The sequence below is a fragment of the Pavona decussata genome, unplaced genomic scaffold (genome assembly GCF_977016875.1).
Source record: "Pavona decussata unplaced genomic scaffold, jaPavDecu1.1 SCAFFOLD_175, whole genome shotgun sequence".
Lineage (NCBI taxonomy): Eukaryota > Metazoa > Cnidaria > Anthozoa > Scleractinia > Agariciidae > Pavona > Pavona decussata.
The window spans coordinates 4,124,338-4,196,426 of record NW_028145586.1 but is presented as its reverse complement, the minus strand read 5'-3'; the positions used below and the strand labels follow the sequence as shown (position 1 = coordinate 4,196,426).

General features: G+C 36.9%; 2 protein-coding genes and 1 pseudogene across 3 annotated transcripts; 1 reads left to right on the top strand and 2 right to left on the bottom strand.

The window, feature by feature from the left end:
- Window positions 1-39,918: 39,918 nt before the first annotated feature.
- On the bottom strand, window positions 39,919-66,831 carry LOC146463760 (uncharacterized). Of its 2 annotated transcripts, none has more exons than XM_085084099.1 (6): window positions 66,693-66,831; window positions 56,888-57,006; window positions 51,580-51,736; window positions 46,881-47,053; window positions 45,655-45,891; window positions 39,919-40,366 (listed from the first exon to the last, which is right to left on the bottom strand). In XM_085084099.1, the coding sequence occupies exons 2-6, from the start codon at window positions 56,949-56,951 to the stop codon at window positions 40,242-40,244; spliced, it is 756 nt and encodes a 251-aa protein (XP_084940225.1). In that variant the 5' UTR covers window positions 56,952-57,006; window positions 66,693-66,831; the 3' UTR covers window positions 39,919-40,241. The 2 variants fall into 2 exon arrangements, with proteins under 2 accessions (XP_084940225.1, XP_084940226.1); XM_085084100.1 differs by lacking the exon at window positions 66,693-66,831 and adding an exon at window positions 62,224-62,359.
- On the top strand, window positions 52,039-53,582 carry LOC146463762 (uncharacterized; annotated as a pseudogene).
- Window positions 53,810-55,753, bottom strand: LOC146463761 (uncharacterized). The gene is made up of 3 exons (XM_085084082.1): window positions 55,588-55,753; window positions 55,382-55,436; window positions 53,810-54,949 (listed from the first exon to the last, which is right to left on the bottom strand). Exons 1-3 carry the CDS (start codon window positions 55,679-55,681, stop codon window positions 54,175-54,177), a joined length of 924 nt encoding a protein of 307 aa, XP_084940208.1. The 5' UTR covers window positions 55,682-55,753; the 3' UTR covers window positions 53,810-54,174.
- Window positions 66,832-72,089: the final 5,258 nt, after the last annotated feature.

Sequence of the window (72,089 nt, the reverse complement as noted above, 5' to 3'; positions counted from 1 at the left end):
CCCAAAGAAATCGAGAAAGACAAAAAAATCTCAAAAATAAAAGAAATAAATAGGAAAAGAACAAGAGTCACAGAAACAGCAACAGCATTGAGTGGTTTTGCAAGACAATTTCGAATTCAAAGAGAAGGAAATTATGATGAAATAGAATTCATGCAAATTGTCAAACCAGATGTTTTGAGAATAATGAGACAAAATCGACAAACAAGGGTGAGACTCATTCTCAATTGCTATATGACAAGAACTGATTTGACCAACGGAAATATTATAGATGCGTACCCATATTTTCATTCTCAAACAATTGAAAATATTGAAGGGATAAATGAATCAGAAATCATTGACTCTATGATTGAAACAATCGAAGAAAGATTTCAAAATTTCACTAACAGGGGATCAAACTGGGTTCTTGAAAGAGTTCTGTCACTTGACGTTCAAATGACACAATACATTCCACTCAGAGGGAGATCATACATCCCACTACCGAATGTTCTCAAAAACAAAAAAGCAATCATCAACATGAAAAATGATGATAATGAATGTTTCAAATGGTGCATCACCAGAGCTCTTTTTCCTGTCAATAAACATCGTGAAAGAATTGACAAAAATCTCAGGGAAAATTCAAAAAGACTCAATTGGAATGGCTTGAAATTTCCAATTGATGTGAAACAAATAACACATTTTGAAAAATCAAATCAAAAAATTTCAATCAATGTCTTTGGATTTCAAGAAGTTGTTTATCCTCTTAAAATATTCAAAGCTCCAGAAAGGCAACACCAAATCAATCTTCTTTTGATTGCTGATGAAGAAAAAAAGCATTATTGTCTTATCAAAGACATGAGCCGTCTTTTGTCAAGTCAAATCACAAAACACAATGGATCAATTCATATTTGTTTCCGATGCTTGAATGCTTTTCAAACAAATGAAAAACTTGAAATTCACAAAGAGATTTGTCAAAGCAATGAATTCATCGAAATGCCAGAAGAGGAAACTTTCATAGAATTCGAAAATCACATTCGTTCACAAAAAATGCCATTTGCCATTTATGCTGATTTTGAGTCTCTTGTTGAACCAATCAGCGGATGTCAACCGAATCCAGAAAAGTGCTTCACCAACCAGTTTCAAAAGCACAAACCTTGTGGATTTTGTTATCACATCAAATGCTCTTTTGATGAAAACCTGTCAAGAACTGTGACATATCGAATGAAAAATGAAGCCCCTGAAGACATATCTCAAATATTTGTTGAAATGATTGAAGATGACGTGACAAGGATTCAAAATATTCCAAAAAAGCCTCTGATTATGCAACAAAATGATTGGGAAGATTTCAAAAATTCAACAAAATGTTGGATCTGCCAGAAAGAATTCGAAGAACACGAAAAAAAAGTCAGAGACCATTGTCACTTCACTGGGAAATTCCGTGGAGCAGCTCACAACTCATGCAATCTCCGATACAGAAAGCCATGGTTCACTCCAGTGATTTTTCACAATCTTCAAAATTATGACGCTCATCTTTTCGTCAAAAATCTTGGAAAAACTGAAGGTGACATCAGATGCATTCCAAACAATGAGGAAAAATACATTTCATTCACAAAAAAGATAGTTGTTGGTTGTTACATCGACAAAGAAGGAAAAGAACATGAAATAAAACACGACATCAGATTCGTTGACAGCTTCGAATTCATGGCATCTTCTCTTGATGCATTAGTCAAGAATCTGGAAAGAGACAAAAAGATTGAAACAAAAAAAAGTCTTCTAAAAGAAAAAATCAGGGAAAGAGGAAAAACCCCTAAGGAAGAAAAACTGACTCCAAAAGAAAAAGAAGAACTTGGAGAAAAACTTGATCTTCTTTCAAAAAAGGGAGTTTATCCTTATGACTTCATGGACAACATCAAAAAATTTCAAGAAACAAAACTTCCCCCAAAAGAAAAATTTTATTCAAAACTCAACGATGAACACATCACACAACAAGACTTTGAGCATGCACAAAACGTTTGGAAAACTTTCAACTGCAAAAACATGGGAGATTATCACGATCTTTATCTCAAAACAGATGTTTTGTTGCTTTGTGATGTTTTCGAGGAATTCAGGAATGTTTGCCTTGAAAACTATGAACTAGATCCAGCATGGTATTTCACATCCCCTGGCCTTGCATGGGATGCAGCTTTGAAGAAAACACAAGTCAAACTCGAACTTCTCACAGACATTGACATGCTTCAAATGATTAAAAAAGGCACCAGAGGCGGCGTTTCAGTGATTTCAAACAGACTTGGAAAAGCAGACAACAAATACATGGGAAAAGATTTCAACCCAGAAAAACGTTCAACATTTATCCCTTATCTTGACGGAAACAACCTTTATGGCTGGGCAATGTGTGAGCCTTTGCCTGTTAGAGGATTTGAATGGGTTGATGAAAAAGAATTTGAAAATTGGCAAAATTTCCCCTGCATTCTTGAAGTTGACTTAGATTATCCAAAAGAACTTCATGACCTCCACAATGATCTTCCACTTGCTCCTGAGATAATAATTGTTAATGGAGTTGAAAAACTAATTCCAACTCTAAACAACAAAGAAACGTATGTGATTCATCACAGAAATCTCAAACAATATCTCAAAATGGGACTCAAACTCAAAAAGATTCACAGAATCATCAAATTCAAAGAAGAACCTTGGTTGAAATCTTATATTGAACTCAACACAAAACTCAGAGCAAATGGAAAAAATGATTTCGAAAAAGATTTTTTCAAACTCATGAACAATTCTGTTTTTGGAAAAACCATGGAAAACATCAGGAAGAGGGTGGATATCAAATTGGTCAACAACAGAAAGTCAGCATTGCGATTTGCAGCAAAACCAAACTTTGAAAGTTGCACAATCTTTGATGAAAATCTGATTGCAATTCACATGAAAAGAGTGAAACTTCTTTTCAACAAACCAGTTTATTGTGGAATGTCGATTCTTGACGTCTCAAAAACTCTTGTTTTTGACTTTCATTATGATTACATCAAACCAAAGTTCAAAGAAAAAGCAAAACTCCTTTTCACCGACACTGATTCTCTTTGTTATGAGATTGAAACAGTGGACTTTTTCAAGGATATTTCTCAGGATGTTTTTGAAAAGTTTGACACATCAAATTTTCCAAAGATTCACCCATCAGGAATCAAAACTGGAGTCAACAAAAAAGTCATTGGAATGATGAAAGACGAAGCTGGAGGAAAAATCATCGAAGAGTTTGTTGGACTCAGGGCAAAACTTTATTCTGTGAAAATGCATGAAGGAAAGGAAGAAAAAAAGTGCAAAGGAATCAAAAAATCAGTCATCAAAAAAACAATCACACATCAAGATTACAAAGATTGTCTCATTTCAGGAAAAAAAACAAATGAGATCAATGAATATCATCAGATCACATAAACACGAAATTTTCACAGAAACAGTCAACAAGATTGCTCTTTCTGCAAATGATGATAAGAGAATCATCAGAGAGGATGGAATTCACACGTTTGCACATGGACATTATAAAATAACAAAATGAATCCAGAAAACATTCCATTCAATGCTTTGATTGTTGGTCCAACAAATTCAGGAAAAACAACTTTTATTGTGAATCTTCTTAAAACAAAATTTAATCAAAAATTTGATTTCATTTTTCTCATTTGTCCAACCTTCGTCAACAACAAAACCTGGGATAATTTTGCTGAGAATGACAAAGATTTTTTCATTATCATCCCAGAACACCATCAAATCAATGACTGGCTCAAAATAATCTCTTTTGCCTTTGAAGGAACAAACACATTGATCATTCTCGATGATTGCGCTTCATCAAAAGACGTGAAAAAAAGGACAAATGAACTTGTGAAACTTGCTTTTTCTGCAAGACATTCAGGAATCAGCGTTTGGGTTCTCACTCAACAAATGTCAAGCATAGCAAAACCTTTCAGAGAAAACATTGCTTCTTTGATTCTTTTTCTCACTCCATCAGCAAAAGACATGAAAACAGTCTTCGAAGAATTCGCAGGAGATTTGACAAAAGATGAAAAGGAAAAATACATGAAAGAGTTGAAAGAAGTCAAATTTTCTCATCTTGATTTCTCCCTCAGACATCCTTTTGAAATTTCTTTGAACTGAAAAAAATTTCCACTTCATTTAAAATGGAAATCCAAGCGAACGAATCAATTAATGAAGTCATGGCGCTTCTTGAAACTGAACCCCAACCAATTGAAACAGATCACAGAGAAAATCTTGCCATTTTGGCTGCAAGTGGTCAATGCAAGGAAATGATTGGAGTTGAACTCACACAAGATCAAATCAAAAGACTTTCAAAGAAAGATGTTGAAAAATATTTCAAAAGATACGAAGCTTCTTTGTCTTCGAAAACTTGTGGTGCAATTGTTGAAACATTTTTGCAAGCCAGTGCAAAAGCACTTTGTTTTTTTCTTCCTCTTGACCAAGAAAAGTTTTTGAGTGGGTTGAAAAATGATTTCATTGTGAACAGAGAACTCAATTTGATTGCTGGAAGTCTTTATTTGAAATACGGAAAATACATGGCTGCTGCGAGTGCAAGTCTTTTGGCAGCAAACAGTTTGAAACTTGAAGAAGGAGCGAATAGAAGCGAAGAACCTGTGAAAGAACCTGTGAAAGAAATTGAAGAAGAACTTGAAAAAGAACTTGAAAAGAACCTGTGAAAGAAATTGAAGAAGAACTTGATAAGAACCTGAGAAATAACTTGAAAAAAAAATCAAAAAAATCAAAAAAATTTTTTTTTTATTTTTAAATAAAATGGAAAGTCTTCAATCATTATCAGCCAGAGTTCTTGCAAAAAATGATTTCAACGAGAATTTTTTCCATAAAAAACTCATGTGTCATTGGGAAATCAGAAATGCAAAAAAACAAGAAATTTTCGATCAATTCAGTGTTTATGAAAATTTATGTCTTGAAATTGAAAAAATCCTTGATAACACTTATGAAATTTCCGTAAAATATTATAGCTTTATTATTTCAGCAACAAATGGACAATATAATGATTTGTTTTATGAAATTGAAGAAATTTTAGAACCAAATTATGAAAAAAATTATCAAAATCCTGATGAAATCAGAGAATTTTTAAATGAGTCAATTGAAATTCTTGATTGGATAAGAGAAAACGAAAAATCAATTAAAAAAAAAGTTCAAGAAAAAAAATCGAAGGAAAAAAAATTGAAGACAGAATTTTGAAATTTGACGAAGTTCACGATGATTATCAAGATTTGGATGAAGATGGATACGACAAAAATATTGCAGCAAAAGAATCGATTGAAATTGAAGAAATTGAAATAATTAAAGATTCATTGGGTGATTATATTGAAAAAGATTATTTGGATGGAATTGAAATGATAAAAAAATTTTTGGAAAAAAAATTGTTTTTTATTTGATTTTTCCAAAAAAACTGATTTCATTTGGAAACCAAATGAAATTAATCTTCAAGATCAAAAAATGACTCAATCTCTTCATCGTTCAAAAAATCATTAATCAAAAATTCATTTACTTTGACTTGCTTTGCATAAAGGTTGAGAAGCACACCGTTCTTTGAAAATGATGAAAAACACGCCAGAACACAACCGCGCATCTTGATTTCTCTGTTTTCATTGAAACATTTGCTTTGATCCATTCTTTTGTTGAACTCATCAAAAAATGGAGTATTTTTGTTCATCGAAATGCTGATGCTACCAAAACAAGTAACATTTTCTTTGCCAGCCAAACTATGGATCCGATCAAAAATCTCGTAATCGACAGGTTTCAGACAAAGTTGCAGCCTTTGACCATATTTTGTGATGACAAAATCACCCTTGAGTTTTTGGAGAAGATCTTTGCCATCGTATTGAATTTTTTCGAAATTGTTGCCTTTGTAACTTGATGGTATCAATTTGAATTTTTCAGGTTCAAGAGTCATATTTTAAATAAAAAAATTAAAAAAATAAAAAAATTAAAAAAAATTATTTCATTATTATTTGCATTGATTTTAACAAAAGAAAAAGAGAAACGGAATAACCAATAAACTTGTGAAAGAAAGGAGTTTTTTTCTCATTTTTAACAAGTTCTTTAACATCCTTCAAGATATCCTTTTTCAACCTCATCTCGTGTTTGAGTCTTTCACTGAAGACTTGCATGAGTCTTGTTTTTGTTTCACCCGTTTGGTTTCGAAAGAAATGAAATGTTGACTCATGATTTTCTTGAAGATTGTCTTTTTCAAGATATTGTCGATGTTTTTGTCTGTTTTCTTCTGATTCACTTTTGTAATATTCCAAAAGCACTACAAGTTCTTCTTTGTTTAATTTTTCCATTTTAAATGAAATGACAAGAAATTGAAAAATCATTTAAAATGGACACTCAAGAAGTTAAAGAACCTGAAAAAAACAAAGAACCTCAAACAAGTTCTGAAAAGAAAGAAAAACCTGATTCTGAACAAATCACAACAACAACAAAACAAACAGTTCCGAAAAATCCAGGAAGAATTGCAGCTGGAAAAAAACTTGCTGAACACAACAAAAAAGCACGTGAAGCAAAGAAAAAAGCAAAAGAAGTCACGAGAACAGACACTAAAAGAGGAGAACAAAAAGAAAACCCTCCATCAACTGAAAACGAAAGCGAACAAAGCAGCTCATTTTCACTCACTCAAGTTCTTTCTGTTGCCAGCATTGTTGTTTCACTTGTATGATTGTATTACAAGAGGGAAGAATTGAAACATCTTTTCAAAAATAAAAGCAACGTGGGAAGAGAAAGGAGTGAAAAAGCACAAAAACAATTGATTGATCATATGGTAGAAGTTGAGAGGCAAAATATTGAAGTCCCACATAGTGGGACGCAGCAAGCTGCAACAAAAAAATCTCCAAAATTAAAACAAATGGATTAATTTGTTTTTTGAAATAAAATGTCAGACAATAAGCTCGTGAAAACAATGACTGATGCTGCAACAATCACTGGATTGGCTGCAGGATTTGGATGGATTGCAAAGAAAGTAATCAAAGAACCCATGACTTCTGATCCTTCCTCAAATCTCATGAATTATGTGAAATTCACTGTCATCATTGCTGCCTCATTAGCAACAAAAGATTATCTTGAAAAACAAAAAATATTGCCAAGTTAAAATGGCAAGCATCGCAATCATGATTGGAGGAGCAATAATCAATGCAACCGCCTTTGTTGGTGGATCATATCTCGCAAAATTTATTTCTGGAGATTCAGAATCAGCCTCACTCGAGGAAAAAAAGAGACACAACCTGGCAGTTGAAAAATATCAAAAAGAACTCGAAAAATACGAAGAAAATCGTGCAAAATTGAATGATTGGATTCAAACAAATGACAGAATCAAAGATGAAGCAAAACAAAATTTCACAAACACTGATTATGCTTTGAAGCTTTATAACAAGGTTCATCAACAAAAAATTGATCATCTCAAAGAACCTCAATTTTCAGACTTTTACCAACCAAGCGAATCTCAAAAGCAGGGAGAGTTGATCTTTGTTGGAACATCAGCTTTGGCTATTGGATTTGCAGCAAGTCATTTCCATTAAAAATGTCAAACAAAAAATTGTCAAAAATTTATTATTCCCCAAAAGGATATTGGAAAGGTCTTCAAGCAGCGAAAAAACTTTCTCAAGAAGCCAATGTTTCTGAAGATGAAGCAAAACTTTGGTTGATGAAACAAGCAATCTGGCAAATCTATCTGCCTGTTCCAAAAAACATCCAAAGACCAACATTTGATGTTGAATTTCTCAATGCAGTTCATCAAGCTGATCTTCTCTTTCTTCCGCATGACAAACTCCCAAGAGGGAGAAAGATTTTCAAATATGCCTTGACTGTTGTTGATGTTGCAAGCAGATTCAAAGTCGCTGAACCTCTCACTTCAAAAGATTCCTCTGAAGTTTCAAAGGCTTTTCAAAAAATTTACAAAGGACCTTTGAAATGGCCAAAAATTCTTCAAGTTGATCCAGGAAGAGAATTCATGGGTGATGTCACAAAGGAAATGTCAAAACATGAAACAAGAATCAGAAGAGGAAATCCAAATGTTCACCGTGATCAAGGAATTGTTGAGAGATTCAATCGAACTTTGGGTGAAAGACTTTTCAGTTTTCAATATTCCCAAGAAATGAACTTTAAATCTGGTGAAAGATCCACAGAATGGGTGAAAAGGCTTCCAGAAGTTGTGAAAGCATTGAACAATGAGACAACTCGACTGACAGGAAAGAGGCCAATTGACGCAATCAGAGAAAAGGTGGTTGATTCGAAGAAACCAAATTATTCAAGACCTGTTGGAAAAAATGAAAAGAGACTCGATTCTTCAGTGAATGTGAGGTTTCTTTTTGCTCCTGGTGAACTTGAAGGAGGTCAAAGAAGAGCAACTGATCCGAATTGGTCTCTGAAAGTTTATTCAATTGACAGAGCAATTGTGAATGAAAAAGAACCGGTTCTTTATTATTTGAAAGATGGACCAAAAAGAGGATTCGTCAGAGAGGAGTTGATGATTGTTCCTCCTGGAACTGAATTACCACCCGTTTAAAATTTCTTTTGAAAAATTCAAAAGAAATTAATATGCTACACTCTCAAGCTCTTTGTTTAAAATGCTGAATTGTGCATCAGCCAAGATGAAGATGTGACATTTGACATTTCCTGAACCACTTGCTTTTCTTTTGATTGACAAATAAACACCATCTTTTGTGTTAACCAATCTCATTCCACTTCCATGAAGATCATTGTCTTTCATGCTCCTGAGATCGATGAACAATCCAAACTTGTCTCCAGCAAAGAATTCAGTTGCGTTCATTGACGAGTTTTCCTTTCCAAAACTTCTGAAAACTTCATCAAACATGTCTCTCGTTTTCATTCCTTGACTGAAAATCTTGTTTGGAACTCCATTCACGTCAACTTTCACCTCTGTGATGTCAGGATTGAATGTTTTTTCTGAATCTCTTGCACCTGCAGTGTAAGGTTCGAAGAAAAGGAGGAGGATTCCCTTCATTGATCTTCTCGGAACATTGATTGATTCGTTGATGATTGAGTCTGTTCCCTTTGCAATTGTTATTGTTTTGTGATGAGTGACATGTTCAAACATGAAACGATCTCCGTTGAGAAGATTTGAATTGACTTCATCTGAAAGCTTTTTGCTTTGAATAACCTCATATTCAAGCTGAATATTTGTCAATTCATATGCAAGTTTTGTTGCGTCAGATCCCTTCACAACACCGCTTGCAGGAGCAAGGGTCAATTCAAAAACCAGTTCATCAGACAAGGCTCTTGGATAAAAAAACTCCATGATCTTTCAAAATTTCGTGATCAAGCCTGATTCTGTATTTGCTTTTGAAGATATCATTGAGCTTGTTTTCCTTCACGACTGAAGAAGTTGGTTTGTCTCCAGCATTGGATCTGATTTGTGAGAGAGCCTCAGATTGAATTCCCTCACTCAACATGTTTTCTCGTTCGTGTTTTGTCAAAAAAGATCTTCCCATAGCTTGAAAAGATCCCAACCGTCTGTGTCAACGAGAATTTTTTCCAGCAAACTTGATTTTCAATCTGGAAACCAATGCTCTTGAAACATTGTTCACCAGAAAATTATTTGCATGGCCACTCACATTCAAATCAAAAATCAACGCGAGTGAATCTGGAACCAAGACTGTTCCCTCGTGAAGCTTTGGAACTGGAATCCTGAGTGTTTCACCTGGGGAAGCCTTGTTTGGGTTGAATGTGACTCTGTGAACAGTTCTGTCTGCCTTGAGTGCGTTTGATGTTTTTTCTCAAAATTTGGATTGATTTTTTCACTGACTTCCATTTTAATATATTATTTTTAAAATGGCAGAATACATTCCTTTAGAAGATCTTGATCCTGATGAAGAAGATAAAAATGAAGATAAAGATGATGATGATGATGAAGATTCTGATCAAGAAATAAACAATCCCAGTGAAAGTACTCCAAATACAACAATGAACAGAGATTATGGAAAAGAAGGAGCAAGACCAAAAACTGCAGAAACATCTTTCATTGAAGGTGAAACTCAAGGTCGACAAACGTGGGGAGAAGCGCAATCCCTCACAAAAGATGCATGGGATGATCTCAGTATATTATACCCAAATGCAGAAGATGATAAACTTGAAGCTTCGTTTTTCAAAGATAAGATAGAAGTCAGGATGAAAAAAAGTGGGAAAAAATTCTACCCATTAATGACCAAAGAGCAAACAACAGGAAAAGAAAGATTAAACCCACAATTGCCAAAAGAAATATTATCTGCTTTGGGAACTGATGCTGAATCTTTGATCGCTAAAGATAATTCTGAAATAAGAGAAAACCGGCAGAGACTGAGAGAAGCAGAAAAACAATTGAAACAAGCAGAAAAGAATGCTGAAGAACTCCACAAAAATGCTCAAGAAATCAGAGATTATAGAAACAAACTCGAAAAAACGCAAGCAAAAATTGATGCACTGGAAGAAGAACATGGTTCGAGTCTTGAAAATCAAACAGAATTGCAAAGACTGAAGCAAATGAAAAAGAATTTGCAAAAAGATTTTGAAAATGCAAAAAAAAGAAAATTTGGATTTGCAGAAACAAGTGAAAGCGAAAGAAAAAGAACAAGCAAAGGTTGACAAACTCAAATCTGATCTTGCAAAAAAACAAAAAGAAAGAAACACTCTTGAAGAAAGGCTCAACACGACAAAAACCATTGATGAACTGAATGAAAGAGAGGCTGAACTAAAAAAACAAATTGAAAATGATAAAGTAATCCTAGAAGATGAAAACACCTCTTCCCAACTGAGAGCAGAAGTTGAGGCAAGAGTTGCAGAAAATGAAGAGGAGCTTGCCAGGCTGGGAACACAAATTGAAGAAATAGAAAGAGAAATGCCTCTTCGAGAGAAAATAAAAAACATTTTCAAGAGATATGGATTCACAGTTTTTGCTGTTTTCCTTGCTCTTGGCACAACAATCGGTGTGATTGTGAATGCGCTCTCAAAAGGACTCAAATCTGTTGCTAAAGGAGTTGGAAATGCTTTGAAAGATCTTGGAAAAAAGCTTGGTCAACTTCTTCCTGGATTGATTGGATCAATCGTCAGTTTCATCTTCAAAACTGCAGGACAAGTTGTTGGATTCCTTGGAAAAAACGCTTGGCTGTTGATTCTTGCTGTCGCAGTTTTCATGGTTGAAAGGATTTAGAAGAAAGTGAAAAATTGAGTTTAATCCATTGGATTGGACTCAGCGAAAAATCCGATAAATGGCAAATGCTCCGAGTGATGCTGCAATGATGACACCAGATTTCAAAGTTTCGTGGTTTGATACTTCTTTTTCTTGACTTTCATTTGATTCCTGAAGTTTTTTTGTGACTGGTGAAGAATCCAAAGGCAGTTTTTTTGTTTTTTGACTTTCATTTTGTTTCCCTTGTGGATTTGAAGAATGTGAAGTTGATCTGTTGTTTTTTGAAGATCCTCCATCCATATTCCTGGTTCCAACGTTTTTCAAGTCAACATTGACATCAGAGTTGACTCCGAGTTTCATGTTTCCAGTTGCTTTTTTCAGATTGTTGTTGTATTTGACTGTGCTTTGAGTGTTAAGAACAAGATTTGAAGGCATCAACCATGTTCCTGGCGAGATGGCAAGATCAAGTCTGACTTTTGCCTCATCAATAGCAAGCTGAAATCTTTGGATGCTTTTTCACAAGTCAGGCTGTCTGATTGCATCTTCCATGAGGACGAGAAATTCTCTTTGAGCTTCCTTTGCGCCTCCAAATTCACCAAGGATTGATGATCTAACGTTGACTTGTGCTCCAAGAATGCAATAAACGAATGCTTCAATTGATTGATTGAGTCTTGCCATTCCTGCTTGAGAAAGTCCATTGAGAGGTCCGTTTGACATGAAAAATTCAAACTGTTTGTCAGCTCCTTGATCGTTTCTGATGAAATCAATTCTGTTTCCTTTTGCGTCAGTTCCGCCTTCATCGGAGAATCTTTGACTTGATGGGTTTTGAAGGGTTGCTGGAGGATAAGTCCAATGCTTTTGTGCATAGTCTCCTTCTCCTGGATAAAATATGTTAACATATCCAAGTCCAAAATTTTGACCGAAAGTGAATCTGAAATCTGCGTTTGGTGAAATTTGAAATTCAGCACAGATTCTCTTGTATGAAGGAATGTCGTATTTGTTTTCAGTTTGACTGAATGTGGAATCACCTAGGAGAGAAGATTCACTTTGAATTCCTCCCATTTCGAAGAGAATCCTTCTTGTTGTGAAATAAATGTGAAAAAGAAGAAAGGATTTTATTTGAGGTGGGAGTGAATTGACGAGATTTCTTGAGATTCCAGATGCTGTTGTTGCGCACCAAAAGGCAAAGTTGAGTTGTTGCGGCCAATGGTCCATGTTTGGTTGATTCAGCCATTTTCTTGATTCTTTTCCTGTTTTGTGAGAGATCTTTGTTTTCGTGAATATTTCTCTGAATTTTGTTGTGAAACTTTCATTTGGTTTGACAAAAATTTTGATTGGTTGGTTGAGGATTTCCCCAAAAGATTCGGGGATTTTGTCTGAAAATGGAACAGCTGGAACTGGATTTGAAGGATTTGAATTGAGAATTAGCTCGATTGGAAAGCCTCCAAATCCAAGAGCTTTCTTCATTTCAACAGACCAATCTTTGGGGTTGGGTGAAACAATTTGCCAATGTTGACCGGGAACAATAACCAAATTTATTTGAGCTGTTGCGTGTGTTTTGTCGGTCATATCAACTTGTGCAACGAATTTGCTGAGGTCAGCGTTGGGAAATTTGGCTTTGAAGTTTCGCCAAGCTTTTTCTTCTGCTTGTTCGGAAAGTCGTTTTGCTTCTTTTGGGTGGGAATCTATCCATTTTAACAAGTTTTCCATTTTTTATGTTTTGAAAATAAAATGGTTGTTTTGAATGTTTTGACAAATTCAAATGATCACACGGTTTACTTTGATGAACCAATTGAAAAATTTGGGTTCATCAGGTTGATCAGTTGCTCTTTTTTATAATTCTTGGTTTAATTTGAAAGAAAGAGGAGAAATCAGCATATTTGATGACAAAAACGTTAGTGCTGTCAATAGAATTTATCCTGGAAATTACACTCTTTACACAATCGGTAAAGATATAGAGAAAATACTTGAAAAAGAAAACATCAAAGTAAAACTTGATGACCAAAAAGGTCCAATTGTGATTGAAAATCCTCTTGGAAGAAAAGTTATTTTTGATCGTGACCTGACTCATCTTCTTGGTCTGATTGATATCAGTCAGGACGTTTCGCCAAAAGCCCAACGACGGCACACTCTGAAAAGTGGAGATACCATCATCAATCGTTTGGCTTCATTCAACAACCTCTTCATCAACTGCGATGTTGTTGATAAAAACGAAAATTTTTTCAATGAAAAACCTTCAAATGTTTTGGCGTGTTTTGACATCAAAGGAAGTCTTTTCGAAAGAGTTGAATATTCATCAAAACATAGCCCGTTTCGGAAAATAGCAAGTGGGAAAAAAATAATCGATTCTTTGCGAATCACAGTAACGGAAGAAACTGGTGAGGTCATCGATTTTAATGGGCTTCCGTTGAGATTTGAATTTGAAATTATTTGAGATCTTTTAATAAAATATGAGTGAACAAAATATTATTCCAAGTGCGCCACAACTTTATCCTTCTCTCGAAGCGAACGAAGTGAGCGAGCGAAGCGACGTTGCGCAATTCAGATTGAAAAAGATTTGTGATTGTCAAAAACAACTCGAAGGCGAAATTTCTCATTACAAACGAGTGAGCAAGAAGTACAAGAGAGCAAAATCAATCGCTTCGAAAATAACATCAGTTTCAGTTTTTGTGACAACCGTGTTGGCATCAAGCAGTGTTGGAACTTCATTGAGTGGAATCGGGATTGCCGTCGGAGTTCCTTTGAGTTTGACTGCATTAATTACGACACTCGTTTCATCGGCTTCAATGGCCGGGAGTCAAAATTGCGAGAATAAAGTGCGAAAACATGAAAAGACTATTTCTCTCGCTGAATCGTCGCATTTGTCAGTGAGTCGTTTGATTTCGAAAGCTTTGAAGGATGGATTCATTTCTGATGGCGAGTTTGACTCGATTTTGCGAGAGGTTGAAAAATATTTTTCGATGAAAGAGCGTCTTCGAAATAAACAAAGGAACGAAGTGAAAGCGGAAAGCGAACCGACGAAGGCAGTTGATGTTGATGCCTTGAAAGAGGAGATTAAAAAAAAATAAAAAAAAAAAAACTCGGATCCCTTCTCGACGTAGCGAGTTAAGAGTTGAATTTGAGAAGAGATCGGGTGGTTTTTCATTGTTTGTTTTGCGAGATAAAACAATTATGTAAATGATTTACTTACTCAAAAATTATTATACAGGGGCTTTCCCTATGTTATAACTTTCTGTTTTCAAAGTCAAGGTGGTTGCCATGGACATTGGACTTTGGTGCTATTTTCGAAAATGACCTAACTGTCACATGACTTTTTTCAGCCAATAATAAATCATACACGTGTATGATATAAATCATACACGTAAGTGATTCTTGCCAAACTAAAAAAGTATGGACAACAGTCAGATGCTTCAAGACGTTTATCAGAGCTTTTCAAATCTTGGTGAGAAATATCCCAGAATTAAATCTAATCTGGAAAAATGCTTCAAGGACATTAAAGAAAAATGCGGCGTGGAGCAATCAAGCCCAAAGGAAGAGAGGAAAGAAAAAATTAAGAAGCTTTTAATCAAGTTCATGGACACGTCACATTTGTGGATGAGTTACGAAGGATTAATGGAAGAAATACCAAAGACCCAAGAACAACTAGTACAAGTTTTGAAAGAACTGTCCAAAGCGATTTTATCGCATAAAAAGAAAAATTCATGGTTTGCTTCAAGACAAGGACAATTGCTTAAAGATGGAAAAATATACCTTTCAAAGACGATGTTCAAAGATACACAGAAGGCGACGGGATTTACAACTCGTTATTGTAATTTTTTAATTTTGCTTTACGAACTCTTTGAAGAATATCCAAGACTTGGTTACTGTGGAGTTTCAATACGTACTTTTATGTTAAACATGAAGATAATCAGAGAAATATGCCAAGAAGATGAAACATTTTGGAAAAACATTTCTTAAATTGTCATATTGGGAAACGGCGTTTCCCGACAAGCATATTAATTATGTTAGTGAAATTTGCATTTTGGGAAACGGCGTTTCCCGACAAGCATATTAATAAGATAAGTAAAATTTGCATTTTGGGAAACGGCGTTTCCCGAAAAATATTTTTGGATTTTGTAATGACCGAGCGTAGCAATGCCTTAGAAACAGCGGCCATAAATGTCCGCCGTTGTCAAGAAAACATTGTTATACAATTTTTATTAATAAAGTGGGAAAGCTTCTTGTGACAAACATTGTTCCTTTATTGGTTGAAAAAACAAAGACCTCTCAAAAAAATTTAAAAAATATTTATTTAAAATGGAAAACGATTTTATTGATTTGAAACTGAAATTGAGAGGAAAAGGCATCTTCGATTTGTTTCTCGCCAGAGAGACAAAAAATGATTTTATTGAATTAATCAAACAAAGCGATGAAATCATTTTGCAACCTGCTCGTTCTTCGCTTGTTGAAATGGCGAAAAAGAAGCATATAAAAAACAACGTAATTTTCACGAAGAATGAGTTGGAACAAGCGCTTGGTCTTTCTTCAAAAAAAGACAAAATGAAGTCCCTTCGGGACGGAGCGAAGCTCCAAAAGCCTTATGTTTTTTCAAACGCCGGAAGTCGATTTGAATTCGCCACAAGAAAGGAAGCGATGAACGGAATGAATCTTTGCGCGGTTGGAATTTCAAATGCTGTGAAAAATGGAAAAATCGTGATTGGCGATGTTGAGTATGATTTCAAAAGAGAATGATTTTCAGAGAAATTCTGTGAAAATATTACGGCTTGCCGAGGGAAAGTCCCTTTGATTTTTTCTCATTAACCGGCCTCCGCGTAAGCAGATGAAAAGTCCCTTTGAATTTTTTTGGAATTTTTTTTCATGACCTTGGGATTTTTATTTTTTTCGTGACCTTGGGATTTTTAAGACACTCCAAGGCTAGTTTTTTTTTTGTCCCAGTTCTCTCTTTTATCAACTACTGAAGGAGTACAAGCATGATAAACAAGATTTACAACAAGGTTTATCAGAAACTTTCAAACCAATTATTAAAGCTCAAGAGGAAACAAAACAAACAATTGATGAAAAACAAGACAAATTGATTGAACAATTGGAGAAAAACCAAAAAGCGTTGACTTCAGGTTTGGAAGACATTGCTATGTTAACTTATCAGCCTGAAACAAAACCACAACCACAATTACCAGAATCAAAGTGACCAGTAGATTATCAACCAGCAATGTCAAATTTGGATGCTGGTTTTGATGATGATGAGTTCCAAAAATTGATTCAATACGATCTTGCACCTCCGAGTTCTGTTCTCCAAGCTTCTATGCAAGGAGATATTGACATCAAGGATTATGATGCTAATATTGGCAAAATGTTGAAAAAACTTGGAATAAAGAAGGGTCCTTTATCCAAGGGCCAAGGAAAGACCAAGAATAAAGACAAAATTGATAAAATTGATGAAGATATAAAATTATTACAAAAATACAGAGGGCGCATTAAAATAATCCCAGAAGGAATAAAAACCATCAAAAAAGGTTCTGGTTATACTCAACCAAAGAGAAATGCATACAAAATATCATCTTCTGGGAAATATGGTGGGCTAATGATTGATATTCCAAAATTAATGGGACAACTCAGACTTGTGGCAACAAAAGATAAACGCAAAGTAATGGATAAAAAGGTTGATTTCGATACAATCGATTTATTGACCAAGAGATTTAATTCAAAGAAGAAATACAGTGATATTGCCAAAATGGTATTTGATGAATTGAACCAACTCAGTGAGATTCCAATCCATAAATCCAGCAAAAAATTCAAGAAATTGGGCTCTGGTGTTGTTTATTTTAATGATGCTAATGATTTGATTGACAGAATGGAATTGCTCGGTGGATCCATTTTGGCTGGCAATAATGGAGTTAAAGAGGAATTTTCACAAATAGCCCATAAATTGAATCAACTTGGCTTAATAAACAACAAACAACTCCTTGATTTATTGCAACAATATATAATGTAATGATATATGCAAGAAAGAGCGATACATATTTCATCTGTTAACCGACAAAAAATAGGCCGAAGTCGGCCTGAAGACTTTATTATCAAATTTGATCCACCATTGAAGCTTGACACAACAATGAGTCATGAGCTAGCTGTAGATCGAGTGTCAATGACATATTCATGGCATAATGTCAATGCAGGATACAACAATAATACAATCAAATACAGCCCAGATAATGGTACAAAATGGAAAACAATTACATTTGTTGATGGAATGTATTCATATGATGATCTTGATGATTATATCACTCAATCCATAATTCAAAATGGAGATAAACCATCTTCCAGCAAGGGCATCAATCTATATTTTGTGCTTTCATCATATAGAGTTGTCATTGAGCTAGACAACCAATGGAAGCTTGATATTAGAAACTCTAATTTTGGAGCGCTTATTGGATTTGAACCAAAGTTAATTAACCAAACTGAACATGGGACAAAATTGCCAAATATTACCAATGATATTGACGTTTTGAACATTGTGATATAATAACTGATAGCCTCAGTGATGGACGATTCACAAATACACTGATAATGATACCCACTGACAATTTAACAAGGAGTTATCCCTTTACTTTTGAGCCAAAAAGAGCATTATTCAGCCCAGTTTCCAAATCAATTATTTCAGAAATGGGGATAACAGTGACTGACGCTTTGGGTCGGCCAATTGACTTGAATGGCATTGACTGGTTCATGAGCTTGATTCTCAGGTCTAGTTTAATATAATATATCAATATATGGTACGACAAAGTGAATTTAAACCACGTTTTGACCCAGAATTGGGTCGTTATGTAAGCAAACATATCCATGGTGAAGGAATTATGGATGTTTTCAGATCAGTTGGTTCAAAACTTTTCGGGAAAACAGCAAAAGAATTAGCTAAAAAAGGAGCCAAAACTGCAGCTGAAAAAGCAGTCACCAAAACTGGTGAGTTTGCTGGTAATAAAGCAGGTGATAAAATAATTCAATTATTGAGCAAAAAACAACCTTCCAAAACAAAATCAGTGACAATGAGCCAACCAAAAATGGAGCAGCCACTGACTGATTTTCAAATAGCTGAGAGAGTCAATCAGATGATATCCGGTGGAAAACTCAAAAGAAGGAGAAAATGAAGATAATGTAACATATGTTTATAAATGAAATCATTCAGAAATCCAAAATATATTAAAAGGTTTGAAGATGTCTTCTTCCAATTGGAGACACCATTGAATACTGGTAATCCAGGAAATAATAGGTCACAAAAGAAAGATGGTTATCGTTTCGTAGTCCATAACACAGGAGAAGTTACTCCATTTGATTGGTATAATGCAAGAATATCGGTTGGTTTTAAAGTCCAAACAATGCAAAATGGAAATATAGCAGCTGAAGACCATAATTGTATTGTAAATGGCTCTCACAGTCTTATACATGATTTCGATGTAAGATTGAATGGTAAAATGGTATATGATTGTAATGATGCAAATCATTGTGTAAATATTAAGAATCTATTGGAATATAGTCCAGGATATGCTCAATCGACAGCAACAAATGAGTTTTTCTATCTGGATACAAACCGACACGCTGAAGAGAGACCTGCACAAGCTTTGTACAACAAAGGATTTGCTGCAAGAAAAGCACTTTTGGGTCTATCAGTGGTTGTCAATACAGAAATACCATTGAATCGATACGCATTCTTTGAAGCATTGATGGATGAGTTATTACCATCAACAAGATTGGAAATAAATTTGCAGATTGAATCTGATACTATTCTAATATGGCAAGCTGGGGCTGATTGTCGTGTAATTATTACCATAATGGAGTTGATTGTACCAAGAATAACTTTCAATTCAGAGGGGCAATCACTGTATATGAGTCAGTTTTTGAAGCCACATAAATGGGTTTATTTGCGAGAAAATATTGAGAGAAGTAATTCTTCAACACAAAGAAGTGGCCATTTTCAGATAACAAGTGGGATTTCAAAGCCAAGACATGTGTTTGTTTTCATTATCAATGATGCAAATCTTGCTGCACAAACAGCAAATCCATTTTTGTACAATACATTCAATGTAGCAAATGATATGAAAATGTCAAATTGTCATCTGACAGTTGGAAATGGCAATGAATATCCTGATGTTCATTATACACCGGAAGCTGAACCAAGCCGAGTTTACAGAGATATTCTCAAATATGTGCATGCAAACAATGAGTACAGTCAAGGAACTTTATTGAATGTCAACAATTTCAAAACAATATTTCCATTCTTATATTTCGATTTAACAAAACAAAAAATGGATATCAAAGATGGTACCACAAAGTTGACATTTCATTATGAATTATCTGGTACAACGAACGCTGCATATTCAGTTTATGCATTGACATTATATGAACAAGACGCTGAACTCATCCAAAAAGATGGTAAAATGTTGTTTCGATAAATTGTCCAAAATTTTTAATGTAACGTTAGTTATATAAAAGATATGACAACTTATCATTCACATGGAGTAAAACTATCAATTGGGCAAAAAGATAAACTAGCGAAAGCATTAAAAAACAATTCAGCAATAACAATAAGATTATCAAATTCTGAATTAGCTGGTCCGGATCAGCTGATGTTAACCAATACACAAATAAATAGGTTGAAAAAGGCAATGCAAAACAAAACTGGAGCAGATATTAAAATAAGCAAAACACAGATACGAAAAGCTGTACAACAAGGAGGCAGTCTTTGGTCATCATTATTCAAAATTGGCACAAAATTACTACCAATGGCAGCAAAAGCAGTTGGACCATTAGCTACTGGAGCACTTTCTGGGCTTGCAAATGTGGGAGTCAATAAAATATTTGGTAGAGGACAAGCTGGTGGTTTCCTCATTCCTCAAAATAAAATTGATCAATTAATAAAATACAAAGATTGGCTCACTGAAGCACAAAAGAAGCAAATTGTCAATGCAATACATACTGGTGGACAGATTGTAATTAAACCAACTAAGGAACAATCAGGAGGTTTTTTGGGGACATTATTGGCTTCAATTGGCATTCCAATGGTTTTGAATGCATTAATGGGTAAAGGGTTACAGGTGGATAAAAGTAGATCCAGAAGATCGGTCCCAGTTTTTGTTCCAAACACAACCAAAAAAGATGGTGGTTTGGTCCTGCCAGTTAATTATAGACCGCCTCCATTTTTCGGTACATGGGATCAATATGGCAAAGGAAAAAAAAAACCAAAAAAGGAAAAAGTCTGTTGTTAGGCAAAAACAGTCCATTCAAGGGGATTCCATTAATCGGAGACATTCTGTGAAATTCATAAATAAACCACTCAGTAACTTTGAACTCATTGATTGGGTCAAAAAACTCAAAATAAAACACTTCAGAGGCATTTACAGCAGAGATAATCTACCACAAAAGATGAAAAAAGATGAAGTTGGTATCATTAACCTGGATTCACAGATTGGAGCAGGTACACATTGGGTTGCGTTTCGAAACGGAGACAAATATGTAGAATATTTTGATAGTTTTGGGTTAATTATGCCAAAAGAAATTATGCAATTCATGTCAACAAGTGGCAAACGATTAATGTATTCAGGTGATGAAATCCAGGAAAGAGATTCAGTATTGTGTGGCTATTGGTGTTTGTATTATTTATTTGAGAGACAAAAGGGTACAAGTATATTGAAAACAATCCACAATGCACATTTTGACATGATCAATCAAAGTGTCAATCATAATTTTATAATCCAATATTTTAAAAAATTATCTAATCAATAGTATATGAGAGAATTTTGCGAAGATTGTCAAGAAGAAACTGATCATTTTGGAGATGTTTGTTTATGGTGTACATTGGTAACAGATTCTGAAGATGATTCAAGTGACTACAGTGAGCATGAGTCTGACAGAGAATCCATCAATGATGAAAGTGACTCAGATTATGAGTCTGACTCTGATGATAATTAATCTAATATAGTGATATAAAATGGTCAAATCATATTGTGTTAAACAAAAGAAACAAACTGAATGTGTTGAGCCTGCAGGTTACAAGCAAGCCAAAAATGGTCGGCTCATGTTCCTCTGTACATGTGCTGAATGTGGTATAACTAAAACCAAATTTGTTAAAAAACAGGGAAACTAAATAGCCCGTTCGAAGGGGCGGGCATAATGGATACTTTAGCATCAACTGGTGCTGATATGTTAATTCAACATGCATTACCATGGATGGGAAAGAAAGCAGTTGAAATGGGTCGATATTATGGGTCTGAAGCACTTAGAAACCCCAAATTGCATAAAAAAGCTATTGATTATGCTATCTCTAAAGCAACTCCTTTTGTTCAAAAGACTGGATCAGAGATGTTTGATAAATTATCAACCAAAGTAAGACCAAAAAGAAGGTACAAAACTGACCGAAAAGAACTTGATGGTGGTAATTTGAATACAATTTTGGAACAACTCGGTACACCAGGTAAGGTTGCATCGAAGTCGATGGATGTTGTTGGAACATTAATTCCATCAACAAAGGAAGTCTTTGATAGATACAAATCTGGAGACATTACCAAAAGTGCATTCAGCACAGATACTGGCATATTGTCGAGTCAATTTTGGACTGGCAAGGCTGGGAAAAATACATTAGAAAAATACAAAAATTATCCATGTGATAGTGTGGTAAAGATTGGAAAAAAATATCATAATACACCAAGTTGTTCAAGCTATGATTCCATTGGTTGGCATCCACCAAATTGGACTGAGTATGATAAAGGAATCAAAGGACGACCCAAAAGTGGTGGTTCAATTGATATACACAAAGCAATTGGCAAGCTCCCAAAACCCAAAGCTGGTTGGGTACTTCCAGGGCATAAATACACTGGTCCATACAATGATTTGGAAAAACAAGTAAAATATAACCCCAAAACAGGGCAAATATTGGAAATTTATGATAAACCAACAGGCAAAACAGATGCAATAGCCATGCAACATGATGTTGATTATTCAGTCTGCAAAGATGACAAAAAATGTAAAAACAAAGCTGATAAAAAGATGGTTAAATCATTGGATGCTGTTCCATATTCCGAACGACAATGGGGACATTGGTTGGCAAGAAATGCAAAAAATACAAAACAGAAACTGGGTCTTGGGGTTCCAAAAAACGTCAAAAGCCGTCGGGTAAAGAGGAAAACTGGCAAGAAAAATTAGCTAATGAGCTGCATAAACCCATAAGGCGTAACTTTACTCGGCGGCGTGTTATTGTAAATAATATTGATGAAATATGGGCTGCTGATCTTGTTGAAATGCAACAATTCAGTAAATGGAATAAAGGTAATAGGTATCTTCCCATGGCTATAGATGTTTTCAGTAAATACGGTTGGATTGTCCCATTAAAAGATAAAAAAGGTGAGACCATAACTACAGCATTTCAAAGCATATTCAAAGAGGGTCGAAAACCAAAGTATCTGTGGACTGATAAAGGCTCAGAGTTCTACAACAAACATTTCAAAGACTTGCTCAATAAACATAACATTACACTGTATTCGACTGAAAATGAAGAGAAGTCATCAGTGGTGGAAAGATGGAACCGGACGATTAAAAATAAAATGTGGAAACGATTCACTGCTCAATGCAATACAATGTATCTGGATATTTTGCCTGAAATATTGAAGCAGTATAATAACACTAAACACAGTTCAATAAAAATGACACCGACAGAGGCATCTAAGAAAAAGAATAAAGGAATTGTTTACTTCAATCTATTTGGCAATTTGAAGCAATTGTCATCCCAAGCAAAATTTAAAGTTGGTGACAAGGTTAGAATATCAAAGTATAAAAGAAAGCTGTTTGATCGAGGTTATACAGAAAACTGGACAGAAGAGGTCTTCATTATCGATAAAATTCAATACACTACACCAATCACATATAAACTGAAGGATCTAAACGATGAACAGATTAAAGGGAGCTTTTATGAACCAGAATTATTAAAAGCTAATCAGGAGATATTCAGAATCGATAAAGTCATCAGGTGAGATTACAAGAAGAAACAAGCTTTGGTAAAGTGGAAAGGATACAATGATGCCTTTAACTCTTGGATCCCAATCAAGGATTTAGTTGATGTGCAAAAATAATACTATCGATACAGTCACGGCCTCACGAATATTCGATAGCGAGTCGATCCAATAAAAAAATCTATTGTTGGGTGCAAGATAAATGATATTCTTACCTCAAAAAGCGTCTACAAACATCCGAACGATGAAAGTGGAGAAATAAATGTTCAAATATCCCAAAACATAAACGATAAACATCAAAACACAAACTCTTCACAAAATGGCGACAAAATGGCCGACACGTGTATTAACAAACTAGTGTCCAGTCCCCTTTGGGTTGTGTCATCGTGAACATGCATGAAAGCGCATGCGTGTTAATCCAAATCAAGCAATATTACGCAATATACAGAAAAATAGCACCACAAGTGTAAAAATTTCAGAACTGAGTGTAATATATAGGTAATCGGGCCATTGTTACATTAGTTCACAAACTCTGGTGAAGCTTTAGGGTGGTGTCAGTTGGCCCCTGACTGAAACCTGTTTGACAGCTTGTGCAGAGGGTGAATTACTGAGTAGTGTGGGATGTCTTCCAGTGGACGGTACCTCCAGGGTGAGCCCGCTCAGGCCCTACTGGTTTACAGCGGGGTGCTCAGAGTTCTTTCCCGAACTCAACCTCTGTCCCAGAGGTAAACTGGGAAGGGACAGCCGCCTTGTCAGCAGCGGGGAAAAGACCTAGCAGGGGCTAGGCAAGAAAACAGCCAACCGAGCACCCCACGTCTAGGGTTTTGTCCATTTTCGTGACAAGTCACACAACGTCACGCGTGACAGTAACGGCATCCAGTCACACAACATCCATAAATTTGAATTATTTATGATTATTTTTTTCTCCATTACAGGTTAATTATATCCAAATTGGTGTTCAAAAATATTGTATTCATCATTCAAATCAGCGATTGATGAGTTGGTTGGATTTAATCGATGATTGTTTGTGAGTTGGGGATCAGTTGGGTGTCATTTATGAAAACGGAGGATTTAGGTTTTTTGAGAAACCGAGGATAAAAATTTAGGTTTTTGAGTTTAGGGTTGAATTCAAAAATCAAGATGGTGGATAAATCAGTAATTGTGGTTTCAGATAATTTATGCAGTAATTGGGGTGAGATAATGTGGAGTTAATAGGGTTTAGGAAAAATATTGGACTTATAAGGTTTCGTATGGGATTTTTTATCATTTTTTGAAAAGTGTGCTCATACGCCCAAATATCTAATTACTGGCACCGAGCTCTCAGCCTGGGCTGTCTTCACCGGTGAAATTCCCTAATTGCTCGTAAACATCGTCTCGCACTTCAAGCAGCTTTACGGGTTACACAACACGTAAAAATAACGTGTAGCATAAGGCTGTCTGAACCGGGTACGCAACGAAAACGCGAAAGAACATTCTCCCTCGGTTCCTCCTTCATTGGTGGTATACCAAAGAACAAACCCTTGCAATAGTAAATTGCCTTCAGCGATGGTATTCCCACAAACCCATTAAATAATTCGAAATCGAGAGTCATCTCTGGTGAATACCACAAAAACTACCCAGTGGTACCTAAACGCCCTCACCGGAGGTATCCCAAAATAAGACAGGTTAAATAAAAAGTATTCTCAACGGCTTCTAACTGCCTGGCGGTCTGCACGCCAAAGCGGTGGAGAAATATAAGTACAAAAGCTAAAAACTTGAGCAGTCTACGGATATAATGCCAAATAAAAAATTTTCTTAATATGCAGAGCCAAGTGAACGGAAATAACCCCAACTTGTCAAGTGAACCAAAATAACAGGGTCAAATAGGCGAAAAACAAGCCACTGACAAGAAAGCCGCAACTGCAATAAAACAAACTGGAAAAAACTATGCCACGGACAGCGCGGAATGCTCCAGCGAAGAAAAAGAAGATCAACACGCACAGAAGAGAAGGTGCTAGAACCGGACGACATGAAAGCAAGACTATGCAAAACTAGGCAGCACCAAGAACAAAGAAAACTAAACATCTACGAGTAAAAAGAGACTAACTTAAGAAATACGTGAACTTAAGCTCGAAAGCAAAAACTAGCGGGTGACTAAGAAACAGAAACCGGAAAAAGCCCTTAGTGACAAAATTAAAAAATTACGGAAATTGCCAGTGGAGTGCCTCGTACCACCGCTGCAACGAGTACCTGGCCGGCTCTGGTTCCAATGCTCCTTACCGGAGAGCCTTGCTTCCAAAAAAATATAGACGGCACTGCTGTCGGTTTTAAGCTTTTGTTACGGCCTGTTACGGCCGCATTCCACGTTGTTATGTTTAGCATTTAATTCTTTGTATGGTTGCACATTCCTTTCCATTCTTTTCAGATATCGCTATTCATTCTGTTAAATTTCTCCGCATAATTTTCTTTGTTCTTAGATCATTTTGTAAGTTTCATCGTTTATTCTAATTCATTTGGCTTCAGCGTTCACGGCAACATCGTTGTAGTTTCTTTCGTCCAGTCTTGTTAGCCATCGTACATTTTTTCCGTTCTACTTTCTAGCCACACAACGTTTGTAAGTATTTTCGCTTAGTTTCTTTCCGTTTCCTGTATTTTCGTCATTTCATAGCCGCCATTTTTATTCCTTAGTAATTTGTATTTTGTTTCGCTTTTAGCAACCGTAATCGCAATTCGAAATAACAGTAATAAAGGCGAGTTGGAGCCGTGAACTATCCCTGGATTTTTCGCCTATACGGCCTGTAAGTGATGTGAGATAATCACTCGATTTAAAGCGTGTTGAGCAAACCCTCGTATGATCGGTCACTGCACTCTAAACTCTTTGCCAGCATCTCTTCGTATGACAACTATCCATTTCCTGAACAGTTCTCTGTCTTCGGAGAACTTATGGAAAGATATTTTAACACCATCCTCTTCGTAAACGTTTTTGTTACACCCGGGAACACAACAGTTTTGAGGCATATTTCGGACTATAATACCATTTGTAAACATGTAAACATTGAATCGTGGCCCTCGATAGCTCGCACTCGTGCTACTCGACCCAGATCGTCTGAGGCAGCCGTCATTTTGGAATAAGGTGTATGAATTACTTTAATGTGATTCGGAATAAAACAGTGTTAGTCCTGGGCTGAAAAATGACGCAACTTTGAATGTCGGTTTTCGCTTAATTCAAAACAGAACTAGGCCACAAATCAAACACGAAAAATGTTTCCCTTTTCCTGTCTATCAGTCTATAAAGATGGCTTCCCCGAGTGCTACGTTCAGTGTGGGGATTGAGACCAGTGTTTACATCGATATCAATTTGCCCACGACTCATTTTGTATAGAAGGGCTAATCGGGTCATAGTTCTTCTTAAGGTATCAGCCACCCTTCAGGACCGTCCGTGCGCGGATCGCTGTAGCGTTAGTTGTTTTTATAAAAACCCCTATAAACCACATATTTTTAAAAAGCTTAATAATTCCAGATTATGGATTTGAACTAACAAAAACTATTTACTTAAATGTGTTTCGAAATTGGAACGCTTTGTGTAAAAGTACACGTCTCTATAAATCATGTTCCACTCCCGCCGGAAATAAGCGGAAGAAAACAATTAACACCGCATTCGCTTCTCAACACGTTCCACTAAAAAACCGTGTCTCAGATTTTTGACAAGTGCGTTTGTTTCTCTTTTATTAGCAAATGAAGTTGGGGGAGGCAATTAGTCAACACTCCCTGTGGAAAAAAGGCTCTAGCTTTAAAATCAAAAGGAGTATTAAAATTTGCAGACACGGTTTTGTAGAAGAGATATATGGCATCACCCTGGCCAAATTTGAGCCAAATTGATTGAAAGGCTGCCGACTTGGAGTTCAAAACGTACGAGTCGATCGGCAAAATTTGCGTTCGGAGATAAAATAGAAAATACATTTTTGGCGGCATCCTACCTGGAATGAGATTATAACACCTAAATGTTTATTCTGATTGATATCAGAGAGGGCTCAATTTTCTCTAACAATAGGACTTTGACAGGTAACATGCAACAGGAACAAACTTTCGCGGCAAGCAGCGAGAAATAACTATTTTGCTTCCAGTCAGTTCAATTACACTGCGTGTGGACAAAAGACAAAGTTTTTGTTGAGGTTAGTGAATGTACATGCATAGTAATCGTTCAATTTACAAACAGCAATACGCTTTTCATGTAACAATAAAAATATATTGTGTTTACTTCTTGAAAGGTTGGCTAAGTTGGTAAAGATGCCGAAAACCAGTGCAGAATCAACACGAACGAAAGCGAAGCCGCCGAATGTCCACCACCGATTGCTCGAAGGTCAAAAACTGAGGCCCGGTTTATTTCAAACGCTCTGCTCTTCTCGGAAGAATTAAAAACAGAATTTGTCTTGTGTGACGGACAGCTTTCATTCTCGCACTGGATTCTCCAGGTAGAACCAAGTCCATGCTTAGTCGCTACATTTTCCACGACTTGGACACTTCCCTCAGTGGCAAAATCGACAAGATACAGACTCGTCCCGTTTCTGAAGGAGAATTTCACTCGGACCGCTTATTGTTTTCCACGTTCCATCAGCAGATGGGGTCGATGAGCTTAATTGGCTTTCTTCTTCTGGTTCTTCAAGCTAAATTTTGGAGCGGCTTGCACTCGCAGCATCTGTAGCATTTTCGCTTTTCTGAATATCCAACTCCTCCAGCCACTTCTCTTGCCGATAAAATGAGCCTTTGTCGCTCTCTGTTAATTTTGCAGCCCATTCTTTGTCAAATTCGCTCTTCGATATCTTTTTCGCTCTCGGTTTCGATGAGGAAAACGGACACGATCTTTTCTTTTTTTTTTTGGCGGCATTTTCACCGAAACAAACGCTAAATACCGAGGTAAAGGCTATAAACAACACGAAGACAATTCGCACGTGTTGTGTCGTTCGAAGCACGCACTCGGTATCACGTTACTAGTTCAATGACAGATCTTGTCAACGATCAATTAAGATAATTAACGAGAAAAAATCTTTTACCCCCGATATCTTTCGACAGAAATAACATTTTCTTCTGATTTTTTCTTTTTAAAGAAAGCTCTCAAGCATATCTATTTGAAAACGTTGAAACCTCAAATATGGCAGCGATCCTCGCGCGGACGGTCCTGAAGGGTGGCTGATACCTTAACTCCAGGCTAGTCTATCCTAGGCCATGAAGTATTCCGGTAACACTGGCTATAGGGTGGTAGTTTTTGGTACAGAGCCTGCTTTTGGAACAGAAGCTGCTTTTCTCTGGATCCTCTCAAGCTTAACGATGTCTTTTTGAAAATACGGGTCCCAAGCGGCACAGACATATTCCAGCTTCGGACGAACTATAGCTGTTTGCACAACGTAACGAACAGTGTAAAACTCGCGTTGTGATTGGTAGAGCGGAGTTGTGATTACAGGATAGACGCACGATTGACGTCATCGAGTGGTGTGACTGGCGCACGTGATCAGAGTCTAGAGTCCAGCCAGAGTGACTGGTCAACAAATTTTTGCAAATTAACAACTGTTTTTTGCCAGTAGCGGACAAACATAGGCAAATTTTCTCAAGAAAGGAAAACTGTCTGACGAGAAATTGGATGAAGACCGTTGAGAGTCACCTCAACCAGGTTGAAAAAACTAGAACTTTGTTGTGACGTGAAAAGGAAGGAAATAAAATTATTTCCTCATATTTGTCGCCGATGGAAATCCAGTTATGGCGAGTAATCGATCACAAATCGCAGTGAAGCGACTGACATGCTGTAATATTTTGTTTTCAAAACATTGTTCGTGAAATTCTTTCGGATTATACTCTAACTTAGAGGATAACAACTGCGTGTGTGTATAAATGGTCTTAAAGTTTGCTTGGAAGTTTTTGACTCGACTCAGTCAAACATATTCCATTTTGCCGTGGGTCTGTACTCTGATAACGTACAGAGGACGTCTAAACGTGGTGAGAACTTCAGTCACGCTACGAGCCACAGCGTACTTCTTTGTTCTCACCACGTTTTGACTTCATCTGTGCGTTATCAGAGAACAGACGCACAGCAAAATGGAATATATTTGTTAAATAGGCAGTCTTCTTAACGCTCTTTTAACAGTTGCAAAGGTTCCGTTTAATAATACCCAATACTTTACTTACTTTCGCGAAAACGATTGTAGCGTGTTTCGACCATTTCAAATCATTGTTCATTTCGGATTGATTGCCTTTAATTCTTGCTCAGACAAGCAATGCGGTGACTAAACGAACTTTTGTCTGTAGTACAAAATGCTGGATCAAAATGTTTCACCTAGATCAAACATGGAAAAACATTTAAAAGCAAAGTTGCGAGAGGCGGCTAAACAGTGAAACTATTTCTTCCAACATGTGTTTGACGTAAACTTGCTCTAATGTGTCATTTAGCCGGTATTTAACAAACCACACAAAATAACATGTGTCATTTGATTCAGTGAATAAAGGTAAAGAGATGAAAGACTATTTTAATATATCTGTATCTGTCAGTTGTGACTTAAAGAGCTTCAAATGCCAGTTGTCAGCAAAAACGGAAGGAAGGTTATTATTAGTTAAGCATTATTTCACCGATTTCACGGATGCATGTGGGAAGTTTTTTGAGAGTTAACGAAACGTAAGAGTTCTCCAGGAGCATCTCTAGCGACCAAAAACTCCAGGAGCATCTATAGTCATTAAAAACTCCTACGGAAAGTTCCTTCAGTTGGTTATTACTCAGGCCCCTACCAACAGATAATCATACCATGCATGATGGCAACTGTCATGTGACATATATCTAATATTAAGTTTAAAATGGAGTAGATACTATTCAACAAGGTAATCCAGAAAAAAATAATCATCTTTTTTCAAAGAATGTGAACGGTCCTTTTCTTGAAGAATAAAGGGTTGCCTAAGATACTGATGATTTCTAACGAATATCCTGCTGATATGGGTAATATTTTCTCTTGATCGTTATCCCTATGTAATTTCCGTAAGGCGGCTATTCTGCACCTGATGTGACCGAAAATCACTCAATTGCTTTGGTAAGTCAAAACATGTTCGTTCTAAAGCATACCCCTAGTTGAGAGAGGAAGCTAAACAGTGAAAAATGTTCTTCCAACATGGTGATGGACACAGGCGTGCACTAATAAATTATTTAGCCGGTATTTAACAAAACACGCAAAATAACGTGTGTCATTTGATTCAGTGAATAAGGGTAAAGAGATGAAGGACTATTTTAATACGAAGGATTTTTCTATAGCTTTCAATTGACTTAAAGTTGATTCAAATGCCAGTTTTCAATAAAATTGAAGACTAATTTCCAGTAAACAGTTAAACATTGTTTTATCGAAATGTGAATACACACAATAAAGCAAGGAAAACTCTTAGAAGAAACCTAGCGTCTCGAGGTTTGTGTTAGCGACAAAGAAGAAGAGTTTTACTTCAGCGCAATCAGCTGGGTATTCTTATCGAAAACTCCTTTGGACAGTTCTTTCAGTGTGTTGTTGCCCAGGTACCTACCAACAAATAATCATACGCTGATGGTGACTATCACGTGACATATAATTCATATTTAGTTTAATTTTTAGGATAATATTACTTATCGAGGGTTATAAGAAAAAAATAAATGATCATCTTTTTTAAATTGTATGTTGGATTGTTCTCTTGAAGATTAAAAGGTTGCCAAAGATATTTCTAAGGAAGATCCCGTTGCCAGTAATGCAAATATTTTCTGTTGATAGTAATCCCTATGTAGTTCTCCGCACATGATCTAACCAAGAATCTTTCAGTTGCTTTGGTTAGTCAATAAATTTCCATTTTTGTTTGGTTCTAAAGCACCACCGATAATTCTCATGTCAGTATTAATTTACGTTGTATTGTCACGCATATCTTTTCTGTATTTCATATCGTACGATTCATCGAATTTTCTGACCATGCCTTGCAAAGCGGTGAATGTCGTACTGGAACCGCACATGCAATCATTTAGATTCCATGTCGATCATTCGCGGTCATTTTATCGAGGGAATTGGCCTTTGTTATTAAATATCGTTTGGACAACAATCTCGTGTTAATACTTTTATTTTCAGCCGACAGAAGATTCTGTACACGAAATTCCCACCGCGTATAGCAAAGAAACAAATGTCATCTACGACTTTCAGAATTACGCCCGGTTAAAATGTTGCTCATTTTACACGTGCCAAATTTAATACCGATTTGGGTCGACTCAAGTTATTAAATTCGGCATTTGATTAGACGACAAATTTAAGGAGTCGCATTTAATTTATAACAGAGGTCTTGTAAGTTTCGTTCCCAGGCCTTTTTGCTTCGAGTTTTTTCTCGTGCTATTTCAAACATGGCGGATATTGGAAGCTTTTCGCCTTGCCTTGACTTATATATTTCTCAGCTCATTCATGTCAACAGAACAAAAACGACGTTCTAGTAAGGAGAAGACTGCTTCTGGCGGTTTCTCATGTTTTGCTGTTGCTACTTTAGGCCCGAAACATCACACGTGTCCCAAATCGCGTCTTCCATCTTGTCGTCGATTGAGCCGAAATACTAAGCATTTAATGCAAAATGGAATATCGCATTTTAAACATGTGTATTTGGTGGGAGAAAAACAGATCGAGCTGCACATCGCATCCGATTCCGCCATTTTTTTTCTCCCGAACCCCGCATGGCATTTAGGAAGAAAAGTGGAATTGTGGGTAAAACATAATTTAAATTAAATCAAAAAAAATTATGCATTCAATTCGGCACATGTGAAGTTCGACGTATAAAGGGACAGTCGTACTTCCGTCGAATATTCGACTGGCCTATTTGAAGATGCGGCAGAAGTCGCATTTAATTCAGAGCTGTCGAATTGAGTTGATTTAGACGTCGAACTTTACATTCATTTACTTCCTGAATTAGTTTCGGCACATGTTAAATTCGATGTTTTAACCGGGCCTTAGGATGCTGTTGAAGGGAGAAAATTGTTTTTTTTTTGTGCTAAACTTCCTACATTTCTAGGAATGTGGGAGGGGGAGGGGGGAGGGGATTTATATTGAATTGACAGGTAAATTGACTGAAGTAAAACCTCATTTGCAGACTTGTGACTCTTGGCATTCAATGCATCTCGAGTAATTTCGAGTAAGACCTACTGTTTGCAAAATCTTGGCGGGATGGTTAAAAAATTCTAACCCTGACGATTCTGAAACAATTGAACACTTTGCAATTATAAATAAATTAAGTAAATGATAATGAGTTGCATTTCAGTTAACCTACTAATGAATAAATGAAAGACCGTCGTAGTTGGACCTTTCCACATGTTAACAAATTCAAAATTAAAGAAAAGGAGACTTTATTTTGCTACTTTCGAGGAAAATGAAGCTCCTGTACCGATGTGGAAGCCGCAGCTTTGTTTATCAGTTTGTAGCCGTTAGGCAACGGGTTGTAAATGGGACAAAATTCTTACCAACTTTCAACGGGAATTACCCAGAAATAGTCACAGTTGATACTTGACTTCATGGCAGCTAATTTATAAGTGGAACTGTCATTGATAGCAAGCGAAGCACGCATTCAGCAAGTTTGATTTATGACTCAATTGTGGTGATAAATTTCTTCTTCTTCTTTGAGTTCACTTTCCATTTTTCTCCCTCGGGTAAAACCTACTTAGGTATTTATTGAATTTAGCTATTTTAATCTCGTATTTAACAGTGCTTAAGTTTAATTTTTCTAGGGAATACTATAATAAAGGTAAGCCGATCTCAGCTAATCGCTAAACTTCGTACGGATGCTTTTAGACCAATCAGAATGCTTAAAACGCCAAGGTCGCTTAGTATAGTTGATGCTGCATACTGACATCTGATGCACGAAGAACGCATTACCGCTGAAATTGTGACCTGACAAGTTGGACGCAAATTTCGTTTCTGATTGATTACCTTTTCCTGCTTAGACAAGCTTTGTCTGTCAGAGGTGGCTAACGAGCAATCATTTGTTTGGGAAGCAAAATGTTGATTGGATGTTTCCCCCTTGGTCAAACGCTCATCTTCAGATGAACCAAACCTAATGCATGAATTACTTTTATTTAATGTCTTTCTGAATAAACAGGGCTTGTGCTGGGCTGAGAAATGACGCAACTTCAAATTTAGGTTTTCGCTTAATTCAAAACAGAACTAGGCACAAATCAAGCACGAAAAAACTTTCCGTTCAAGTCCTTCTCTCTCATTTCTTAAGAAGAATAATTTTTAATTCGTTTATTCTTTTTGTTGTTTTCTATGGATAACTATTCATAACACTCCTAATGATATGCGAAACTGAAATACATTAAATTAACACATCCCTTGCGATTCAATGTACGCAGGCATGTGCATGAGGGTGTTCTAAGGGTATAAATACTGAGTCGAAGCAGAATAACACTCCTTTCGTGCTTAGTCTCAGCCAGCGGAGCAGTGAACGACATCTCTTCAGTTCTCGACCCACGCGAATTTTCTAGAATTATGGCTCCGGGAGTACAATTTCCTCAACCGCTAGTAAACCCTCCAGCACAAGGCCCACAAGTTCCACAAGTCGCACAAGCTGCTCAAGTTCCACAAGCCGCGCAAGTTGCACAAGCTGCTCAAGTTCCGCAAGCCGTGCACGTTGCATAAGCTGCTCAAGTTCTACCAGCCGCACAAGGTGTACCAGTGCTACAGGCTGCACAGGCGGCGGGTCAAATGCTGCCCAAAATGCTGCTGCCGGCGGTCAAAACGAACTCGAGATATGGTAATTTAATTACGCCGTGTGTAGACACGGGGGTGAGTTTTTCTCACCAGAATTTATACGCCGGGTGTAGTCCCGGGGGTGAGTTTTCTCACCAGGATTTATACGCTGGGTGTAGTCCCGGGGATGAGTTTTCTCACCGGGATTTATACGCCGGGTGTAGTCCCGGGGGTGAGTTTTCTCACCAGGATTTATATGCAGGATGTAGTCCCGGGGGTAAGTTTTCTGACCAGGATTTATACGCCGGGTGTAGTCCCGAGGGTGAGTTTTTTCTCACCAGGATTTATACGTCGGGTGTAGTCCCGGGGGTGAGTTGTCTCACCAGGATTTATACGCCGGGTGTAGTTCCGAGGGTGAGTTTTCTCACCAGGATTTATACGCCGGTTGTAATCCCGGGGGTGACGTTTCTTACCAGGGTTTATACGCCGGGTGTAGTCCCGGAGGTGAGTTTTTTCTCACCAGGATTTATACGCCGGGTGTAGTCCCGGGGGTGAGTTGTCTCACCAGAATTTATACGCCGGGTGTAGTCCCGAGGGTGAGTTTTCTCACCAGGATTTATACGCCGGGTGTAGTCCCGAGGGTGAGTTTTCTCACCAGGATTTATACGCCGGTTGTAATCCCGGGGGTGACGTTTCTTACCAGGGTTTATACGCTGGGTGTAGTCCCGGGGATGAGTTTTCTCACCGGGATTTATACGCCGGGTGTAGTCCCGGGGGTGAGTTTTCTCACCAGGATTTATATGCAGGATGTAGTCCCGGGGGTGAGTTTTCTGACCAGGATTTATACGCCGGGTGTAGTCCCGAGGGTGAGTTTTTTCTCACCAGGATTTATACGTCGGGTGTAGTCCCGGGGGTGAGTTGTCTCACCAGGATTTATACGCCGGGTGTAGTTCCGAGGGTGAGTTTTCTCACCAGGATTTATACGCCGGTTGTAATCCCGGGGGTGACGTTTCTTACCAGGGTTTATACGCCGGGTGTAGTCCCGGAGGTGAGTTTTTTCTCACCAGGATTTATACGCCGGGTGTAGTCCCGGGGGTGAGTTGTCTCACCAGAATTTATACGCCGGGTGTAGTCCCGAGGGTGAGTTTTCTCACCAGGATTTATACGCCGGGTGTAGTCCCGAGGGTGAGTTTTCTCACCAGGATTTATACGCCGGTTGTAATCCCGGGGGTGACGTTTCTTACCAGGGTTTATACGCCGGGTGTAGTCCCGGTGGTGAGTTTTCTCATCAGGATTTATACGCTGTGTCTAGGCACGAAACGAGAACCCGCCGGGTATATTTGTTGAAAGATATAGATACGCCATGTATTGTTACAAGGGCAAAGACTCACTAGGTATGCTCCGTCCGGGAGTATGGTTATCAGTTTTACTGGTCGTAGCGTGTTTGTTGATTGGGAATTTTTCTCCGTTTTAGAGGTTACAAGCTGAAGTCCTGAAGTTGAACCAGACAGTTGAGACAATGACTAGATCATCTGTGGAGAACTCCTTAATGAAGATTATGGCCTACGCATCTTGTCCCCTACCAGATTTCAATAAATACGAAGCCTTGGAGCTAGATGCTAGAATCGCTTCAACTTACGGCTTAAGATACCAAGCATGACCGCCAGAATTTCTATCGTTTGGTTTACCAAATAGTCCGTGGAAAGCTCGATGTGCCTCGGGATCAATTTAGAAGTCTCGTCCTGCGCCTTTTGGGTGATAAAGATCATGAAAAGATCTTCGATTGTGTGGCCAAGGTAGAGAAACACTATCGTTCGAGGGACCGGGCCGGGACCGCAGCGGTCTCCCTATTACAGGGAATGCCGGGAGAGAAATGTCAGAGATTTCCCGAGAAACCCGGGAAGGCCTATGTCGTGTTTCTACTGTAGTAAACTTGACCACATTAAACGATTCTGCGAGGCAAGAAAAAGGCAAGAAAAAGGGATCTTTCTGGGAACACTGGGCTGCAGAAGAATGGCACGTCTCCAGCGTCAGCCGCAAAATAAACTGTGAACTTTTCGCAGACAACCTATATTAAGCTGATTTAGGTTTTCTGTTTGGGTAATAAACGTATCTTCAATTCAGTCATGTCTTATGTGAGTGTTTTTCTCTGAATTAGTAATAAACTCGATAGTCTCAGAGTTTTGATAGCTTTGAAAACAGGGTCTCTAGTTACCCTCCCAGGATTACTGGGTCATAGCTGTCATCTCTCTGCTGACTACTTTGGGGTTTCACCCGTGGGAATAATATCTTTTGTTCTTGGTGTTTTTCCCTAGGAAATCATTTCATGGGCTTGGGAATATGACAAGAACTTCGATAACGCAATTACTCATGGACAGTCTGGGGTGAATGCAATTCAATGGGTAGACTCCATGCGGAACTCCATAGCGGTCAGCGGCGAGATGACGGCACGTATTAGTCCACAGAAGAGACCTTTATCAGACTGATAAGTGAGACTAGATATGTACTAGACGTTTTTGTGATCTACCAACATACTGTCTTTTCTTTTAGTTTTGGGTAGGTTTTGGAATTGTAAGGTTTGGGAAGGTTTGGGGGTATTTATGGATGAGATTGATGTCTGTTGTAAGTAAGAAGTAAAGAAAAGAGCTTGTCATGAAATTAAAGATGAACAGTATGGCGTGACTGGCCCTGAGCAATATTATTTCCCATATCTTATTTCAAATGAGCATGAATAGAGTGTTATGAAATAGATTACTATTCATAACACTGCTAATGATATGCGAAACTGAAATACATTAAATTAACACATCCCTTGCGATTCAATGCACGCAGGGATGTGCATAAGGGTGTTCTAAGGGTATAAATACTGAGTCGAAGCAGAATGACACTCTTTTCGTGCTTAGTCTCAGCCAGCGGAGCAGTGAAGGAAGGAACGGCCCACCCACCCACCCTGACCAAATTCGCGTGTGTCAAAAACACTGCTACCCTTCCAGCTTGGCTTAGACCGCTGAGCAATATTATTTCCCATATCTTATTTCAACTGAGCATGAATAGAGTGTTATGAAATAGATTACTAATCTTAACAGAAAAATTAATATTTAACATGCAAAATTTATTGAAGAAACCCCTTTATTAGTATTATCTTCTTTTGTTTGCTAGTAAACACATATTTTTATGTTTTTTCTTTTGGTAATTTTCCTATATCCTTCACATTTATTTCTTGGCCGCTTTGCTTTGTGTTTGATTTTGCGACGAAGTTCGGCTGAATTAAGTTCGAAGTTTTACTCGGCCGGGGGAGCTTAATTAATTTCGGTCGACCTAAACACTGTTATTAGGTTCGACTCATGTGAAGTACAGCGTTTGACCTTGGCCAAAACGATCAGACATTTTGTCCAACATCGTGCTTGTCACATTAAACATTCGGTGGCTAAACGGGGTTAGAAATTTTTCCCAAACAAAGCATTACCACTGAAAATGTGATGTGAACAGTTAAACGCATATCCCATTTTTGATTGGTAGCCTTTCTAGCCCAGAAAAGCAATTAGGTGGCAAATAGAGTGAACATTTGTTTGTGACGCAAAATAATGGATCAAAATGTCTCACCTAGATCAAACATGGTAAAAACTTTTAAATGCAAAGTTGAGAGAGGCAGCTAAACAGTGAAACATTTTCTTTCAACATGATGGACAGAGATGTGCACGAATTAGCCGGTATTTAACAAACCACACAAAATAACATGTGTCATTTGATTCACTGAATAAAGTAAAGAGATGAAGAACTATTTTAATATGAACGTTTTTTTCTGTATCCGTCAGTGGGGAGTTAAAGTTGCTTCAAATGCCAGTTGTTAGTAAAATTGAAGGCTATTTTCCAGCTAATACTTTACAGTTAAACATCGTTTCGCTGAATTATGGATGCACATGGAAATTTTTTAGAGAGCAAGCGAAATGTAAGAGTTTTCTTGAAACAAGAGTTTTACTTACAGCCCTTGCAGCTGGGTATTGTTATCAAAAACTCCTTTGGGCAGTTTCTTCAGCTGGTTATTATTCAGCCACCTACCAACAAATAATCATACCCGGATGGTGACTATTACGTGACATATATATTTCATATTTAGTTTAATGTCATCCAAGTCACGAGTGTCCACAAATGCTTAAAACGTCAGGAAATCAGCGCCTACGGATTGCGTTGATTTTGTGTAACGCCACAATAGCCAGGCTGTTCGTCTTTGTCACTCTATGTTTGTGTCTTCCTCCTACCGGTTACCTATGACCTGTCACCTGTGACCGGCGACCCGCGACCTATGATCTGTAACTGTTGACCTGCTATTTTTTTATTTGCCGGTTTTGCGCTTCGGTGAAAGCTAAATTAAAACACTGCATGCTTCAGAACGTCTTTTCCTAACATGGTAGGTAGCAAAATGAATCTTCGCAATGAATCTTTGTATGCGTTACGGCGAATTCGCGTTTCAAACAACAGATGAGTCTTTTTGTTGTTATCCTACCTGAATATCATACTTTGTTGTTATATCTCGCACTCACTTCCGTATTTAAGTAAATTACTCAGAACGCTCGAAAAGGAAACGAACCGACCTGTTAAATTCCAATTCAAACCTTGGCATAGATAAGTTTAGTTGTCCTAGAGAATACTATAATAGACCCTTTTTAAAAAAGGTCGGTCGATCTTAGATAATTGCCAAACTTCGTACGGATGCTTTTAGACCACATTCTGAAAAACGCCAAGGTCGCTTAGTATAATTGATGCCGCATACTGACATCTGTTGCCCAAAGAACGCATCACCGTTGATATTGTGACGTGACTAGTTGAACACAAATTCTGTTTCTGATTGATTACCTTTTCCCACTCAGTCAAGCTTTGTCTGTCAGAGGTGGCTAAACGACCAAACATTTGTTTGAGGAGCAAAATGTTGGATTAAAATGTTTCACCTAGATCAAACATGGACAAGCATTGAAATGCAAAGTTGAGGGAGGCTTAACAGTGAAAAAGTTTCTTCCAACGCGATGTTTGACAAAGATGTGTAATCGTTAAGCCGGTATTTAAAAAACCACACAAAATAATATGCGCCATTTGATTCAGCGAAAAAAGGTAAGAGGTGAAGGAGTATTTTAATACGAAGGATTTTTATATAGTTGTCAGTTGTGAGTGATAGTGGTTTAAACTGCCAGTTGTCAGTAAAATTGAAGGGTACTTTCTAGTTTACATTTAAGCATTATTTCATCGATTTCATGGATGCATATAAGAAGTTTTTTTGAAAGTAAATGAAACTTAAGGGTTCTCCTAGAGCGTGTCTGGCGTCTCAAGGTTTGTTTTAGAGACCAAAAAGAAAAGTAATACTTACAGCCCCCGCAGCTGGGTATAGTTATCAAAAACTCCGTTGGGCAGTTCCTTCAGCTGGTTGTTAGTGAAGTTTCTACCAACAAATAATCATACCATGATGATTTCTATCATGTGACATATATCTAATATTTAGTTTAAAATGTAGTCGATATTATAATATATTAAGGGTTAGCAGAAAAAAAATTTTTTGAAAAGATATGTTCGGTCCTTTTCTTGAAAAATAAAAGGTTACCAAAGATATTTCTAAGGAATATCCTGTCGATAAGGGAAATATTTTCTTTTAATCGTAATCCCTGTGTAATTTTGGTAACGTGGCTATTCTGCATCTGATATAACCGAAAATATTTCAATTGCTTTGGTAAGTAAAAAAAGAAAAAATTTATTTTTTTTTTTCGTTTTAAAGCATACCCGCATCAAACTGACAACCTAAGGGGACGACAGCTCAAGACGAGTTCGCTTAATTATGCATGTCTTTCGATTTAGTGCGAAAAAGTAGAGACACACATAATTATAAAAAAAAGGAAGGATAAAAAAGGAGAAAATAACAAAGAAGATTTGAATAACAATACGAATAAGAATGCAAAAAAGGTTTTTAAAAATACATTAAAAATATTTAACGTCATGGGTAAGGCCCGGGGGTCGACGCGGTACGGACCATATCCATTACGATATAGACATCAAGTAGGTAGATATTTTTAACAAAATACAAACTTTTTTTTGTTCGTGAGATGAGCGGTAAATGTAATCGGCTTAAACGGCTGCTCATGTATTTATGAATTTTAAATTTGTGAGAATGTTATAAGTAGTAATAGTCATGAATGGGATGTCGGTGAAAAAAAAATGAATGTGGTCTGCACTCTGTAATCATAAACTCCGTAATTACCGGCTTACTCATCCGTGAAAAAGGGGACTTTTTTGAAACAGTTTTATAGAATATCATTCTTAGCCAATGAGCGCAGTAATAGAAACGTAATACTGTATACGGTTTGAACATATCCCTTATTCGTTTTTGCTTTTCACCATGATTGTGCGCTCTTTGTTTTATTACTAGAAAGATGGTGCTTACAGCACGTTAGCATCGGCCGGCAATGATCCTGGGACTGACGTTAGTTGCTTCTCTGCACACGAGACCTCTATCAAGGTACGATTGTGCTGCCAGGGAGAACAAACACAAAGCTTGGGGCATGCTGATGAAAGAGAGAAAGTACATTAAAACTAAATGAGAAGTATTCCACAAATATCCTTTTTTGTTCCTTCATGTGGCTATCAAACAAGTAAACACACACACAAGGTATTTGTTTTGTTGTTCGTATTTTAAAAATTGTGATAGTTGACGATATTTGACAAATAATAAATTTTCCAACGGAAAGAAATACATTTACAAGGCCCTTAAAAGGTGCAGGAAATTATATATATTTTTAATTTTTCTATAAGCGGGTTTGTCAACGTTTTATGAACTTTGAATTATTTATTTTATTCCACTGGTTTAATGGTGGAGATAAGTCAAAAAAGGAACAAGTTTATTATTGCCCTTACCAAATACTTAGTTAATAAAGGAAAACCTAATGTACATGCATATATGGCGATATTGGTAAAACCTCGTTCCCAGGGTTCTCTCTCTTCCTCTCCCGAGAAAGGACCCTGGTTGCGGCTGGTCACGTGCACTTGACAAATTAATTTGTCGTTAGGGAGGTGTAGTAAAGTATACAGTTCTCACTTTCTCATAAGGGCCCGAGAAGCCAGCTGCGAAGTTTGTAACAACAAGCGGACTTTAAATCAAGCATTTTCACACCCATCACGCACTTGAGACCTGGAAGATGTTCCAGGTAGGGTGTTTTTAATCGGTAAAAAGTTTCTTAAAAACTGTCATTTTTGGGACTGCAGAGCGAGGCCGACAGACGACGGCAGACGCTTGAATCAAAACCCAAACATGCAAGGCGATTAGAGAAGAAGTATCGCTAGCTAGGTAGCTAGAAATGTAGTGAAGTCGGAAAGAAGATCATTTTAGTATTCCTGAATGAAACACCAAGAATATTTTGGCACTAGAATGTAAGCAAGCGAGGTATTTGAGTAAATTATGAGTGTTCAAAAATACCGACAGACTGAATTGAAGAGAACCGCACGCGAATATAATTGAAAGCTAATTCTTGTGTTATTTTATTGCCTACGTGCCTAACTCTAAGTAGTAGTTCAATGAAAAACATTGCGCTCAGCCGAATTTTTCGATTGTGATCGAAAAACAACGTCCTTTGTCATAGGAAATCGGTGACCAAATATGTATTCATTATTGCGAATTAGATAAACCAAAACAATGTATTTGAGTGATGAACTGTAATGCTGTTACCAAAAGCATAACGTGTGAACTAAATTTCATTTTACAGACCAAAAGACGTACCTATTACCGCTGTTAAGTTTGAATAAGTGGTATTTCTGCTGGACTTCCTGGAAACAGTTCTACTGTAGATAAATATTCCGATTCATGATGTGAAATCAATTATCAACCTCTGATTCTTTGACCATTTGAAATTCAACAGATTCTTGAGTTCTTAATATACGATTTTTGCAGACCGCATGAAACTGCGCCAAATCTCTCGCCTTTCTCTTGCTTTCGCGTCCGCTTGAAAATCTCTGTTAGGCTCTTGCGATCAAAACAGTAGATCGAGGGTACCCCTCCTGGGAAGAGGTTTGCCGTGTGCAGTCACGTGACCAGCCCAAATCAGGGCCTTTTCTCGAAGGGGGAAGAGAGAGGGCCCCTGGGAACGAGGTAGATACTGGTAAACAAATTTTTTGGTGAACCATTCTCAAAAATCATACTTTCAAGTTCCAGCGACTTTTTCATGTTGAGAGATTCGTGGAAATTTCAAAATGCGGTGAAAGTGCTGTTTTCTGGCCAACTAAAAGAGTTCAAAATAAGGTGAGGGAACGAAGCACCGACAAATTTCATTTGAAGTCAAACTTTTCGAATACTTCGAACAACTATTCTTGTTTATTGTCCACTTCTAAACATTTTCAAATATATTCACTTTGTGATTCTAGCAAGTACCCTGTTAAAACCACCTTTGAAGAGCGCTAAAAATAGCCGCGAAATACAGGTAATAGTTAAAGGAGCACTGCCACCTAATTTAGTGTCACTATGAATAGCCAGAAAACGTATTTGTTTTAATGAAATCGTTAAAATAGCGGTTGAGTCTTGTTCACAATAACCTTACAAGTTTTTCAGTTAGAAACTACTATTAATTACACTAAGCTGCGGAAGGCTAGGATTGCAAGTTGAAAATATTGGCCAACTTTCTCAAGTTCTTCCTGTGTATTTTGAACAAGGCACTAAAAACTAATTATATGCTGTTCTTCCTACGAGAAAAACCTCAATATTTTCTTTCCGGTGTTGTAACAGCAATTTCATGTTACAAACCAAATTCAAATATTTGAGCAGTTTTGTTCAAAACACAGTAAAATCGCCATGACAGTGGCATTTTAACGGCCAAAAACAAAAAAATAGTTAATTTAACAACATTTACGATGCCATTCCTTCTGAGAAAATCAGAGAATTTATGTAATATGTATTTAATCAGCTAATTTCTGGAACTTGACTACCGGGACTACTAGCATGTTTCGGTTGTCTCCGTTATCATTTTTGCTGATACCCAGCTCCCTCTCTTTCCTACTTTTCCTTATCCTAAAGTCTCAAGGCTTAAGCCTGGTTTTCACTTGGACATAAGAACACTTGCAACTTAAGCATTTTGAGCTTAATCGAGGGGAGCTGGCGTCGTAAAATGCTGTCAAGAAATAGTTTTCAGCGCGTGCGTCTGTCATTATGCTTATGTACGAAGCGTTTACATTTGCTTTTCTTTATGCTTATGCTTATGTCCTAGTGAAAACCAGTCTTTACTTTGCCCAAATTGTTTTGCTTAAAAGTTACTTGAAATTGGCCTACTCTGTTCGAATTCGACTAGAATTAAAGCTTAAATTTAATTAGCGTTATATATTTGACTATACTTTTGAAAAGGAATTTTCACATAGATATATTTTCAAAATGATTTGACAAACATCGTTCAGAATGTTTGCCCTCCCCCCCCCCCCCCTCTTCCCCTCCCCCCACCCCAATTTTACAGCGAGAGAAACAGCCCTGGAAACTAAGTTGAAGAAAACCTTTCCATGGAAACAATCAACTGACTATTATTACGCTTATCTGTAAGTTGAACATTTCAAAGTGAAAACACTGCCTCTCAAAAGGGTTGATTGACCCGCATACGGAAAAACTAATGTATGTAGTTCTTTGATACTAGGAAGATAAATTTTCTCAACGCCCTCAGGCAGAGACAAAAGTTAAAAAGAAAATTAGAGGGAGAATGCAATCTACAAATCGACTGAGATTCTGGTGCTCTATGGCCAAAGACAATTTCCCTCAACTAATTTATTCCGCTTGATGCACTTCTGCATTTTGCAGCAAACACTCCCACCTCGAATGGGTGCCTTTTTAATGTAGTCATAACCAGCTTACAACCACAATTTAAACTACTTATACACGTCCAACATTTCTTTGTCGCGCGAGATTTCCTTTGGCTTAAAGTACAACGTGGCATGCATTTCATGCAAGACAAAAGTTCATGTGGATGCGAATCGCTGACAGCTTAAAGAAACTCTAGGAAGCTAGTCTTGGGTACATTTCACCGTCAAAATGGTGAACAAAATACGGCATCAGGAAAAGAAACTTCAAATTTAATTTCATTAGGAAATAGAGGGAACTGAGTACTAGTAATAACAAAAAGAAAAAGAAGGTGCAACATCGGACGCAAACAAGTAAGCAAAAAACAGTGGAAAATACGAGAACAATGAACATTGTATGACCTATCAATTGAAGGCCGGTTGTTGTTTTACAAGAAATAATTACAAAAGGCTAAAATAAAAATAAGATAATTGTTAATGCTACGAGCTTCTGTAGGTTTGGATTCTTATAGTCACTTGTTTTGTCTTTTTGGGTTGATGCAGACCCGGGAGGGAGGTAAGTGACCCGCACGCACTGCATTGCGATGTTTATAACTTGTTTTACTTATTCAAGAAAAAGCTATGAAAAACGGTGACTTTTTTAGTTTGTCTCAGATGCAAACGTTAACCAATCAGTCGCCCATTGCACCAAAAACATTTATTTATCTAGACAGTGCGAAAAGGGGTAATTTGACACCTTCTGGTTGGAACGGCTCGAGACTAGATTCCCCCTTATGCGAATCACAAGCTGATATTGCACACCGCAAACACGTTCCGGGCCACTAACTTAACTCTATATTGGTCTGTCATAGTTTCAATTCTATATAGAGACTTGAAATAAAAAATAATAATAAAAGCCAAAACGCTGAATACTTCAGGCTAAAAAAGAAAAAAAAAAAAAAACTCAAAACGTCGCAGTCATTTCTTTTTAAATTTATAATTCGAAAAGGCAAATTACCGAACAGCCTCCTTCAGACACTTAGCAGATGCGTCAGAGTAGTCACACTGAATTTCAACTTTTGGGGTGGAAAGGATATAAAGCAACCAAAATAACTTTGACATAATTTTAAATAATGCAAGAAGACAAAAGGGCCATGCAGTAACACTCACTCACCTAACTGCAAAGTTATTATTAAGTCCTATTTAATCTATTAATTTAATTTATTGTAAGGCTCAGTTAGATATTTTATAGAAACTAAGCGATATAATTTTCTTATTATTAAATTTATTATTATTATTATTATTATTATTGTTATTATTATTATTATTATTATTATTATTATTATTATTATTATTATTATTATTATTATTAATATTATAAAATGGCAGTAAAAACTTCTGGATGCCCAGATTACCTAAACAATGATTGGGCGGCCAGCCGTAGCCAATCAATGTAGCGACCAAAGTCCATACAATTAAACTCCGAACTTCTAATCATAAAAATCCTAGTAAATAAATTCTAAAACTATTTATCATCCATAAAATCCTCAATCTAAATACTAAAGGTTCTGTTCATCGCGATCAAAACACTTAAAAAATAAATAAAAATAAAAGTATAATAAAACGCCTAATGTCCATTATTTCAAAAGCTTAAAGAGCCTGGCAATGTTGAGTGAGCTTGTGATAACTGATTTCTGTATCTGCAGAGCTATTGTGTCGCTTTTATCTCCCACTAGCTCTTTAAGTGCCTTCCTGACATCTCTTGAATAACCTCTGAGTACATCCACAATATCATTGAACTGTCTCACTCGATATTCAGGATATCTCTGCTCGAGCTCCCAGCGTAATGGCCCGTACTTTGTTATTATTATTATTATTATTATTATTATTATTATTATTATTATTATTATTATTACTACTATTATTATTATTATTATTATTTTTATTATAATTATTATTATTATTTTTATTATCATTATTAATGGTGCCAACATTTTAAGAGTGCAAGATGCTCAGAACCATTCAAAATGAAACATTTTGGGTTACTCACCGATGAAATTAACATCGAACTTTTTCTCATCACTTCCATACTTGCTAGTGGTTCGGCATGTAAAGTTTCCTTCTTCAGTTACTTGGAAGCTTGCAGTGTTGGAAGTTGTATTTACCAGAGTTGTTGAGTTCCTTATCACCGCTATGTGTATGGGAAGAGACCCTGAAGCTGAGCACAGTAGTGTGAGGCCTGGTACCGCTCGCACAACAGTAGCTGGTAACAACACCTTTGGTGAAACTAAAAAACAAAAACGAAAACAAAATAATACAGGTATAATTTAGCGGCACTCCATAACAGCAAAAATAAAAAATAAAATAAAAAATGAAACAGAGCATTTACAAAAAACGAGATAAAATAAATGAGAATTAATAATAAAGTGTATTATCGTTTATCTCGCGGTGAAGTCACTTGCGATGTAGATCGCCACCTTTCGACTGCTTACTGCTAGTCTTCTTCAGGCGATGAGGTCAAATGATTACGTGGCAACAACTGTATCACGGAGGTTGGCTGTGGTTGGTGTATTTCGATCTTCCACTGAGTCCATTGTTCCGGCAAGAAGTTGTTGCTTCTTCTTTCAAAACAGGGGGGGGGGGGGGGGGGGGGTGGAGGTGCAGGAGCGGAGTTACGTGAAGCACGGATTCAACGAAATCATTTTTTGTTAGTACAGTTGGTTCACATTTTGAAATTCGGTTCAAGAATAGAATAAAGCGTGCACTTCGAAACCGGTTTACCGACAGAAAACCAGAGTGACTTGGCCAACAGTCTAGACTACGGCGACTTTAGGACTTGACACGCTTCCTACAAGAACCTCTCTTTCTCTTCCCTTCGGGAATCAAGGTAGTCTCTGCTCGCAGTGTGACTCTAAAATAAATCCTCCTTTTTTCTTTAATTGATTTCTATAATTAATTACGACAAGCTTTTAATTATTTCAAATTGACTTATCTCCGTGATTAGCTTGTGCCATCTGCAGGTGGTATCTATTGTATTTGTTACACTACTGTTAGACTAAACGAAAACGACCACAACAACAACTCCGTAGGCGAGTGTTACAGGACTATAGTATACTCATCTATCTGCGCAATTATTGCCTTGTTGTAAACTAACAAATATTAAAATTTTCTTCGAAATACATATAAGGTCGGGTGGGTACTGATCTTTACTTATTTACTTTTTAATATTTAATTTGTAATTTTAGGATGATGATATTTTCAGTTATCCGTTTTCACCTGGTGAACCACTGGTAAAAGACAATTGAAATCCTTTCTTTTGAAGAACATGGTCTGAGAAGAATGTTAGCACAGCCTTGCCCCCTGTCACAGAAATCTTCTCTCCAGTCCTCTCACCACAATACACACCAAGTGATTGTTTCTTCTCATTAGTGATCTTCAAATAGCTCCATCTACAAAGAAAAATAATCAGTCTTAGAGGATATGCAAACAGAATTGTCGTTAGCCTGCAGTGCAGGCGTTTTTCATGGGCGAGCGCTGAATAATAAATTTAGTTCGCGTATTTGAAGGAGGCTGAGGGGGAGGGGGAGGGGGGGCAGGAAATGAGAGCGAAAAAAAAAAAAAAAACGCCTGCCCGCAAACCCTGTGTAATCGCCAAACGCCCCTATTTATAGTTGCGCTTGATCAGTGCATTTCCGGCTTCATTCATCACAGCTTGTGCAGTCATGTCACGTACTTCGCGTGATCTAAGTTTCTACTTTGAAATCAAGCATAATAAAGTGAAATTGTCTTTGTCTCAAAACAAAAAGAATCATGAAAGAATAAAGCTACTGTGTGACGGTCAAATTAGTAAATTTAGTAAAGTTAATTTTCTGCGTTCGCTTTCAGAAGATTTACAAGTGTCACGCTGTGCGCCGCAAAGGTCAAATACAGAAAATCAAGCACAGATCAGTTCAAAGTTTTATTCGGGGCTATACGAATACAAACCTTTAACCGGTCCAACTGAACAGTATGCGAGTCCTCCCCAGTTATCACACAAAGCTGGTCAACTGGTGTATCAATCTTTTTCAGCGATCGAAAAAACGGACAGTACTCCTCCGCTGAAGTAGCCTCCCACGCAGTCGTTTTTAGGGGACTCGTATTACCTCCTCCCCACAGGAGGTAATACGAGTCCCCTAAAAACGACTGCGTGAGAGGCTACCGCTGAAGCAATGATAAACGGTTTTTTGCATCCTCAATATCTTTTTAGTCGGTATCCGTATTTTGTTAGTCCCATTGAAGTTGCTTCTTCACAGTACTTTTCAGCGGACAGAGAAGGATCGCATCAGCACTTTTGCTCGATAAAATCAATGTAAATGCCCTTCAGTCGAACCAATAACGGAAAGGTAAGGCTTTTTCCAAAGGCGGCAGGAAAATCTGCTAATACATCTTGTCTCGACAACCGTGAAAAAATTATTTCTTTTTGTTCGGAGCTCAATTCAAGTGATATTCCAATTTCTGAAAGACACGGTTTCATTGAGCACAGTGTAGTGGAGCTGGAATGAAATGACATGCGGACCGATCTGCCGTGGATTGTCAGGTATCAATCAATATGTGACCTACCGCACCAATCAGAGCCCCCGTCTATCCAGCGTACGGGTTCTGCAAACAAACAATGAGTGCGGGCAGGCGTATTTTTCCCTCCTCTCCCCCTCCCCCCTCCTTTATTTCTCAGCCAGTCGTCCACTCCCTTAGGGTTACTTTTGACTCGCTACAGTCCTCTCGCGTTTCCTCGCCGAAGATGACAGCAACGAAGGATTATTCAGCGCTCCCGCTCCAAAAATACGCCTGCATTGCAGGCTAAATTGTCGTATATAGAGGTAGAAATAGTAAAATGGTGTCACAGGGGTGATTGTTGCACCCCATAGACAGGTTCGTCTATGGTCCAGAGGACGTTTATAGTATAGCTAGTAAATTCGTGCAATCAAATTTTATTGTGCGCGCGTGCTTAATATTCCCATTGTGCACGCTGATGACGTCAGCAAACAAATGCATTCAAAAATGGGGGAAAACCTCAGCAAAAAGTTTAACTACAGATGGCAACAAGCGAACCAGCTGATGAGGGAGATCTGCCTCCTTTTTCTTTGGGATTGGAGTTTTTGACTTCCAAAAAAAAAAAAAAAAAAAAGGAAAAAAAAAGAACAAACCGGGCCCGTGTCATCGTGTCTCCCAAAAGTATTAATTTTCAGACGCCAATTTCGCTTTTCTCAGAGGGAAAACACACCGTTTCGAAACGATAAACTGAAAAAAAAAACTGCTAAGGAATACTCGACAGTTTCAACAGCGGAAATACCATAATTAACGGCGAAGAAATTGTGCTTCAGGAACAAATTGTCCTTTTATCTAGCCGAGAGCAAGCGGACATCTCAGATCACGGACTTTCTTGATAATGTTCGAATACTTGTGGGAATCCAGTTCACAAGAAGTCACAGGTTTGATTGTGAATTTGTACTCATATACTTTTCTAATTGACGGATTCTTCGTATAACTAACAGTTTTTTGGCGAAATTTTAAAAAGCCGTGCTCCCCACGCTTCGATAAATTCACTTTATGAATGGACTTGCAGTTCCTTCAAATTGCTTGCGCGTTTATCGTCTCGGATTAAGAATTGTACGCCTTTGCATCTTCAAACAAAGACTTATCTGAATAAATTTTTTTATTTAGGAAAGCTTCAGTTGTCTATTTTCTTTCTGTTTTCAACTAAAGAACGTGACAACTGTGAAAATCTTGCGTAAACAAACACGTCCTCGTGAGCGGAAACTGAATTCTCCCTTTGCAACGCGAGCGTCAAATTTTGAAGTTTTTTTTTTTTGGAAAATTTTTAAATGGCAACCAGTGTATTTTACTCGATAATTAGAAACGTCAACTATTTTAGACCAAAGGGGTGTTGCTTTTTTTACCCGGTAAGTTGTGTATTTTTACTGAACACGGGGTTGTCTTTTTACCACTTTGCACATTGGGTGAATGCTTGGTAAACCTCTGGTCAATCTAGAATCAACGTGTTAAACTACCGTGTTGAAAATGTTATAAAACAATTGGTTCATGAGTCAGCTGTGCGTTCATTGAGATATGAAGCACTTTGGAAGTTTGGAGAACACTCAAGAAGCTCAAGAGCACCTTTCGAGCTCTCCAAACTTCCCGCGTGCTTCATATCTCGATGAAACACGCTGACTCATTAATCAGTTGTTAAATTGTAGTGAGGAAGCAATATAAACTAGCGATAAAGAAGGTAGTTTTAAATATTAGAATACAGTTTCCTAAATCATTTTATCAAGAAAATTAACGATAGTAATTTAAAAACAGCATCACGTTTCGACGACTTCATATCGTCATTGTCAAATGAGTAAAATGGAAATAACGGAAAGGCATATTTATAGGTATTGAAAATGAGAAAATAAATTAGCATGAAAGCATTCAGGTAAAGAGTTTCGCGCGAATGGAATCCGCTTGCGTGTTCAGTTTCGGTCTTTTGCTCTTGATCCACAGCATTTCATAGACCAAACATTCAAATTTGTCAAGGCATTTCTTTATGACTTTAAAGTTCTTAATTAAGTTGTAAGGTGTTCAACCATGCGCGTTCCTGAGATCTTTTCCGATCACAGAATGTTTATGCTCCTCAACGCGTTGATGGAGGGGGCCCCAAGTCATTAAATCACATGTGAATTCATATACTACACTCTGCTAGTTGATCAGGGGAGGCTTTTCTTCTGTGACTCTAAGATGATCAGCGATCTTCTTGCTCGTGAACACCGGTTGTAGTTGTTGATTAATTTTCGTCCCGAGGTCGCCAAGTTGCCTGCGAACCACGTTTTAGAAAATACGTTATCACAAAGATTGCCTCATTATTTCATTCATTATATGTTTAACAAACTACGATTTAGTTGAAATTCAAATTGAAACATAAACATATGTTTCAGTTAAGGTTTGTGTCTTTTAAAGTTTCGGTCCTTGATGAACGGCAATTCGCTTAACTCCTGGTAATGACATTAAGATCTCAAACATTTTATACACCTACCACTATTGGTCAAAAATATTGAGCAATTCAGTTTGAGTTTCAGTTTATTGTTTTTGCCATAAGTTGTACAAATGCAAAAAAGCTAACGGCGAGGAAGCCGAAGGGAAGCCACCGGGCTTATAAGGAATGGGCTTCCTCAGTTAAGTAATAAGAACAAAGTGTTTTCATAGTTACACACGAGACCAAACTCAATGGCAGAGCTACAGCAAATCTTAAAATATATTACATAGTCATATTAATCATAGTTAGGCTTTAAAAAAAATGAAAGTGAAAAGCAGAGATAAATAAATTAATAAATATATAAATGAATATTTATGATGAGAGGAATGCTTTCAGCTTACTACAAAAGGAGGCGGTACTTGTTGCATTTCGAATTTCAAGAGAGTTAAAAAAAATTGGGACCTTGGAAACAAATGGAGAACTTTCTTATATTAGTCCTGCATTGTGGTAAATGTGAAGTGCCATAGGAATGCACTTGGCGTGTCAACAAAACATGTTATTGAAGCTATAGGGAAGTAAGCCAGATTTATATTGATACATAAATTTGAAGTTTGTAGATACCCTTAAGATTGATTCGGGTATCAGAGGTAAATAAGCTGTATAGCTAATATCACGGTAACAGCTGTGTACACATACATACGTACATACATACATACATACATACATACATACATACATACATACATACATACATACATACATACATACATACATACATACATACATACATACATACATACACACACATACAAATAATACATACATACATACATACATACATACATACATACATACATACATACATACATACATACATACATACATACGATACAGTAGCTTCAGTTCCAATGACATGCCTATATTAATTGACAAATGCAGCAGTACAGCAGTGCTTCTCACGTAAAAAGCTGTGCATTTACTTACCTACAAGTCGGGTGATACACCAGGTTAAAGTCGTCAAAGTTAATTACCAGCGCCATGCCCTCTGGAATTGGAACCGAATAACTGCAATTCATATTCTTCGGGTAGTTGTTTGGATATCCAGGGCTTGAAAGTGAATTGTTTACCACTGAACCACATTCTATTCCAAGCAAAAGTAGTTCAATAAACACCTTACTTACGACTTGGACACGATGAAACAAATAGTGAGATAATAAGTGAAAGAAAATTATATGATATTGAAACATCGTCTACCTCTCAGAAGCAATAGGTGAATCAATAGGGACCTTTAGCACCGACCCCGAGAACGTGGACGAGGTCTTGTTTAACCGAGTGGGTCCTGGAACGAGACGGTCGTTCACAGCGGGAAACATAAACATTTAGCAGACCGCGCCGGCTACGGCTACGAGGACGAGTCTCTTCCAGTTGAAGTCGACAGAGAAAATGTCCTTTAAGGAATTTCGTGAGCTGCTCATACTTCTCTACGCCGACAACATTGTTTCAGATGAAGAATATTTATTGCTTTACGATACTTTCAGTTCAAAAAATCTAGACTTCCCTCATGAAAACTACGAACGATTCGATCTGGATTCTATGAACTCCGCCGAATGCAAAGAATAGTTTCGTGTCGAGAAGCAAGACCTCCCTCGCCTTGTTGCAGCACTTCAACTACCACTAGTGTTTAAATGCGAGCAGAGGAGTATTTGCGATGACATAGAAGACTTATGTATGCTTCTCAAACGAGTTGCCTATCCATGCCGACTCAGTGATATGATTCCGCGATTTGGCCGACCAGTTTCTGTCATAAGTTTGATCACAAATGATGCCATGGACTATATCACGGCCACCTTCTAACTCAATGGAATCAAGATCTCCTGAATCCTGGGGATTTACAACGTTATGCAGATGCCATATCAGGAAAAGGCGCCCCCCTCGACAATTGTTTTGGTTTCGTCGATGGGACAGTGCGACCAATTTCAAGACCTGGTGAACATCAGAGAAGTGTTTATAATGGACATAAAAGGGTCCATGCCCTGAAATTCCAATCCCTGTCCCTACCAAATGGACTCATCGGAAACTTATATGGACCGGTTGGTGAGTTTTTAATTTGATTTTCTTTTTAATAGTAATAAAAATGAACTTCATTAAACACAAATCGATAACAAGATGTTATAAATTACTTAACAAGTTATACAAACTTCCCAAACAATTTCTATTCTCACCTCCTTTTTTTTCTTCGTTTTTGAGGGGCTTAAACACGACGCTGGGATGTTGGCAGATTCTGGACTATTGCGTGACCTTCAACAGTATGCCTTTTCTCCAGCGATCAACCCATGTGTATATATGGAGATTTGGCGTACCCTCTCCGTGTCATCTTCAAACCCCGTTTCGTCAAGTCCCACTTGCACCCATGATGCAAGATTACAACGAAGCCATGAGCGCGTTAAGAATTTCAGTGGAATGGCTTTTCGGTGATGCCATTAATTCTTTTAAATTTCTTGACTTTAAAAAGAATTTGAAGATCGGCCTAAGCAGTGTCGGCAAAATGTATGCTGTGTGCGCACTACTTCGTAATGCCATAACATGTCTTTATGGTAATAGCACCAGCGATTACTTTGGTATTGAGCCCCCCACTCTGGAGCAATACTTTCAATAAAGTAAAATAGCTGAATTTATTTTGATGACACAGCTTTATTTTTCTGGAAAAACAACAAATGTAATGGGGCATAAAATGTAGAATTTAGGGAAGGGGACATAACACATTGCAGGAACAAATGAGAAATCCCATAGCCTACCCTCTTCTACAAAGACTGGTCCTTTAACCCTTATTAGCCTATGCTTTTTTTATACTGAGGGTGGGCAGAAAGTACCCCACCCCCTCTTAAAAAAAAAAAAAAAAAAAAATCTTGGGAGAAGGGAAGGGACATTTAGGGGCAGATCATGATCCCCAGGGGGGAATGGATTGGGTGGCTAACCCCCCCCCCCCCCCCCCCTTTGACTAACCAGAAAAATGAAAATGAACACATTAAAATAGAAAATAAGGACAATGACACTGAGTAAGGTGTAAAAATTGTTGATATTTTAAGTTAAAATAACAAAGCTAACATATTTGCTAACATCCAACATGCTCCCCTTAAAAAACTTGGGGCTAAAATAAAAATAATAATAAACAATATTTTGTAAACAGACACCCCCACCCCCCCCCCCCCCCCCCTTTGAAAATACTGAATCTTTCCTGGCATGATCTTCAAAACTTGTTAAATTTTTGAGGGAAAGGCAGATAAAACACAAACATAGATTTTGGTCAAACCTGTAGGAAAAATTGGGTTGCCATAAAAATCACATGTTACACTTACAATTGTAACAAAATATGAATATTAAATTTAACTTATCTTTCAGTTCTTAACTCGGCACCCCTATGGGTGAAAGGGTTCACTTACGTTTTCTTAAGCTTCAACTATATATTTTTGATCAATGTTAATTTTAAAAATCGAACAGTAAATAAAATGTTAACCACAACATGGTCCCAAAGGGCTAAAGTGTGCAAATTTTTTTCTAAACAGCTTTTTCACCTTCCTCTTATGAAGACTTGGGCAAGGCTATTTTCAGTAAACCCATGAGTATCTGGCTCTGCTGTTGTTGCTGCTGCAAAAAAAGCATTTGGAAGTTTTGCATCTGTCTCTGCTCCTGTTCAGTCACGACCTTTAACACATCCTGGTATTGTTGCTGGCTGTATCTCTGCTGATCCATCAGCATCTGTTGCTCGGCAGCTTTATTTTCTTGTTCTTTCTTCTTCATTTCCATTTCTTCCTTCCTGATCTCCTTTTCCTGCTTAATATTTTCTTTCAGAATTTGCACAGCTTCAGTGGTGCTTTTTCTGCTTTTTGGTGGAGTAACTTGATCAGGGCCTGCATCAGCATTCCTCTTTTTGGTTTGCATCAGGCGCTCCATGGCCTTCAGTCTACTCTCTTCTGCTGAAGCTTTCTCACTTTCATTCTTCTTGGTAAGAGTATTTGAATTTTCTTTCCTTTCCATATCAGCTGCTTGCTCTTTTTCGATGATCTCAGACAATGCCTTCTCTAATTCAGTTTCATCCTCACATTCAATCCCAGAACCTTGCTCTTCCTTTCTCATCTTTTCTTTGTATTTGCTGACCGAAAGAGTGAGTCTGTCCCTGACAGAGCGCTTGCTGACTTTGAATTTGGGATAGCTTGTGCCATTTAAATCTAGTGCTACTTCACCCCAGACATCTCCTCCTTCTTTGCTTTGCTTAGGAAACTTCCATGGTTCCAAGACAAGGACTTCTCTGCAAAGCATAAGATCGTGCTCTTCTGACCATTTCATGGCATAATTTCTGAAAATAAATACAAATTTTCATTAAGTAACGAATTATTTTTACAATCAGTGTTCATATGATTTAAGCTGTATTGCAAGTAAAATTAATTTAATCTTAAGGCCTGAAGTATATAAACTAAGTTTTCAGCGCTGTAATTTATAAATAAAGTTTTGTTAATTTTTTTCCTCCGGCTAAAATTAAAACAGGGCAAAACGTGTTTCACGTTTTGGCAATCTTTGAATATAAAAATTGCCCTCTACGACAATTTAGGGGCTTTTTTCAGTATCAATAACAACTTAGTGAGCCATTAAACGATTCAGAATGACCTTAAATCGATCCGTAACCGCAAATTTAAACGGACAAATTGAAATTTTTAAAGGCATAATGAAATGTAGATGAAAGCAGGCGACGTACGTGTCAAAAAAACACCTATAAGGTTTATGTACGAACCCTGTACTCTTTGTATCATCATCCGCAATCACAGCTGTGAAGCTCAAAGCTCTTCCTGCAGGTGAAAAGAAAGTAAAAAATCAAGATTATTTCTTCACGGTCCGATCAAATAACTCACGGTATCTATCTTGTCCACTAACCGACACTTTAGATTGAAAAAATCCCCAAAATAAGTCAGCAAAAGTTAGTAAAAATATAAAACATACCTTCGTTCAACACTGTACGCCAAATGGCGGCAAACGGCGTCCTGAACGAGGTGTGGACGACGAGTTCTGCACGATTGAGCATGCGTAGTAGCATCAAAGTTCATTTTCTCAACTTCCGGTCGGTGACGTTCGCGTCCTGGGTGTCGGTGCTAAAGGTCCGTAATGTTATTTGTCACACGACGAAACTCAGAATTTACCATCTGTTTTTATTCATCAAGAAGCCCACTGGACGCGTTCGACTTCACTGATCCCAAATTATGCAGGACGTATGTCATTTGTGGAGCATATGACTGTAACGATCATGTGTTGGTGACTACTTTTGTTACTGCGCATACGTTCTTCGCATTTCGAGATAATCAAGTTTCCTATGGGTGATGCATACTAATACAAGGATATTTTTGCTTGGTTTAAACCTTTGCGGAAAAAGCAGACCTTAGCAAGTGCTCTTGGTATCCAAAAAGAAAATTGGGGGTTACCGTGCATTTTTCAGTGATAATAAAGCTTCAATTTGAAAAAAAAAATGCCATATAGTGCTTTTTATTTTACAGAGCCCTTGCTGAGATCTTCTTTTTCCGTATAGCCATAAACCACGCAAAAGTACCTCTGTATTAGTAGGCACTGTCCTTAACTAATTGCAGTTGACATGCTGAAAACATTCCACTGACTATATTTACAAAGGATCACGCACAAGAAATCGGGAGCAAATAGTCCAGTCATGGCTTCTGTAAATATCCGATTAATATCTCACCTAAGTGGCATTACAGTGTTATGAAAGATTAAGTGACTTACATTGTTATTTTTGAAATGAAACTGGAATGGTTATCATTTTTTGTTGGGATGGTTTGACGGAACTCCCTTGACGGTAAGTTTCTATTGATGGCCCAAGTGACTTAATTTCCGTCTTTGTTTGCCGTTTTTCCCACTTACGGTTCATCGTTGGATCCTTTGTGGACAATTAAATGTATAAAACGTCACCACTGACACCCAATTTTGAAACAGGGGAGGGAGGGGAGAGAAGTGAAGGCAATGTAAAATGTGGTAACCTTCGCAAGCCAGAATTGACGTTGTTAAGGACGTGTTGCTCATCTTCCCTACAATAGTTATCACGGAAAAGATTCTGATCAGCGTGTCTAGGTAGTTGCAGAATTCATATTTCCTAGATCCCTGGTAGATTTTCGTTGTACCAGTCCATGAACAGCATGGAATAGATATTTTATGCTTTGAAGATATGGATTGTAACTCAAGGACGTGTACATGTACAGACAAATTGCCAGCAGAAAGAGAAACAATATGAACTCACCTTGGCTGGCGATGATGCCGTTCTCACTCCAAAACAGCACAAAAAGTAAGACAAGCATTTCCATGCTGGAAAGGTGATTTTTTGCCCTCACCGTTGCACCAATTATCAGCCTTTACTTCCTACGGGCAGAGAGGATAATGAAAAACTGTCATTGTAGCTCAGTTAAATGTTTAAATAAATAAGCAAACCATTTGAAAATAATGTCCTAAATTAGTACTGTCTTATCTTGTGTCTAATTCACCTGAGTAATTTTCCAGTAAGTTATATTAAGTAACTTTAGTTGCACCGTTTTACAAGATGCCTGGAGTTTTTATTATTATTATTATTATTATTATTATTATTATTATTATTATTATTATTATTATTATTATTATTATTAAGCAGTAATACATTTATAAAGAAGTAAATTACACTACTAGAACTACACGGCTTACAATACTTTGCTAAGAATACTTGACTTTCAATGAACTTTGTATACAGCTAACATCTGTTATCAAAAGCTATCTACTACTTACAAAATTATTTAGAGATTTTTTTCCTATTCATTTATTTGTTTATTTTTTCCTTTCCCTTTTCTTGTGTTATACAATTCTTTTCTTTAGCAAAAAAAAGAAACAAACGAATAAAACACAACTAAAAACGTGAAGACGGACAAAAGTACACATATCCTAGTAGTCTTATAGCATAGGGGCCCACGTTTCCATAAATTGCTTTAAGTTGTTATTTTTCGCAGCAATTGTTTGCAGAATAGTTAGTTTGTTTTTCAGACGTAAAAGAAAACCTTCAAAGTTGAAGTTGCCATTGCATACACTTGTAGTGAAAATGTGGTATTTAGCAATAATGAGAGAGTAGTTGATCATGAGGACAAGCCAGGTTTTTGATTTTTAATGCCAGCTATAAAGGATCACGCCCTCGGATAAAGTTATTTTTTCTTGAAAGCTTTCTCGCCACCAGAGTCTAAACTTATTCCAAAAGGTCGAGGACACATGACATGTAAACAGCATGTGGCCTAACCCTTTCACCGCTAAAGGCGACTAATCTCGCCGTTTTAGAGGCTACCACTTTCAACATTGGCCACGTTCTCAAATCCAGAAATCTGGTTATTATGGTCTACTAATAGTGTTAGTTAGTAAGTATTTTAGGCTTTAAGAGCAAATAAACTGAGTTTATCTTCCGTTTGCCGTTCCATATCAACATTTATTTTCAAGCAAAACCAAAAATGCCCGTTTTCTGTGGCATCGAGGAAAGCTGAAAAACACACATCTTTGCTTCCAATTTTGTAATTCAAAATCTCATTTTAAAACCAAAATTCCTTCATGACAGCGAACCTTAATCTCATGACTAAGCATTTATCTCCAATTTTGCCTCTCACGCGTACAGCTGTTCGAACATCAGCCATTTGATTCGAGCCACTTTTCAAAGCCCGTGATTTCCCCTTTTCCGTCCGAGTTGCATTCTGGGTGATTTCGATACAACGACGAAATGGAGGTCCCGTCATCTTAATTCAGTAGTATTTTTGTAAGTGTCGAGCCACCCGGTCCTACTGGCAAAATATCGCACACATCGTTTTCTTTGCAAGTCAAATCTCGCCCAAATTGCCGTGGTAGGTCCGAGAATCCACCCACAGAACGGCCAGAGAGCCAACTTCACTCGTGAGCCACCATGACTCGATACGAACACTTTTGGCGTCCCAGTCGCTATGAAATCATCTCTCACCTCTGGATTCTTTCAGAGGATTGCCTCTACTCTCCATTCCAGCTTTATGATGCCAGCCTGGGAGCTTCTGCAGTGGAAAATGGCCCGAAAGTACACTTATAAACCGACAACTTACCGATTAGAATGTGTTTGTGTTAGCGAGCAAGACAACAACGGTTCAAATAGGTGACGTCACAAAAAAAAACTTGAGTCCTTGTTATTGCAGGGGAGCGAAAATTTCAAAGGAGATCTTCATATAGGACAGCCAAATCCGTTTTGCTAATCGACATCGAGATAATTGTCCAGAGAGTCCAAGAAATTTGGCAGTGAAAAGGTTAAAGACTGGCATTCGGAATTGCATAGGGGGCATATGTCAGTGTCTTTTATCCCAGCACGGAACAAGTTGGATTGCGTAGGTAAAATGTTATGAGTAATTTTAAATTGAAAGAAAATTAATTTTGGTTCTTTCAAAATTTGAAATGGAAGCATATAGACATTTCGGATGGTGTCTTTAGTGAAGCCGTAATTTAAAATCCTTCTCTCAGCCGTTGGTATTGAGTAGCTATTACTTAGTATAATCGAATAAGCTGGTTTTGTTGATGGAAGTCGGGCGAACAGTTCTTCCTCATATGGGGCTCCTCTCTGGGCATCCGTATTTTGGATGCTTTTTCTTCCTTCTTGCTTCCTAGAGTTGGCGAAATAAGCGATTTTGATTTCTAAAGACTTGCCATCATAGCACGTGTTAATGACATTGCCTTTTCTCAGCTTCAGATTCCACAATTTCACAAGTATGAAAGCTACGGCGACGAGCTTTGGAGGATAAATAATACGTCCAAAGATCTTTTCTTTGAGGTCCGCAACGAGAAGTTATGACGTCATGTGACGTTGTCATGAGATCATGATTGTCAAATGGAGGCCATCTTGGATCCGCCATATTTGATTTCTGGATTTCCCCAAAACCTTAGGAAAGCGCCGATATTGAACGAAAAGTAATCAAAACCAATAAAGGAACACTAATATGGGCTAAAAAAATAAAAGTTACTGTAAGTAGAAAGAAAAGTAATTTTCCATTTCTGAAAATACGCTTGTCAAAAATTGGTTGTCACGACAACATCAAAGTCAATGAACAGTAACCAATGGCACGAAATTCTTCTCAGATAAATTTCCGAAAGAGTCCTGAAATGTCAGGCCGTTTGCTTAAATATTGAAAAAGTTATTCAGGTTCAAAGTCCCGCGGAGATTCAGGAACCGCTAGGTCTAGACAGGGTTAAAAAACTATTAATTATACCAACGTAAAAGCTTGGAACCTGCAACTATAACGAAACCCCTACATAAAATACTTAAGGCAGTTAAATTGAGTCCATAGATGGAAAAAGACACTTTTGGAAGCCTGTATAGGTTACTAAACACAGAGAGACCACTGTATGGGTTAACATGAAAATTAATGAGGAAATCATTATGTTGAAATGCAAATGTTTTCAATGTGTTGGTCAAAATACTATAATGCAGACAATCGTCTTCCTGTAGTAAACCAACAGCCAACAGCTCACTGCTAAAATGGAACTTTTGTTTACGCCGCCACATATTAAAATAAAATAATAATAACAATAACAGATAGCAATTATCATCAGAGCTGCTGGAGACCTTAATTTAACTTTAAAAATAATAATCTAATACATTAATTATTACGGCTCAACGAGCTGAAGGCGAGTCTTCAAGATTAGGTAGCAATTTTTTTATAACATAAATATAGTTAGGAGAGTCACCAATCTCAAATTTCTGGCGGAAAATAAAGGTACTGTGTGTTGCTATTAACAACAGGCTACTGGAGAAAAAGAAAATGTTTGATCATGCAAGCTTGATCCGCTTGTATTTTAAAATAAATTTATAATTGCTTTTGTTAATTCATTGCCTATTTTCTTGTAGTAGAATTTGAGGGTAATTTGTATTTTCACTTTTTTTTACATCTCAATTTTGAAGCTTTCTCACGAGACTTTCATGGATACCTATCCTGATATCTAAGAGCCCGCGAGATGAGATTTTTGTTGTTCATGTGTACTTTGGAAACGTTTAGAGTTTTAATTAAGGGACAAATGCATTTTGCTTTCTTTATAGCGCTTGAAGTGTTACCTGGACAAATGATGTCATGATTGATTGATCGTGTGACATGAATCCCAGATTTATCATGCTTTCAATAAATTGTTTTATTTTTTTATACAAAACATTTTTATGTTAAAAAAAAAAGTCGGTGAGCTTTTTCGTATTGCATGAGATAGTTATTTGCCTTAGTAGAGAATTTCGTATGACATGCGAGTCTTCCAGATGACTAAAAGCTGGAAGACTGCTACAGCCAATCAGAGTGTATAAGTCACCTAAAATGATGTAATGGCAGAGAACTAGGATTCGTGCTACCGAATCCAATACTTAAGGTGTTTCTTGAACAGACATTTACTGAAAGAAGATTTGGCGATATATACATTGACAAAGTAAATAATTAAGAGTTGTGAAATGTAAAAACAGAAGGCGATTTTTGGCAATTTACAATGTATGTGAAACACTCATGGTAAAATTATAGCAACAAAAAAGTAATGAAATGAAACTGAGGTAGACGCAGAAAAATAACATTCCCTCAAGCGATACCCAGACAAAAAGTGATCTTTTAACTAACGTTCACTGTAGGTTTGGCAACCTACTGGCGATTACAAGAAGTACGAGTTTGATTGTGTATAATGGGGACTTTGTAATGATTTCAAAATACATAGAGGAGCTCGGTTTTGACCATGTTAGACATTTTGTGAAAAATTTGAGATAAAATTTTTCCCAAAAATGATAAAATGGAAACTTGAATTGGTCGACAGTATGATAATTTATTCAAAGAAGCGCTGTCAAGTCTTTGCCCACGTAAATAAAGATAACGGCATCTGGTAACCCCTAAATTTTTATTAGCTTTTACACCGAACATTTAATTTCACTATAACAACATTTATGGACCAGTTTATGAGTCAGTTTATACGAATTCAAACAGAGAACGGTGGTAATATTAAGATGTTTAAGGAGGACAGCTGCATTATCATTGACTGGAGGTATCCTACTTCATAACAAAAGTAAATAAACTAAATATAATTAAGCAAAGAAAACACTGCTCAACTATGGTTAGCCTTATCACATCTTGTATACTGGTAATTTTATTTCCATACACTTGTTTTAAAAGAGCAAATAGCAATTATTTCTTTAGTGAATTCGTTATTATCAGGATCCTTGATGTGCTCTTTGTCTTTGTGAATATTTTTAAATGTTCGGTCGCATTTGGTAGTAATCATGCTGTGCGTAAAACCCATTTAAGGTATTCTGTGGCGAAATTTTCACAAAAGAAATTACGAAAACGCGGTTCACCATAGCCCAACAGAGAAAATACTTAGTTTTTCTATAAAAGATTTCTTCAAGACGATGTTTAAGACTGAATTATCTGCTTAAAGGATGTTTTATTTGTGTTAATTATGACATTTCGAAAGCGCTCCGTGTTGTGCATATTTATCCACCTCAATTTTTCACTTCTAATTGCGTCACTCGCAGGATGCCTTTGCCAAATTGAGCAGAACAATTAAATGGCTAATGTGAGAAACAAAAAGAACTCTACTTACCGGAATGAATGATGCCAATGAGTTACCTTTGCAAGACGCTTTTCGTCAGGATGAACAACGTAAGAACACCGAGGGCACTCAAAAAGTAAAGCCCTGTGCAGCTGTTTTTTGTGATAACTTCAAAAAAGGAAACATGAAAAACTCATTAATTCAGAACAGAACATGTGTACTCCATTTAGCGGTAAATTTGTTTATTTTTTTAACTGAAAGCTTACTTGAAAACTTGTAATAATATTGCTTATAAAAAAAGCTGACCAAAAAACCGATGCGTTTCCTCAAGTGCCCTCAAGACGATCAGCTTTTAAACTTTTCGCAGAACTCAACTTCAATAAATAGACAATTGCGTCGTTTTGCATTTATGTGACAGCATCTGTGCGAAATAGACGACCCATATTGTTGAAGGAAGAAAATATTCCCCAGCAATATTTTTGCTTTACCATGAAAATAAATAAGCACCTCTGAATTTCCCCGCTGTACACATACGTGTGGATTTATTTGACCGTTGATTCTTTTAGTTTAAAGATAAAACGTTAATTCATTTTAAAACATATCATAATGCGAGTGTTGGTGGGTGAGCATGCGATACATCCTTCTGTTCTTTAAAGACCTACGTAATTTTCGCTGATTATTTAAGTTCACTTTCAAATTATAGTAAAGGGGTAATACTGTCTTTGTCCCGAAGATAAAGTTCTTTTTTGTCAAGCAACAATGGCTTTTTATTTTAATTCAATTGCAAGTGAGTGCTAGATGAAATTTCTGACAATTACTTAAACACGTGATCAATAATTTGTATTAGGGGTTCAATAAAATAAAATAAACAAATCAACCAATCAGATCGCCCTATTGCCGAGTATTGTCCCGCTTTCAATTTAAAATCAAGATAGCGGACGATGCAAGTTTTTATCAGACGCTGTTTCTGCTGCTGGTCTTCAATCAGGCAAGAGAAAGCTGCTTGTTGTGTTCTTGTACTGTTATTTTACCGTGTAATAATTCGATAAATGTTTTAACCATATTTAAAATTATGATGCCTCAAAGCCCTTATGGTGGTTAACGAATTAAGAAAAAGAACTGTTTTGCACACTTTTGGTGATTGCAATACTATCTGAACATTACTGAAATATCCCAGAAAAGTCCCAGTGTGCGTGAAGTTTGGTGTTTATTTGTAAGTTTTATTCGTTGCTTGACGCAAAATCAAAGAAAAGATTCTGTGAACCGTCTCCATAGTGAGGAAAAAGGCCGAGCGTGGACTGAAGAGTAGGGCAGGACACACTTTTTACCATTTCTCCTCTCAACTTTGTCTCCTCAAGCTCCCTTCTTCTCACCACTGCTGATTTTTTCTAAAATCTCTCCTCATTGGGGAACCATGCATAGGCCTCGTCTACTCTATAAAAATCCCTATGTAGACCGGGTTCACTTCGGGCTGCGGACCTCAAAGGAGACATCTTTAAACGTGCTGTCTATCATACAAGTCTCCCTGTCATAGCTATTATAGATGCAAAGTTACGGAGGCGGGGTACACAATCCGCCCCCCCCCCCCCCCACCCTCCTCCCTCGTCCGGCCCCAGAAGACAAAAAAAAAAAAAAAAAACGGACATGATATTGTTTAGGCCTTGTTTCCTTGTGAAATGGTTTATGCGTTTTAGGGGGTCCTGGCACTTCTGGTGTAAATAAAAGGATTTTCTATTTTTTGCCTGTCAAAAAATTGGTTGTCATGGTAAATTGAATCACCCAACAGACAAGCGCCTGTATTTTTGCGTCAGCTTAAGCGTGCACCAGTCAAGTCGGAGGAACTTTTGCTCTTCTATTTGACTTGTATAAGGCCTGTTACTGAATACGCATGCCCTGTTTATCATCATAGCCTCCCGCAATACCTTTAAGTAGATCTAGAGAGATGTCAAAGCCGAGCTTTGCGTATTATCTGTCCAGACTTTTCGTACAATTAGGCGCTTCTTTTGACTGGTCTAGTTCCCTTACACGAGTTTTTATGTGATAAGCTCGTTAATTCCATCCTGTCTAATTCCTCGTACAAGCTGTATAGCTTATTGCCTCCCAAGAATGATTGCGAAGTCATTTTAAGGAGTCAGCACTCTTTTACTACGCGGCGCCTCCACACCACCCGTACTCGCAAGAGTTTTATCTGTCACTATGTCCATAAAGCAATGATGTAATATTGTTTCTCTTAATTATATATTTTGTCCTTTTATATTAGCTTTTTTTAGCTTGGTATTGTCATTTGTTCATTTTTATGTATTTTATTGTAAATCAGACGTAATTCAGCCTATGGCTCTATCTATCTATCTATCTATCTATCTATCTATCTATCTATCTATCTATCTATCTATCTATCTATCTATCTATCTATCTATCTATCTATCTATCTATCTATCTATCTATCTACCACCGCAAATTTCTCCCAGAATAAATTTCTGAAAAAGTCACCAGAGCAGAATCGCCCCTCCCTCCCGGTTAGAGAGGTTCTTAATTAAACCAAATTTTGCTGTTGTTGCCTTTTCTTGTTACTCAGACCTGTTGCTTTTATTTATTAGTAATAATGATAATAATAATAATAATAATAATAATAATAATAATAATAATAATAATAATAATAATAATAATAATAATAACAACAATTATAATATTGCTTTCTTTTGAGATTTTAAGGTCGGTACACACATGCGTAAGAGGCTCCAGGACACCTTTCCACAAAATTCCACAAGGGGATTTCATCGATGACTGTCGCCTAAACGCTGGCCAAACGTGTGTCCGTTGATTTTATGTGATTTGAATTTTTTGGAATTGTAAGTAGCTTGGAATATGTTGATAAAGATGTTGTTTTTAACTATTATTATTATTATTATTATTATTATTATCATCATCATCATCATCATCATCATCATCATCATCATCATCATTATTATTATTATTATTATTATTATTATTATTAATATTATTATGACATTTGTTTTTTTCTTTAAAAAAATTGTGCTTGAAAATTAATCTCGAAATCGAAGTAAATTGTAAATAGGTTTTAATAGTTCTTTTTTCAACTTTTAACTTGTAAATAACAATTTGCTTGGTATATGTTACTAAAGAGATATAATAAGAATAATAATAATAATAATAATAATAATATTTTTTTTTCTTTTTCCTAGTTCAGGAACTTTTGCCTAGACACTGTCCGCAGCAGGTTTCAAAATTTTAAACTGAAAAGTTATTCAATTAAATAGACATAATAATAATCAATATTTACAATAGGCCATTTCCGAGTTGCTATGAACCTCACTATGAAAGCGAGGCTAAGTGCAAAACTTTTCATATGAAAATTAGTTTTGTTTGCATATGAATGAAAATTAATTTTCATGAGAAAATTTTGCACTTAGCCTCTCTTTCATAATGAGGTTCAAAGCAACTCAGAAATGGTCTATTCATAAAATATTTTCAGAGCAAACGCGATACAATTACAAAAGCATTTCTTGAATAATGCTCAAATTAAAAACAAAAAGATGATAAAATTCAAAAAAGATAATAACAGATCTCGAAGGCATTGTATTACTTTCTTTGTCATTTCCAGGAGAGTCTCTAACAATAATAATAATAATAATAATAATAACAATAATAATAATAATAATAATAATAATAATAATAATAATGATAACAATAATAAGATTTTTCAGATTTTTATTACATGAATCGATTTTGATGCATTATTGCATAGGCTCATTTTAAGAAAACATAAGAAGTTTGGATTTTCTATTAGACTTTTTCAAAGCATTTTAGTCCAGAAGTAATTTAAGCGTTTTATAATTTGATTTATTTTTAGAGCTTCAGTGTATATGATTTTTCTAAGTGAACATTAGGATTTAGGGGTTTGATTAGAAGTTAGTGATTAGTTGTTACGGTTTAGTCTTCGCGAGGTTGGCTACGGTTTGCCGCCCAACCATCGTTTCCTTAGGTTCTGGGTATCCACAAGTTTACACTGCCTTTATAATAATAAAATTATTGGCACTCCCTAGGTGGGGCTTTTCAGTGACAATACGAAATACTATATTACTTTATTGAAAATGGTAATTAATACTAAAGTAATAAAAATGAATATATAGATAAATAATTAGATAAATAAATATCACTAATACAGATCACTATTCTATTAATTTGTGATAGTCACGAGCCGGGTTTTACTTTTACCTCACGTAACCTTATTAAACTTATGTATATGTGTAGCAAGTATACGCACTGCAGATGAAAGATTAAATAAGAGAAAGATTCTCCCAGTTATCTACGTAACCAGACTGTTGCGAAAAACCTGGTGAATAAAAATCCCCAAAACAGCGAACTAATGCAAGAATTGTTCACAAGCGGTCAGCTGGGCGACGCCAACACAAAAGATCCCTCGCAACTACTGCGAACGGCTTGGTTTTACTTGATCCTTTACTTTGGAAAAAGAGGACGGGAAAATTAAAAAAACTTACCAAAGAGATGCTGGTTCTGCAGACTACTCCCCAAGGAAGACGGTTCTATGACTTTCGAAGGGATACACTGATGTCCACCAAAAACCACCAAGGTGGACTTAACGATTCAACAGACGAAGCCGATGGAAAGATGTTTGAAGCAATTAATTCCAGTCGCTGCCCAGTGAAAACAACCTCAAGGATATCAATCCCAAATTGGACTGCCTGTTCCAGCGACCGAGGGAACTGTCAGGAAAATTAATGAAACCCTGTGATGGCATTTCAAACTCTCGCAATTTTCTCAAAAAATAAAATACCTTGGAACTTTAAAATATGATTTTCGAAAATAGTTAATCCAAGGGTATCTTCAGGCGAAATATCAGAAATTCGACCGAGTGGTCGCTGAAATGCAGTTCTCGATTCTTACAGGCAGCCGCTCTTAAGACCTGTCTCGAGCTATTGGTATGTGAGCCAGTCATCCTCTAGATTTGGCTATATGCTTGTGGAAAGGTTAAAATATTTTCTGACTATTAAAAGGTTTCTTCTAAAGGAATAATTACTGTACAGCGCTGCTTTTAGGCTCTGTCCTCGATAAAGGTTAATAAACGGAAACCTCTACTTTCGATATAAAATAGTTACATTGCTGGAAATACCATTTAATTTCAAATTTTGTTGGGAAACAAAGAAATAGTACTTCTGCACCAGTAGAAAAGTTCATAACGGTTTATTATTTGACTTTTTACTATAAAGGCTGGAACGTTTACAAGATTTTGGTTATGTTATCGGCTATTACAGCCGTCCTTTGTATCTAATTGCTCGCAAATTTTTAAGTGTCCGACCGCATGTCCTTCATGGCAAAGACGTAGCTGATTATCAGTGTTATAACCAGAGGCCTATTGGTACACTTCAAATTCAGGTATAAAAAATATATATAATGACGTTCATATAAACAAATATCCACCACATGCACGAGAAGTCTCCAATAACCATTTCCCAGAATTGAAACTAGAAAATGTTCACAAAAACTGCCAACCTAGTAGACAAATCTTCTTAGGGAATTCGTAATTTCAACGCATATAAAGTTATACCATGTTTGGTAGTACGAACAATAAAAAGACCTGTCAAACTTCTTCCGGTGGCTATATTGATTATCTGGTTAAGATATTAGTTTGTAGTCGCATATGATTCAATATCGACTGTAAAGACTTAATTTACTGGCCTTCCCCAGTCATGACAGACCACGCATAATCACACTTGATTAAAAGTAAAGCTTATGACTTCCAAAAAACGATCCATTATATTATATTTGCATCTCTTCTCATGGCTTCTTGGTCTATACTGACGCTGTTATGAGAAATGTATCCACGTGTTATCATTCACTGCTTTGTTTCTCTCTCTGGCTTACTTGCGTTTCTTCGGTATGATGTTGAGGTTGATTGGTTGCTTTCTGTACGACTGTGCGATATTCACTTCCGTTCGTTGCAAGTTGTTCTACACTCGCCCGAATTGGCTTCAAAGCGTTTGTAAAACGTTTATCTCCGGTTATGAAATGAGGCCTCAAGGTTGTTCATTGTTAAAGTCATAACTGTATTCAAAGCTTTGCCACATTTCAATATAAAATAAGGCGTCAAGGCTTTCCATCGGTCAAGCCATAAATGAATACAAAGCTTTTGCCACATTTATTAATAAATATCCGTCGACGTTTAATAACAACATTGCCTTGAGTGATATAACGACTATGCTGGCAATTCTCCATGTATAATGTCACATTCTATAATTTAAGAAACGATATTTTTGTTGTTGTTGTTGTTGCTTGCTGTTTAAGTTTTCTTCCAAGTCATGTTCTGTTTCCTGTTGTACTATTACATGTTACTGATGGAAAATCGCGTATTTTAGGTGGCTTCCATAACGTGTCACGTGTCACGCTTTGTAAACAGCAGTAATCTATAGATTTGTTAATGATGTAATAATGGGTGGCTTATTTTTAAGGGGTCTGGTACTTTGTTTTAAGCCTACCTCAGATTGAACGGTTGATTTCATTTGATTGTAAATCTGAAACTTGATTAAATTAATTAAAATTATGCCAAGGTCTTATCCAAGCAAGGGAAATTTGCATATCAAATGCGGCCGTACTGACACATATTTTACCCGTTTCATTCTAGTTGACAGGTGGTTCGTTGTTATTATTGACGAACAGTGACGAATTCTTACCTTAGCTCGGCACAAAATTATTTGTGTCTTATTCTGAGACAGGACCAACGGGAAAGTTTGCTGTAAATGGATACAGGACTACGCCTGAAAAACGTGTAACGAGGATTGAACGCCTCATCATATACTTTGTACAGGGCGAGGTGAGTAAAGGTAAGTTAGCAACATCGTGTTAGCTGTCCTAGTTTTCACTGCTGTTAACTTCGTCATGAAAGCAAAGGAAATGTCTGTTCAACAATTTTCAGGAACGCATTAGGATTCTACCCGCTTAACAGATATATATAGAGGATATTACACGGATGCGCGAAGATATGAATTATTTTTTTTCGAGAGGTAAAAACAATATTTTGCCAACCAGCGCAGCGAGTTGGCAAAAATATTGTTTTTAACATGAGAAAATAAAATTCATATGTTCAAGCTACCGTGTAACCTTCTTTCTATTATACAGACAAATCTATCCGTCGCTTTTTTTCACCGACTGTTTGCGCAAACAACTCTGAAAAAGTGAGAAATGACGTTATCAATATCCTCACTAGGGAGGACGTAAAAAAATTACGCAATTCGGGTCCCGGATGTTTTTTTCGTATGAATTTTACGAGTCGTGTATTTTCCAGTTAAACACTAGTGTCGATATAATTATAATACGCAGTATTACAACCACCGGGTTGTATAGCGAATAAACAGCACACCATGAGGAAGCTAGTCAAAAGGTTTTCCAAACTGATTTAGAGTTGTTATCTTCAGAATTTTTTTCATACCACAATGTTAAAGGAGAGAGCTTTCCTTTGAATGAATACAGTCACAGTATAAGAGACATGCATAATCATAAGCTGTTGTTTATAAGTACATTTTTCTTGACATCGAATGCCGACAAACTGTAGAATGCTATGACCATACAAACTAACGATCGGGATCTGAGTCTGGGAGAAAAAAAAAAGATGATTTTTTTTTTCACGGAATTTTAATTTTTCGAACCCTGTTCTCAAGGTATAGTTTTAAACGTCTTGGCGCTGTATGTTGAAAATATTTTATAATTTATGAACGTTTATATGTTTCGCTCTCTGGCCTTACTAAGGAAATAAACAAATAGGATTGCATCATGATTTCAATTAGTTAATTTTAATTTTGGCTTGACGAAAAAGGATTCCAATTCTAAGACTGTTGAATCAAGATTTTATGCAACGAAGCTTCCTGTTCTGCTTTCTGGGGTCGTATTAGAGGCTAACGCAGTTTGAATTGTTCTGAATTGTTCTTACTTTATGCTAGGTATTTGGCACATCCGAAGTGGTGAAGACTTTTGAACTATCCTAACTGGTCTTAGTTTTACTCTAATCAAAAGACATACTTGTCCCTTGAAATCCAAAATAATTAAAATAATTCAGTTTCGTAAGCGATAGTTAGCACTGAAAAATTGTTCTACTTATAGGCCCTATGCATTCAAATAACCCCTATTAACCTCGTTCTTGAGTTCTAAAATCAAACGAATTTTAGCCTTGGACGATGCCAGTGAGGTTAATGCAGGCAAAGGAATGTTAAAATGTCAGTCATTTTTACATATTAAGGTATATTTCTCAGTTTTGTATCAAATAATTATAAGTGCAACTCGTAAAGTTGATCTTTAATTTAAATTAATACAATGCACTCTCGTCAAATAGCCTTTACTTAGATATCTTGAGAAAAAATCTAGTTATGGTTAATAAATCCTGAAACTAATGGAGTAAGAAACAAGTTACAGGACTGTTTAAGACTTTTAGGGAGAGTAAGAACAGATAAGTGGTGTGCGAAAACAGAGGTACCTATGAGGGAAAGAGAAATACTCTTTCTTCCTGGAATACGGAACAACTTTTCACTTACTTAGTGATCAAAGAACTGTAATGAGGTCGTAAGTTATAAGATGCCCAAAGTGCCTTCAACTCAAAGAAATAGACCAGTGTAAACTAAACAAAATTGATATCTGGCTTGGGATTTTACAACTTTCTTCGTTAATTATGAGAGATTTTCGAGTCCGCTGCTTTGCGCCAAACATCACATCCTATGAAAAGAGTAGCAAATGTGATGTTAAAAGAAATGAGTCCCTCTACTATTTCTTTCTTCGTTCCTTCTTTTCTTTTCTTTTCTTTTCTTCTTCTTCTTTTTTTTTTTTTGAGCTATCATACACACAAACGCACTTTTGTTTTAAATAGTGATACCGCCAAACGGTCGGTGTATTAGAAGTCTGGCGGAAAATTTTGCGTGAATAATTTTTCGAGGACACTTGTTTGTTTTACTGTCGCGATTTGTTGAAATAGACTAAAATATTATGAATTAGATCCCAAAAAAATGTTCACCCCATAAGATTTTTTTAATTAAATATTTCTCATTACATTAGCCTTGAAACTTTTTTTCCTCGATTTAGGATCGGCATGCCAAGTAAGTAAGTAAGTAAGTAGGTTACCTTTATTTAAATACGATAAGTGTTTAAGCTCTGCAGCTTGTGGGGTCGTGTGTAAATAAATAAGTAAAGAAAGAAAGAAAGAAAGATTGCAAAGCAAGACTTAAAAATTTCCAACAGTTTTTAATCTCAATTAAATAAAAATTTACAGCTAATAATGTACCTAATTATTAATATTATCTAACTAAAAACCCATACTAATGGGCATTTGAGTCATCTTCTGCTGTATGTATTCACGACGTCAATGTCCTTTACCAAGATAAGATTATTGATCATCTTAGAGAAGCTGTTTACTCTGTTCGCCACTCGGCATTTCCTTTGTACGTTGGCTATTGAATCAGATTAACACAATGCTAGCACGTTTATTTTAATTAAAGACTTGCCCCGTACAAACTAATTTATGCCTAACACCTTGACAGTGTCTTCACGTTTCTTAACCAAGAAATGAAAGATACACATTAATAGATGGTGAAAAAGAAGGACTGGCGGCCTTAAATATGGACAAGTGTGACTGATACTGATAACCTGTAAACTGATGATTTTAATTTGGTATGAAATATAATCCTCCATATTATGTTAAAATCACGCATTAATAAAGCCTACCCATTGTCTTTCTCGATAGTCAGTGTCTAAGTTACAAAAGGGGAAACTGAATAAGGAGAATAGGAAGAATAAAGACATTAAAGGGAAAGTATCTTGGAGTTTTTGATATCTTTTGTTAAAAATGATGAAATAAGACCTTCAATCAGCTGCCAAATAATGCTAGAATGACGAGAGGA

What these genes read in the sequence shown, in the direction of transcription:
- LOC146463760 (XM_085084099.1), bottom strand. Translation starts at nt 56,951, where the DNA reads ATGGAAATGCTTGTCTTACTTTTTGTGCTGTTTTGGAGTGAGAACGGC. An exon ending in TTTTACCAGTGGTTCACCAG is followed by an intron (nt 45,892 to 46,880) that starts GTGAAAACGGAT and finishes TTTGTTTTTTAG; the next exon opens with TTTCACCAAAGGTGTTGTTA. An exon ending in GTTCGATGTTAATTTCATCG is followed by an intron (nt 40,367 to 45,654) that starts GTGAGTAACCCA and finishes CTCTTTCATCAG; the next exon opens with CATGCCCCAAGCTTTGTGTT.
- LOC146463761 (XM_085084082.1), bottom strand. Translation starts at nt 55,681, where the DNA reads ATGCTACTACGCATGCTCAATCGTGCAGAACTCGTCGTCCACACCTCG. An exon ending in GCGTACAGTGTTGAACGAAG is followed by an intron (nt 55,437 to 55,587) that starts GTATGTTTTATA and finishes TTTCACCTGCAG; the next exon opens with GAAGAGCTTTGAGCTTCACA. An exon ending in GATGATACAAAGAGTACAGG is followed by an intron (nt 54,950 to 55,381) that starts GTTCGTACATAA and finishes ATTTATTTTCAG; the next exon opens with AAATTATGCCATGAAATGGT.